The 60,948-nt window shown below is 35.2% G+C and overlaps 3 protein-coding genes across 9 annotated transcripts in view; 2 read left to right on the top strand and 1 right to left on the bottom strand.

Moving 5' to 3' along the window:
- The first annotated feature begins 2,920 nt into the window (after positions 1-2,920).
- On the top strand, positions 2,921-23,798 carry LOC125681702 (collagen alpha-3(VI) chain-like). Its single transcript, XM_048921892.2, has 18 exons — positions 2,921-3,289; positions 4,807-4,980; positions 5,099-5,527; positions 5,645-5,809; positions 7,511-7,912; positions 8,051-8,212; positions 8,308-8,751; positions 10,066-10,239; positions 13,473-13,892; positions 15,857-16,069; positions 17,539-17,610; positions 17,872-18,036; positions 19,136-19,208; positions 20,188-20,357; positions 20,494-20,676; positions 20,831-20,958; positions 21,808-22,150; positions 22,357-23,798. Exons 1-18 carry the CDS (start codon positions 3,025-3,027, stop codon positions 22,455-22,457), a joined length of 4,083 nt encoding a protein of 1,360 aa, XP_048777849.2. The 5' UTR covers positions 2,921-3,024; the 3' UTR covers positions 22,458-23,798.
- Positions 23,799-32,328: 8,530 nt separating this feature from the next.
- Positions 32,329-56,437, bottom strand: LOC125679885 (uncharacterized). Of its 5 annotated transcripts, none has more exons than XM_056153796.1 (7): positions 56,180-56,437; positions 47,850-47,930; positions 44,486-45,236; positions 38,931-41,054; positions 38,709-38,752; positions 36,343-36,511; positions 32,329-35,689 (listed from the first exon to the last, which is right to left on the bottom strand). In XM_056153796.1, exons 3-7 carry the CDS (start codon positions 45,207-45,209, stop codon positions 35,370-35,372), a joined length of 3,381 nt encoding a protein of 1,126 aa, XP_056009771.1. In that variant the 5' UTR covers positions 45,210-45,236; positions 47,850-47,930; positions 56,180-56,437; the 3' UTR covers positions 32,329-35,369. The 5 variants fall into 5 exon arrangements, with proteins under 5 accessions (XP_056009771.1, XP_056009775.1, XP_056009773.1 ...); XM_056153800.1 differs by having other exon boundaries at positions 56,233-56,414; XM_056153798.1 differs by lacking the exon at positions 56,180-56,437 and adding an exon at positions 55,029-55,168.
- Positions 56,438-59,509: 3,072 nt separating this feature from the next.
- The window catches only part of LOC125678106 (ankyrin repeat and IBR domain-containing protein 1-like), a 38,219-nt gene continuing 36,780 nt past the window's right edge, over positions 59,510-60,948 (top strand). Inside the window, exons 1-3 of one of the 3 annotated variants that reach the window (XM_056153794.1) lie at positions 59,510-59,619; positions 60,107-60,355; positions 60,571-60,763. In XM_056153794.1, coding sequence (XP_056009769.1) covers positions 60,168-60,355; positions 60,571-60,763 — 381 coding nt within the window. In that variant the 5' untranslated portion in view covers positions 59,510-59,619; positions 60,107-60,167. Of the gene's footprint in view, positions 59,620-59,682; positions 59,778-60,106; positions 60,356-60,549; positions 60,764-60,948 lie in introns of those variants that run through there. The other 2 variants (XM_056153792.1, XM_056153793.1) reach the window with 2 other exon arrangements.

The following is a 60,948-nucleotide window of genomic DNA, read 5'->3' as shown; positions in this document are numbered from 1 at the left end:
TTTCAAAACATTTGGTTTAGAGTAATAATACTTTTTCAAAAACAATTCCTCAAATCGTTATACAGTGGACATTTCAATATGAAATGAAATTCGTCCTCAATATCATGGAGATCACAACATGTAGACAATCTATTAGATTTGATAACGTTGTAGTGTCTACCTAATTCAATATTCAAAAGATGGTTAGGGAACCTAAATCTAGTTAATAACCTTCTGTATTTTTTATCTATGGGTTTTGTTAAATATGTTTGCAAACAGAAATTATCGATAAGGTATTGATATAAGTAGCCTTTTGAAGATTTAACAATATTTTCAAACAAAGAGGTATAGCGCACCTGGTATGCAATTTCGCCTACATAAATACCTTTTTCTTGATTATCATTTTTTACAAATATTCTGCTATACAATGTCAGTTTATACTTGTGTTTACCCAAATTACTTAATAAAGATATCGATATGTTGATAGTATCTTTATTTGACAAGCATAAACATCACCGTGATTATATAGAGTATATAGTAGATGTAACGTAATGGGCATAAAAAATTGCAAACTGTTGCAAAAGGCCACCTTAAACCAGAAATAAAACACTGAAGTTGTTTTACCTGCTTATGACTGTATATAAGTCCGTTTGAGGAAATTTGGTTTAAAGTGGCCCTCTTGTTGAAAATGGATAAAATATGAAAAAATCGTTCTCAAAATTTACCTTGAGATTTAGCAGCCTGTCAAAAGTTAAACCTTTAAACTTACAAGCCTGGGTGGCCTAGTGGTTTAGGTGGTCGGTAATCTTACACTTAAACCATACATTCCCCGAGTTCAACGCACTTCAAGTCCAATATTTTTCCAATCTATTTTTTTTTTTTTTTTGCTTTTCATTTTTTGGGGTCGTTTTCTTGAGGGGGGGGGTAAATGTGATACTTATATTATAACAAATATTAGTCATTTTCATCATAACTTCTAATATTTGCAAGTTACGACTTAAAGAAAGGGAATTTATTCCGAGATCATTGTAGTTCCGCTTGTTTACACTAACATGTTCCTGTGTGCACAGGAATTTCAAACCGTAATGTGGCTGACGAAAAGCTAAACAAATACTATAAGAAAAAGGACACAAATGCACAGCATGTAATAAGTAAAAATAAGTCAAGGGAGGAAAAGAACTGTTATACAGTTTGACTTAAAAAAAAAACAACTCATGTAGCAACTGTCATATGATATTTAGGCAAAGATAAACACTCGAATTATCAACCCAAGGCAAATGAACTGATGACATCTATTAAAGGCGCTGCAGTCATGTCAGAACAGGGAATTCAGTAATACCATATGTAAAAGGGTTTTTGTGTAATATGAATGCACAGGTCTATGAAAATATTGTACTGTTCATCATTCCAAATAGGGAAATGGTTTATTAAGTAAAGAACGACTCATATAAATGTCAGTAATTTTAAACTACGGCAGTTATTTATTTTAACACGCCAGTCTATTATTGGAAACCGGTGTTTTCCATTTAGATTTCTGAGTCGGCCGTATCGTCAGCAAATGCGCTATACCTCTTTTGTTTATATACATCTGGAAGTCTTATAACATGGTGAAAAAACATCTTTGTTAAAAACAACCTGTGAATGGAAAACAAATGTCGTATAGTACTCCACGTAGTCCTATAAGAATTTATACTATTTTTTTGTAAATTCCCACATAAAACGAATTCCTAAAGAAATCTAATTTCCTATCAGGGAAATAAATTCCTTTGGTATTTAAGTTATTTTCCTCCAACCATATGAGTTTTTGACTTGCCTGCAGGATTTTATCTCTAAAAAGAAATAAAATTTCTACGAAGAAAATTAAAATCCTATGGGAGTTTTTAAATACTCATAGAATTTTGTTACAATCTTATCGGAAATTTATTTTTCTCTATTGGCTATTTTTAAATTATGAAAAATCTCTATCTAGATTGTGAATTTCTCTATTAAGTGAGTTAATAAAAATTAGACGCACGCAAAAATACTAATTTAATAACCACGCGCTTCCAAAAAAAAAAAAAAAAAAAAAAAAGAGAGAGAGAGAAAGCGTGTCGGCATGAAGTGTCGCAGATTATACTCTCATGAGTTTTTTTCTTATATTGACATTTTACTTTCAGACATACAATATTTGTCAAGTACTTCTGTATTCATACGCGCATTGTTTACAACTACAGCGCGTTCATGAGGAAATGACTCTCATTACAATTTGTAGAGATATCAAAGGCAAAATGATTGGAAATGTAAATATTTGAGGACATAATTACCTTTTATTTTACATATTTTTAATGACAGCGATCTGGGGATCGTGGTCCTCTTGGAGTTCCTGTCCTTCTGACTGTACAACACATTCCATCACTCGTTCCAGAACCTGTTACAGATCAGCAGGCTGTTCCGGTTCTTCGTCCGAGAGCTACAATTGCCAGTATTATGGTTGTACTTGTAAGTGAAGTCAATCAGGGAATTATTTTGATGAAGAAAGAACGATGTATTCTCGCTGTTACACTGTATCTAGATTATTGAATTTTATCTTTCATTAAAAAAAAAAACCTTTTACCGCTAGTATGTGAAAAGAAAATTATAACATGTAGATCATATCACCGATACCTGTACAAACTCAAATACTAGATTGCTGCACTGATAAAATACTGAATTATTTCTTTAAAATGTTTTCGTAGTTCCTACCGAATCTTCGGCATCAAACATGGTTTTCTGTAAACGACATTTTATTCACACACACACATACACGCGCGCGCATGCAGGCACACATGCGCATGATTAAATTTTTTTTTATGTGTATACTACAGAATATTTGTTTAATTTTTAGCGTCCTCACAAGTTCGACAAGAAACATTAACAGATTTTACGTACTACTACCTCTCTTCAAAATGCATCACTGCAACAGAAAGAACGTCACTCGTTTTCAGAGTGACAGCAGTAAAGGATGCTAACGTATACCTTGCTGAGAATGACTCCGGAAGCAGCAAGGGAAACTACTACCGATTCTGTATGGGTTGTTGGTCAAATTCAAAATCTGTTATCATCGCTTCTGGTACTACCGTGGCTACGCACCATGGTGCTTTATTGAGCACTGTCTTTTATAATGCGTTTTGGATTTCTTGGTCCGGTGGCTTAATTCGAGCGGGGACAGGAGACACCGTCGGGAACAATGTCATTATGAGCTATTCAACTTCCAGTCCATACGCGGTCAAATACATTCTTCTTCAGACAAATCATGGAGGGAGCCCAGGAGATTGGAGATTTATTGCTTCAGGTAATGAATGTTTGAGATATGATGAATCATTATGAGTTTGTGATTTACATTGGCTGTGGAGGAAATACCACCCAAATCATAACAAAGAATTTACCGATAAAAATGCTTGATTATACTGTCTATTTACTTGCTTTACTTTGCTACATAAACATAATGTAATGTACGACATAGATTTCTATTCACTTGCATTACTTTACTACGTAATAAGATATTTCTATTGACTTATATAACTTTATTCGTAAATATATTACGACATGAATTACAATGTCATCTTCATGAAAAATCGATTCCTCAATTAAAAGTACCTAACCATGTATTTATACTGATCATCTAATATTAAACAATCGATAGGAAGTTAGTTTTTTAAAAAAAACTGATACAACCTCCAAATTTTGTAATAAAGCTTTTGTAATTAATATCATGTCAAGCACCAATATAGTAGAAAGTTCCAGGTGTAGTATGCCTTTTTTAAAAATGGCAATTTATTAGCTATATCGGACAACAAATCCTCCGAGATTCTTTACCCATCCATCCCCTCCGAATATGAATTTAGCTTTCAAAAATGTGTCCTAGTCATCAGGGGAGTCTGAAGGTAGTACTATATATTGCTTGCACCTTGTGAAGACAAATGCCGAGGACATTGCCCGCCCTGCTTCTCAAAAGTTACTTAACGTCAACTCAGTCAAACGTCAACACTTTAAAACGACGTCACTACTCAAATATCAAGTTATTGTTTTTGATTTCCTATAAAACATGAACAACAATAAATATACATGTACCTTTGCTATTTTTAAGGAATGGTGCCCTTGGTGTATATATTCATTCAAGATCAGAAACTAATTTTCGAAGAAAAATTCACATAATCGTGGTTTTTTGTTGTTGCTTAGAACGACTCAATTGAGGTGTTAGAAATGCCCACAGTATGCAAAGATTTATTAATTATTACTTGCTGTTGAAATATTTTGAGACCCAAGATAAAAAAAACAACGTATACAATCACTTAGCACAGACTGTGATTCATAGGTTTGTTTGTTTTATGTCCCTTCCAAAAATGTTCATTCCTTTTTAAACGTCTGCAGTAGTAAGAGAAGTGCTGCACATTCAGATGCATGGCGCTGAAGAGTTCTTAACGTATCCACGTCTGTCTGGAGACGGGGCCTCAGTCTTTAATGTCTCATCCGAAAGACCCATCGTGATATATGGAATTCCCAACTCCCAAAATGAAATTCCAGATGTCTGATAGTTGGTGTCAAACACGAATTCAACAGTTTTGCGTACCTTATGTATATCAATCAGATGTAACCTGTGGTTGATCTATGTGTTGGAAAGTGTTCACGGGGAAATGAGAAATCAATTTTTATTGATTCATTAGAATATTTCCTTAACGATAACATGTATAAAATTCTGAATAAAAGATTTTGAAAAGATATATAGATAAGTCTTGATTACTGCAATTATTACGTTTCATTTTTATTCATCATTTAACAAAGATGATGAATTTATGATTTTATTGTCAGATTTCGATTGTACACACGAGACGAATAGCAAGGTAACCGTGCAGAATAGCGTCACTTCCTGTAACGGAGTCAGTACATACGCATGTAACTCTGGATACAAACAGGTCGCTGGAAACACACAGCGAACATGTGGATCAGGAAAAGTTTGGTCCGGACATCCTTTAATATGCTCAGGTCAGAGAACGCATTGCTTTGCCATTTTCTTCCTATATTTTTACTTTTTATTTCATCTTATATTGTTTGTGTTTGAAATAAATGTAGCATAGAATAAGTATTTCTTTCTTATTTTTAGTATCAACCTGCAAGATTGATATTCTCTTCATCATTGAAGCCTCCTACTACACGTCATCAATATACTCAGAATTAGTTTCGGCAATCGGCGACATGGCGGGAATTTTGAAAATTTCAACGAATGACATACAAGTTGGCGTCATCAGCTATGACAACAGCGTGGATATTAATATAAAATTCAATGCATACTCTTCTGCGTCATCTCTAGACACTGCCATTTCATCCTTAACGATACCCAGTGCTTCTTCCTCGATGAATTTTCAAGAAGCCTTGCGAAACGGATTCAATGACTTTTTTGTTTTATCAAATGGGAATAGATTTGATGCTTATAGATACTTTGTAGTTTTTGCAAAGACTTATTCCTCCAACGATGGCGATGAACTTGGAGAAGTTATAAGACGAAATGCCAAAAATCAACTTTTTGCAATCGGTAATAAATCATTTTAAATGTCTTAATGCTTAAATGTACGGTGCTGAATGTAAAATCATCGTTCCTGGTGATACAGTGTATCTCTGTTGTCATAGTTGTCTTCATTTGTTAACTTAGGCGTCAACCCATCCTCCTCAATGATCACCGACTTGAAACTGACAGTGGGGGATGACAGCCGTTACTTCCAGGTGTCTTCGCCCTCCGGATTACCTCCCCTTTACAACACGTTATTAAGTTCGATTGCTGTATGTCCGACCACGCCTCACAGTCCTCGAAGTATCAGTAAGTCCGACTTTTCCGTTTATTTTATTGGCGTAGAGATATATTGATACCAATTTCATAAATATGAAATTATTTATATACCATGTCCCCTGTTCCGGGTTTACGTTAACTGGTCTTGGGAGCTGTCACAATAGGACACCAGTTAAGAGAAAAGCAGGCTGACGTAATCAGAGTTGTGATTTAAACCCGGGACAGGGGCATGTTGAAAATGGATTAAAAGGAATTAAGTTATGATTTCCTTGTGACAGTTTTGTGCATTACTGTTAATTGTTTGAAAACAAGTTGTCTATTGCGTAAATCCAGGCACATCTGAGTCGAAACGTCGGTCGAAGCATAAACCGTCACCGACTCCGGCATTTACACGTTTTCCAAAATCAAAACATGAATGCTTGCGAAGAGATGTCGATGAAAGCTATGCCTCTCGACTTCTCTAAAGAAAATAGCTGAAATGCTGTCTAACGTGTTTCATGCCAATTATTAGAGCGTTCTTTACACACTGATTTTGATTATGAGCTACTCCGTATATTGGGCTCACGGTGGGTGTGACCGGTCGACTCGGGATACTTACTCCTCCTAGGAACCTGATCCCATCTCTGGTATGTCCAGTGGCCAGTATTTGTCCTACTCTTAATTTTGTATTCTTTATAGAAGTTATGAGATTGATCACTATTCGTTATCGTCACCTTTTTATGTATAGGTAAACAGTAATTATGAAAATGATATAACCTATGGTTTGATGATAGAATCATGATTTCAACCAATGCCATTTTTTTTTTGTAACAAACCAAAATAAAAAAAAAAATCCTCGGATACGATACAAATGAAAAAGTATACCAATGCAAATGAAAACTCATCCAATTAAAAAATCTACAAAACAATTTCCTTTACAATACAAATGAAAAATTATACAATACAAATGGAAAATATACGACGCAAATGAAAAAATATAAAACACAAATGGAAAAGTTAGAATGAAAATGGAAAATATACAATACAATTGCAAAATTATACGATAAAAGTGAAACCTTAACCTTATACGATACAAATGGAAAAGATCAAATATTGCGACATTTGACATGCAATAAGTATGAACATGAATCTCTTTAATGGTGTTATGTTTTGTCCTTTAGTACATAGTAACTTTTTTTGCTTTCCGTTTGCAGATTCAAAGAATGTATTTCTTAAACCAGAGAGAGAGAGATAGAGATTGTTAGTTATTATCTATTATGAACTGGTCTTTAAAATACAATACACAACATTATGATAATATGTGATGTTATAATGATAATAATTCGAGTAATGATCATATCCTCTATGTATACTCAGACATACACAAGGGAAATTTTTCAGATTAAAGAAACAGCAAATGCACATCAATAATGCTTTCTGTCATTATCTATTGGTAAACAAAGAACATATTTATGATTGGAAATACATGTACATTTAAAAGTGGGCAGATTTAAAACTTGTCATGATCAACAACGTTAAATTTCTACATTTAATTGCGGAAGAGGACATTTAAAATGATCCGTTTTAATATGATGTGCTTTTTGAAGCCTATTTTCCTGCTTATTTGATGACAAGCAATCTGGCGTCAAATTGTGCAATATTCTAAACACTAAAATGTGTTACAGTTTATAGAAGAACCCTTCCTTTCGTTAAAACAATCTAAATACAAATTTTTGCACCTTTCTATTTCAGATTGCAAATTAGACATTGTTTTTATTATTGAGCGCTACGGTCTGCGGTATCTCAAAAGATTTTTTGCTGGTCTTATGGATGACATACAGGTCTCGTCCGACGGAATCCGAGTAGGTTTTGTCATTTACGATTCAGTAGGAACTAAAATTTTTGGACTTACGGATTACACAACCTCAGAGGGTGTTCGAGGAGCCATTGAAGCAATTCCTACAGCCGATAGCTCATACCACTATTTAGACAAAGGTTTGCAGGAGGCACAAGACAACGTTTTCACGGCAGCTGGAGGTGATCGACCTGACGCAAGCAATTACTACGTTTTTCAAATAGGGCCCTTCTACAGAAATACGGATGCAGTAGCAAGAGATATCAGAAGCAGTGGAAATAATTTCATATTTGGCGTTCGTGAGTCATATTTTTTTTTGGATAAAAATGTTAGAAATTCTTGGATTTGATACCATCCAGCATTATACATGTATAGAGTTGATGAACGATTTCAATTCATTGCAATTTTATTTTATATCCAAACATTTTCCATTGCAGATATTGGTACTTCGTACGCCTCAGAGTACAAGGCAACGGTAGATTCTTGTGGAGATTACTCCAAATACACGAACGTTAACTATTATAACTATATAGACAATATCAGGGAACAGCTTCTCGGAAATCTGACTTCGTGTCACAGCATTACAACAACAACTCCAGGTAATGTCAGCTACCATACCATTTTTTCACTTGATTTTCTGAGTACTAATGTCAATGATGTCATTTTTTATTCGGCTTGTGTTACATTTCTACAGGCTGTAAACTGGACATAGCTTTCATCATTGACGACACTACTGCAGTTAGTACCTCAGAGTTCACAGACATGAAAAGTTTTTTAAAGAGTCTTGTCACTCGTTTGGTGGTCAGCGACACGGCAGTAAGAATAGGAGTCGTGACTTTTGGTGACGCAGCAGAAACTGCTTTCCCACTAAACCAGTACTCCACTGCCGATGACGTCATTACTGGTATCGCCAATATTAACCGAGGAAGTGGATCGTATGGTAGAACTTACCGCTACGTGGATAGAGCACTGGAATACACACTAACTAAATTTTTTACCAAGGCAAACGGTGATCGTTACGACGCTGCTGACTATTACGTTGTCATTACACATAGCTATTCCTATGGACTGAAGGCGACGACTTATGGATCAGCATTACGTGCGATAGCTTCAACTGTTTCTGACATTTTTATTGTCGGTAAAATGCTTTTGAAATCAGTTAATCTATCTGAAATATTTTAGTTTCTTTTAAAAATAGTATACTTCAATAATTTTAGTCTAGAAAATATCAAATTCAGTATCAAACACTATCAAAACGTCTGATTTTTTAACACTTTACTCGACCATTCCTCGCGATGAATTAGGCTAGACATTTTGACAATGTGGACAGCCGTTCTTCAGTAAAAATGAAACACGGCAATCTTCATGTCTCGTGATCGGTCACCCAAAATTGACTTTGTTAAACACCACTCTGATTCTACGCACGAGTATTTTGAAGTTGATAATAAAAAGATGGTTAAGTTTCTCCTTTATATAACTACGTTGTCTTAGGTAATCAGGTCTTCCAACAGTTTGGCACGAATTATCCCCCTTTCTTAGCTGATCTGTTTCTATACTCTTACGAGGCAGATTTTATTCAAAATCGTCTATATGACAAGACAAAATCTCTTGCTGTGGCCTTCAATTCGACATTTAGTTATATCAACGACGTTTTATCTCCTAACAATGATCATTTTTATTCCTATGTCAATTCGATATATCACAGTGAAATCGAAATAAAGTTCCGCATTTGCTTCATACCTGGATATTTTCTGGAACATAGATGATACTGGTAACTAACAACTTAACGTTATGACAAACGGGGTTAATTCAGATTCTCCATCGTACATTCTTCATTTTTATGCAGCAATATTCCATTATCACATGCATCACCATTTTATGTCTCTCTACTGATTCGATATGCAACAGTATGTTCTATGTATGATCAGTTTTCAAATCGAGACCGGATACTGTCAAATGAAATAATGTTACTTTGGTTTCAACAGATTCAATCAAAGTCAGTATTTTACAAATTCTATGATCGTTATAACGATCTATTTTACCAATACAACCTATCATACAGTCAAATCTTGTCTGACGCGTTTATACCAATTGTTAGGACATTCTTTACATGCTAAATTTGACTGCAGATTACTCCATTTACCTGCTCAAGATATAGGGCCCACGGCGGATGATGCTTACGTCTCCTATGCACCTGATACCACCTCTGGTGTGCCCAGGTGTCCGTGTTTACCCTTCTATTAATTTTGTATTCTTTATAGGAATTATAATATTGATCACTGTTCGTTATCTTCAAGTTTTTATGTACATTTTCTGACATAGTGATGATTAATGCATGATATATTCATATTACCTGTCATAGTAGAACATTGTATACATTGTAATTATCCTTCCAAATATTGTGGGACGTCAACACCCATCACCAAGTTTCATCCAATTCCATGTTTTCCAGGTGTGTCTATTACGTCATCATCTTATGACGCTGACTATCAAGGAGCAGTCAGCGACAACAAAAAATACATGGAGGCAACAAACTTCATAAATCTCGAGTGTATCACCGATATGGTTGTGTCCAACATCACCCAGTGTCCACAATCGATAAGCACTCCTAGTCCTGTGTCACCGGGTGAGTATAATTGCCCACCTCGACTTCATTTAGCAGGAATGGAACCGTGCGTCATGGTAGTCAGTTATGGATGCATATCTTAATTTTTGTGTAAATTGTTTGAATGCCAAGAACGCAGGCGAGTCATTCATTAAAGTTTGAAATAACAAGAAACACAGTTGCAATCACCTCTATGAGCGGATGAATGACTCAATTACACTGAGGCCAAACAAAAGTTTTGAATAAAGGATTACCGGTACTGTGTGTATAGTATCTAAAATTTGACCAAAGAATGGTGTTTAGAAAGACTAAGTCGATCTCATGGTATTAAAACCGCAATAATTATATGTAGTGTTATAATACCTCTAGTTGGGCGATATCCGAACCACTTTCAAATTTATCTTAATATATTATTTAATGTCCTATATGTTATCATTAATCAAGAAGCTGTCAGTAAACATAATTGTGTTACAGATAAAAAAAAAATAGCATTGTTTATTTATTTGGATTCGATATTCTAATGTCAGTGTAAGCGGTTATTTTCATTGAATATTTGCTGCTTTGCAGTGCCTAGATATGAATCGTCTTATACTTAATCACCTACATGTTCTTGTTCTTCGTCTTCTTTCAACGATAGTCTAGCTGGACATGTCATTACTGGGGATTCTGATACGATTGAAAATGAGGACATGAAATCAATTATTTTCAAAGGTCTTAAATTCAGAGAATATCGGTCTTTCAATTGGCGACAGAATTTCATCTCTATTATGAATTATGTCGAAGATTATACCGGATGATGGACTAAATATGAAAAAGAACTCGATACCTTGTCAGAATAAGATGAATATTAAAATCGCGTATTAGACACATCAAAACAAGTACGTGCTATCTATCTATCCTTCATTCGTTAGTAAACCATATATATGTTTTGGTTCCAGCTGACAAATCATGTAACAACATTGTCTTTCATTGTAAGATTAATACAACTGTATTTTAAACGAACTTGGCATTAATTTCACATTTGATAATCGATGCCAAAAGATGAAATTCTTCAAAATCATGCTCCAGTTTTAGACACATTTAATAACCCATTCAGTGGGATGAATGAATATAATAAGTTAAATATACTGGATTCCTAAATTTCACAAAACCCTTACAAAGGTACATTGCAGATTACTCCGTTTATCTGATCAAGATAAAGTACTCACGGTGGGTGAGACCGGTCGACAGGGGATGCTTACTACTCCTAGACACCTGATCCCACCTCTGGTGTGTCCAGGGGTCCGTGTTTGTCTGATCCCACCTCTGGTGTGTCCAGGGGTCCGTGTTTGTCTGATCCCACCTCTGGTGTGTCCAGGGGTCCGTGTTTGTCTGATCCCACCTCTGGTGTGTCCAGGGGTCCGTGTTTGCCCAACTATCTATTTGTATTCCTGATTGATCACTGTTCCTTATCTTCACGTTTTCAACCATATGACTGAATAAATGGATTACACATGTACTGACATACAAAATATGCAAGAAGTAATATCAGAACATCATTAATTTAATTACAAATGAATTGTAAATGAAATGAAAATACTCACGCAGACAGTCCGCGGTGAATATACATTCTACAGTCAATCATAGATCAAACCCAAACTGGAATGGACCGGTTAGTGCTGGTCCATAATGATGAATTCAGTTTATCAATATAGCGTTATGATAGTACCATGTAGAAAGTGATAAAGGTATTAACTGAGTTATAGTTGTGAAAAATTGCCAATAGTAATAGTTATTACTATTATTATTAGTAGTAATCCTTTTTACATTATGACCTCTCTCAAACATAAATCAACGATTCAACATTTTTGTTTGAAACTCCACGCCTCTTTCCGAGGAGACATGATTTGGAAATAGGAAGTATAAGATGGAGTCTCTGTTTTGATAGCTTCCTACTATTGTGTAGATAAAAATTTGTTCCAATTACGATGTCCATATGGATCATGCTTTGATTATGTTGGGGTTCCAGAATTTTACAAATAAATACGAAAGAAAAAACATTTAACTACTTCTCAACGTAATATTTACAATATGCTAAAACAATGTGGGAGAATCTTGCGTGGTGTATACGTAATTATCGGACTGTTCCAGTCATAGTTTGGGAATTGTGGCACAAAATACAAAGGATAATCCAAGATTACAAAACATCTATTCCAGAACATCTGTTAGTATGTTCCTGTAACTTGCTATTCCTAAAATCTGTTAGTATGTTTCTGGAACATACTATTCCTAAAATCTGTTAATATGTTTCTGGAACGTACTATTCTTAAAATCTGTTAGTATGTTTCTGGAACATACTATTCCTAAAATCTGTTAATATGTTTCTGGAACGTACTATTCTTAAAATCTGTTAATATGTTTCTGGAACGTACTATTCTTAAAATCTGTTAATATGTTTCTGGAACGTACTATTCTTAAAATATGTTAGTATGTTTCTGGAACGTACTATTCTTAAAATCTGTTAATATGTTTCTGGAACGTACTATTCTTAAAATCTGTTGGTATGTTTCTGGAACGTACTATTCCTAAAATCTGTTAGTATGTTTCTGGAACGTACTATTCTTAAAATCTGTTAGTATGTTTCTGGAACGTACTATTCTTAAAATCTGTTAATATGTTTCTGGAAGTACTATTCTTAAAATCTGTTGGTATGTTTCTGGAACGCACTATTCATAAAATCTGTTAATATGTTTCTGGAACGTACTATTCCTAAAATCTGTTAATATGTTTCTGGAACGTACTATTCTTAAAATCTGTTGGTGTGTTTCTGGAACGTACTATTCCTAAAATCTGTTGGTATGTTTCTGGAACGTACTATTCTTAAAATCTGTTGGTGTGTTTCTGGAACGTACTATTCTTAAAATCTGTTCGTACATGTATGTTTCTAGAACTTGGTATCATTAAATCAAGTCTTTCTCTGTTAATATGTGTCTGGAACTTTCTATTCTTTTAAACAATCATGTCCTTCTAACCATAACTATGTTGCACATTTTATTTAGATTTTTATATAGAATAACTCTTAAAAATCAAAACAAGGCTACAATTAAGAATACATTTGTCAGAAGCACCCTCATGCAAGTCAAAAGAACTCTAGGTAATATTTGAGACAACAGTCAGGGCTCAAACCTTTGTGCATTGTGTATTAATTAATATCCGTAAAATACGAAACGTGGCGAAGGTAGACATATACCCATTGATCTCTTCTTTCATTTTAGCTTGCAAGTTAGATATAGTGTTTATCCTGGAAACTTCGACATACTCCAAAGATGAAAAGTATCTATACCTGAAGAGCTTCTTTTCCAAACTAGCACAACAAATCAGCGTATCATCTGACACAGTCCGTATCGGTGCCATCACATACAACAGGGGAGGATACATGGCCTTTGATCTTCAGACGTACACGACCAGTGATGACGTCAGTCATGCTATACTGAAGATTCCAGATTCCACGGAAAATAGATTTCTTATAGACGGTGCCCTGTCGTACGCCAGATCTACTTTCTTCACTGCCGCTAATGGAGATCGCGAGGACGCAGCTAATTACTATGTTTTCACCATAGGTGGAATTAGAAGCGGTGCGGCAAAACAAGGAGCACTGATTGCAGAAAACTGGCCGGACACGGTGTTTGCCATTGGTAAGGGTGTTAATATTTCCAGGTTAAAATATGTCTGTGTTACTCAAAACAGATTTTAAAAAAACCCTGTTTTGACTTCTGTATAACTCAATACCGGTACGTTATCATAATATATATTTTAAATACACTAATTGATAATGGTTTCAATATATATTCATCCAACATCACCAGATACATAAAATACGTCCATGTATTTAAAACTCAGATGTCTGTAAGCAAATACAGCTCTAGCACTGAGATCTCCCGCAGTACTGTCACGAGCTGTAGTTACAAAATATCTTATCCTGTAAAAGCAGTAGCTGCGTAGCTATCATCAGCTGCAAGGTTTGCTAGAAGTAGTATGTTGGAGATACAGGAGACCCACGCAGACGTATCAATAACCACAGATCCACCATAAAATTAATTTTAAATCGGGGAACCGGTTGGGGAACACTTGATGGCCGTAGATGTTATGGTATGATAATTTGAGCTATATATTGAACACGACTCTAGGTGGTCTGTTGCAGAGGAAAGTCAAGGAGACGTTTGGATTCAGTGGACTTCGTATCAGAGAGATAATAAAATGTAAACTTCCCAAGGAATAATTCACATCAGCCATCCAGATTTTCATATCGCCCAGAACTGAAGCCATTCTGAAAAAGATACATATGTATATATGTACATGTAGTTAGGGCAGACGTAATGACGACGATGATGTTGAAATTTCGATCACTCGCGATGCGGCCAAATCGCGATATAGTGGTCTCGATTCGATGTTCGATGTATTCCGGGTCTGTTTCAGTTCGATACGGTTCTAGAATCATTGCACACGTTATTTTTGATAACATAGTTTCTGATTGGTCAATGGAATCGAAAATTGTCTAATCAACGTACGAGTAAACTTTGCTGTGTCAAAGTGGACGCAGTCGGGTTGAAAATTTACCCCAAACATATAGATCTTAGGTATGGCGACATTTCAGCTTTAGGATGAGTGATAAGAGTGGTGCTTTATGTTAAACTCTTTTATATTATGTTGAATTTATTTGCAGAGAGCAATAAATACAATGAAACATAAAAATCTTAACATTATAAAGAATTTGTTACTTGCTATTGTATGATTTGTATCGAATCGAAAATCATCGAATCGAGAGTAAAGTATCAAAAATCGAATCGTATCGAGAAGGTACTGTATCGTTTCACCCGTACACTCTAGAAAGAAACACTGCAACTCGGGGACCACTAGGAAAACCATTTTCCCGCCAAAATGGTGACTTGTCTTGCCATGTAGAAATCTAGAAGATATCTCAGTCTTGTTCATTGTTGTTCGTTTAGTGGAGAGCTCACTTCGAGGATGATATATGGGGGATCCAGCCAAAGTTTTGATAATGAATAGGTAGAGAGTAGCGGTTTCTTGGATAAGACGTCGACAAAAAGTGAAAGTTGCGAGGGGTTTTCCCTGATGAAGTCATAGGTCAAGGACATTAAACAAAAGTCAATGAAAATATATTAATGAAATAAAATACAAACCACAAGTCTGCTAATATATGTACAATGTATATTAGAAAATCTGTTATACAAAAGGAATTGAAATTGAAAATGCACTTCCATACTTTGAATATAATTGCATCCCCCCCCCCTGAAAAACTGTCCACTGAGCATAATGATATAAATTCTACCAGTGTATACTGTTTGTTAGATGTTCAATTTATCTGTAAATGTAAAAAGAAAAATTACAACTCGTGTCAAGGATTTACAATCGTAGATTGCATATTTTGACATCATACGTCATGGATGCAATTTTCCTGAAGAAGAGCTAGTTATTTGTACATGTTAAAACTTTGCAGAAGTAAAAGGAAATGATTACCTTTTTGTCAGAATTATTGAAGAATATAAATCTTGATCTCAAGATTTGGTTGGAAAATGAACACACAGTCATTATTTTCTCAATTCAATCATATATTCTGAACAGCAATATACTTTTGCAGATATTAACAGTGGATACGCCGCGGAGTATGAAAACACAGCTGGTGACAGCAGCCGGTACTTTTATGCTTCTTCCTATGAGGACCTGTCAACCATTGAATCATCCGTCCTGTCGGCCATCAGTGGTTGTCCAGTTCCCACCACCACCACCACGACTACTACCCAGAAAGGCGTCACAACCACAGTGGACGCCTCTCTACAAAACGCCGATGTCTGTAAGAATCTCTATAAAAATATTTACGACCACGCCCAAAAATATTTAACATTTAATCAATTCATTCTGATAGTAACGTTTGTTCCCATTTGAGGAAATTGTATTAAAAATCTAGCATAGATAAATGGAGATTACAGATCACGAGATTAAACTATGGTATATCAGATATTCAACTATTTTTTTCTTCTTCTACATTGTATTTTTCTCGAATTTCTCCACCAATTCTAAAAATAGTTTGGTTTTTTTTAATTTTGATAATTTTACAGATATAAGATCTTATGTTATGTCATTTTATTTCATTTAATTGTTTTATTGTTGCATTCATCTTCGTACCCTTGTAAAGCGCCTTTATATAAGGCGCTATATGAATTTTATTATTATTATTCTCCTTTGAATTTGAAAAGAAAATGTTCAGAAAAAAATTTGATTTGTATAGTTCATTGGAATATTGAATGCACTGTTAGTATGGTAAGTATGGTAGTGCGAGAGCGCCAAGTCGCCATAGTGTAATATAACATGTAAGCTTGAGTACTCTATCATCCTATGAAGTGTTAACCCTTAAAAAGTTTAATTTTAAAAGTGTGTTTTGAAGAAAAAAAGATCACACACTTTCTCATAAAATCAGATAAATGTGTCTGTAGCAATAGTAAAAGGTTTTTTTTTAAAGTTTTTTTCTTAATATAGTATTATTTTTACGTATTATTGATTGCATTTTTACTACACCACAAACTATGAAAAGATGCTGAGAAATTATTGAAAAGGTATCCACCGTATAGTTTGCGTAAATTTAAGACTATATGGTAATGTTTAAATGATTTGGACATACATATATTTGTATTCAGGGTCCCTTATACTATGATTTTACCGAGTACGGGGAAAATCCATTGACAAAATTATTTTTTTCATACCATTGTGCTGCCTAACCTTGAGAGCAAAATATTGTAGGAACCTAGTTTAACGAGATTGCCAATTATTTCACATTTTACATAGTGATCATTATTTTGATGAAAACTTCTAATATTTCTATCCTACATTATACAAACATGCATTCTTCAATTGGGAGGACAGTTGGGGGAATTTATTTTACGTTCCCTGTGCACCCAATTTTCTGAAGAAATATCCTATACGCCCACTTTCTTTTATAAAATGGGTATCAGAATAGTAACTCCTTATATGAAACAACAATACTGCAAGCAATGAATAAATATTACCAATCACATTTCTTTCGCGAAACTATATTTTATCGTAATATTGCGATGGTTCCTTAACGCGAGAATATAGTTTGCCTGGGTATTTTGTCAATATGCATTGATTGATAATGAATAAATTTCATAAATCATGTTTCACTTGTAATGTAACATTGCGGAAATAAAATCGCATGATATGAATAAGAGAAACAATTCACTCAATACATGTATATGTAATTAAAATTTAAAAAAACTTTATCATGGTACTTTTGGTTATCTTCAGCTGCCCCATGTCCAAACAGTTTGTTGTATCTTTATCCTGAAGATTTAACAGCAAACAGTGACGGAGAAAACGGTAAATAAGACCAATTGGATTCTAAAGCTACATGTACATGTACATTTTGGATTTTGACTTGTAAACATTTATATATTCTATTCTCTCTCTTTTTCTCTCAATCAATCAATTAATAAATCAATCAATTAATTAATTGATCAATCAATCAATCAATTAATAATTCAATCAATTGATAAATCAATCAATTGATAAATCAATCAATTAATTAATTAATCAATCAATCAATTAATTAATCAACCAATCAATAACTAAAATTTACAGGAAAGATGTACATTATGACGGACTTCGTATTTGCTGCAAGCAGCTGCGCTAGAATCACTTCTTGGGAATTTTCCCACTCCAAATCAGGATGGATCGATTTCATTGTATGGAGACCATCGGGAAGCAAGTATAAGCTAGTGGCTTACAACAGCATTTATGTGGAAGGTAATTGTACCATAATTCTTATAACTGTGTGATTTTGTCTTATTGAAGTGTCACAGTTACTGTTAGATTATTATTATAAATGTACTGTCTATAATTTTGTTTATCATATTCCTAGATAAAGCAGTATTTTAGTAATAAGTGATGTGATATACATTTACACACACGGTGTTTTATATTGATTTCATTGATACATCATTATTCTGTTATATTCAGAAAATAATTTTGTTCTATTAACAAATTCTTGCAACTCTTTCTTACTTATAATAACGTATCCTTTGATGCAAGGAAGCCATATCATAATAAAACAAAAACTTATGGGCCGGGAAAAATTTGGGGAAATGTAAGAACTAAATATTTTCAGAATAGGTGTTCCAAAGAATTCCTTTGTTTAAATTCAAATTCTTTGCTTTTGACGATTACCTAACATGAGGCGTACATCATATACTATTATATTATGTAACATAATACACAATCTCAGATTAAACACAATTGTCCTGATTTCTCAATTCAGTGTACCTTACATTAAAACACTTATTCGAATATTGATATTGTTTAAAAGCGCAAGAAAGAGGTAGGGGCTCTAAAGGTCGAAATCGGCCCCATCTCAGAAATAAACCATGTTTTTCTGAATACATGCTATGGATGTCTATTTCTTTAAAATTCTGATCTTGGCAGTTTCCGTTATGTCACGTGGTAAAAATTCTTATATTTGAATAAAAAGACCTCTAAATGGGATAAATGTTTCACAATGTAGCGTGAGTTATTTCCCCCGAATGCAGGGGGCGCATAATTGCAACGGTCCTCAATTCATAGTGTCATTATAATGATTTACTATATCTGATTGTACATGTACAATTAAGTGCCAAACTTATATAATAGAATGAGTCAACTTGTGCCGGCCCATAATTACTATTATTTTGTGGTTTGTTTCCTTCTCTCACTAGAAAGCACGTTACGCAGTGCCCGTTGCGCGCGAACTATGGGTAGATAATGGGTCTGTTTGTGTTATTCAACTGTTGCCTTCAAAGGTATACTGTAGTTTGTGCTATAATTTGCACTCTATCATAAGAAGAACTACATTTTAAATTTTTTTTTCTAGGTGAGAACACGACAACATATACCGTTGTTGAATACGAACGAATTGCTGTTCTTGAAGATGACGTCATCGGATGGTATTGAATTTCATGCTCAACCTATAATATATGCTGATCAGAACTACTTCTTTGACAGCCACAGTATTGAATTCTTAAATTTTTGTATAAAGCTTCATCCGTAATATTTTCGAATAGATAAAGGTCTGAAATATTATAATTTGATAATTCTTCTTGATAGTTACTCAATCTGTGATTAAACTGTATCATATAACGAGAAAATTCAAACTCTTACACTTTTTTCATCCAATTTTATGGTCCGATTAAACATAAATTTGGATAAGCCTCATGCTAACTTTAATGTGGGAAATATGTCTAATAAAGTTTAGAACTTTCCCGGTAAAATTTGTTTTTTTATTGGGTAACGTAACAAATGCGGCTAGGGCGATGTGTATGAATGCAAAGTGCACGTACACGTGGGAACAAATGTGCATGATTGAATTCGTGAGAGAATGAAATTGTTCTACTCCGACTTTCGAGTTTGTTTTAAATATCTTAAAAATATTAAGAAAAATCACAAATGTGTTATCCCAGTAAACATAAACACATCCATTAAGAATTAGTCCACACATAAATACAGGAGAGAAATGTCAGAAAACGTGATTTCTTTACATGACACTTTTCCGCCGCTACAGTGTTTGTAAATTATTGAATCTATTGGAGTAGGGGGCTGGCCAAATAATTATAAGGCATGTAGATTAACTTCTTTTTTTTCATGTTTATAAAAGTAAGAAAATGTTTTACTGCGGCTATGAAATATACCAAATTTGCGGACCATATGCCGCTTTATATTTAAAAAATAAATAAAAAATTTGTATTGAATTATGTGGTTTGTAGCATAATTTTTCATCATCTACATTAACTTTAATTTCACTTTCTACTTTACTTTCACTTTCTGGTTCTTGAATGAAATACATGCTTTGAAGTATCTATTTTAATTGTGTTTACCATTAGATACTATAAAACACATCAAAGTAAACAACTTTATTGGAAATTATAGGCGCTGTGAAGGTGATAATGTAATCACAAATGGTGACTGCCTAGGGCCATGCGCAGAAGGTTATAAAGCGTCGGCCGGAAGTATAGATAAAGGAGACGAGTTTGATTGGACGAATTTGGGTACTGCCATAGCTGGAACTGCTTATGCCATAAAAGCGTGTATGGAAGACAGTAAGAAATTTATTTACATGTAATAAGCAAGAATTACAGATTAAGAGGCTCGTTAAACGAATAATATTATTTTGAATATTTTAAACTCATTACAAATGAATATATTTAATATTTATCCTCTATTCCTGATTTACAGACACAGTGATTTCGTTTCCAAACCCTACGTACACGGCGAAGATTCCTGACCACTTAGCTGTTGGTTCCTTTGTTGTTGTGTTAGAGGTAGAGGGCGTGGACTACACTGAAAACGTCACTTTTACTGCCATGGAACACCCCTCCTATACGTTCGCCTTGCCATATTTCACTGTCGACCAATCAGGTTTTGAATTACATTTTACGATAATTATTTGAAATACTCCATCAAACCACTTATTGTGTCTTATCTTCCATGCTGCCTGATGCGGTGTGAATTTAATGTGTGGTTGCAATAGTTTTATAGTAAAAATACTACAGATAGTTCCTTTTGTTGATAGGTCAAATAACGATAGCAAAAAAGTTAATGAAAGCTAATATTACCAAGGATTTTGCTATACTTGTGGAGGCGAAGGATTCCTGTGAGCACAGTGCGACAGCAACAGTTTTCATAGAAACACAAAATATGGTAAATTAATTTTCTTATCTATTATGATAGCAATATCATGTTACTCCAACAACCCTTTCCGCCATTTTTTACACTAAAAGTATTTTGATTTGTTGAGAAAATAGAGTTAAATCACATTAATGGTGATGCCACAGGGAGAGGTGATTTCTCTAACTTTAAGAGCTATCTCTTTTTACATTAATTCAGATATATCTTTTTACGCTAGTGAGATTTCTCCTTCTCTTTGAGAAATATTTCTATAGCTTTGAAAGATATCTCTCAAAGAGAAAGATATATCTCCCTAGCGTATAGATATATCGCTTTTTTAAAGAGATATCTTTTCAGTTAAAGAGATATCTTTTGTTTAAAGAGATATTTTTTTGGTTAAAGAGATATTTCGCATAATCTTAACCTACAGATATATCTTTACAACCAATAGAAATATCTCTCTAGTGTAAAGAGACATCTCTCTTATTTAAAGAGATATCTTATTTTACAAATAGATAGTAAAAGGGCTTGCCATACATATCTTCTATTTCAAAAAGGAATTTTAGGGGGGGGGGGACCATTCAACAGCATTGGCTTTTTCTTTTAATTTTACTTTTTCTATTTTCTACGTCAATTTCATTTCATCTTTTTATTTTTGGTAGCACCGATTTATGGTACGATTATGCGAAATCAGATCTGAAAAGCATACATGTACTTTTCGTGGCACACCCACCGTGACATCGGTCACGTGATTTATGCAGTCTCTTTTGCATGAAGGAACGGTCCTGCAGTTACGCCTTTACTCTCCAGGGGGAAGCAATTGTACACCCCCTTTTTACTGCATGTATTCCATTCACTTAATTCATAATTCTACTTTTCCAGCCTCCAGAAATACTCGGATTGCCGAATTCAATATCTATAGAGGAGGATACCAATGCAGATAAAGTTCTGTACTCTACTGATGTCGTAGATCCCACTGGGGATGACGTCTGTTGCACGTTAGAGGGTGTGTCACCACAAACACTAAACTTTAACATCACGGGGACTGGAAGTGGGTATCAGGCCATTTATTCCGTTATAACCAGTTCCAAACCTTCGTTTTCTTACAAAGACTTCAATTCTTACATAGTGAGAGTTTGTTGTGATGACATGGAGGATAAGTCTACCGGAGTATTAATTGTTAATATCAAAAAGCCCGTCAAAGATAGTACTTATAAACCCCCGGGTAAGCATGGCGTCTCGTACCTACTAAACATGATTGATTGATTATATAGCTATTGATTTTAACATATCTTGCGATATACATGTATCAAATTGAATTGTAAATAACATTATAGAACTAGATGTTTCATAGTAAAAAATCCTCTCGTTTTGAGAGAAGAATGAATTGAAGGTTTTGCATATACATGTATATATTTTTTTCCTTTCCAGATTGGTTTGTTCTATCTGTGGGCATATCCTGCATCCCCATTTTTCTGATGGCAATTTTGGCTTGTGTGGTTTTGGTACAGACGCTTTTCGCCTTGGAGTGATTACACCAATTGACCGTTTGACATGCGGCATTTGTCATTAATAAATGAAATAAACTTGGATGCGGTTGGAATATTTTTTTTATGAACTTTTGTTTATAAATATTCACTATGAAATCTGTGATTGAAGAACTCTGAAATGTGTCGATAGAAAGTTCAAACCAATTCATTCAGGAAAGGATAAGTATGAGAACCTTTCATATGATATGACGTAAGCGAGATCAACAATAATCTACACGCTTTTAGTCCTTAACTCCATTAGTGTGAAGACAAGTCATCTAATCTGGTTCCATTACTTAATGTTTAATCAATACCACAAATCTGGTTATCTGTATTGTGCATGTATATAAATTTTCAGCAATTTTGCGGGTCTATCAAATGCGCAAAATCTTTAGAAAAAATACACATCTTGTCTTTTTACCAGCAGGGCACTGTTCTGTTACACATGCGTAATTCTGAAGCAGTTGAACCTAAACTTGTAAACATTAATCTATGGTATATGTTCTGTCTTAACAAGTAGTTTCTTTGGAATTGACATTAAAATAGTGAAATCGAAAATATGTGAAAACATAGATCCAAGGGGCCGTGTTTACCCAACTCTGTATTCTCTATTGCTTGTAGGAGCAATGAGAATGATCACTGTCAAGAAGCTAAAAATAAGCAGGAGGGAGTGGATCTAAAACTGTACACAGTATAGTGTAATTAGATAATTATAAGCTATTTAATTAAGAACATACACTGTCCATGCCAAACAGATACACATAATATATTGCTGTATGATGGGGTATCAGGTACAAAAATCTGTAGAAATGTCCTTTTTTGGTAAATACATCGCTATCTTGACGTCGATAGAACTTGGGTAAAACTTCAAGAAATCCTAGGTTCGACATAGCGAGTTTTCCTTTTAAAGATAAACTTTTTAGCTCACCTGAGCCGAAGGCTCAAGTGAGCTTTTCTAATCAAAATTTGTCTGTCGTCATCGGCGTCGTCGTAAACTTTTCACATTTTCATCTTCTCAAGAACCACTGGGCCAATTATAACCAAACTTGGTCAAAAACATGAGCCAGAAGAGCTGAGATTTACATGAAAGCTTCCTGACATAGTGCAGGTTCAAGTTTATAAAAATCATGGCCTCCAGGGGTAAGTTGGTGCCAGAATACGGACTAAGGTTTTACATGCAAATATATATGGAAAGTCTTCAGATATGGGCCAAGGTAATTCAGGTGAGCAATGTTGCCCTTGGGCCTCTTGTTACATGTAGTCATGGGAGCGGGTGATAACATTGATCGTTGTATGAACTTCTGTTTGTCATCTCTTCTATATGTTGAGCAATAAAAACTGTAAACATTCTATTTTAAGTTTTTTCATATTCTCTAGAAATGAAAGCATATATTCTGCGAAGAACTATCATTTCCAGAAGGGGGGGGGGGGTTACCAAATTCTTTTCCCATTGATTTCAGTAAAAACCGTTTGGCCGTTTCACTGACTAACTATATTTGATTTTAGACAAATGTTAGTATACATTTGAAAAGTTCAGCCACGCGTTAATTTAAAAAAAAAAGCATAAAAATATAGAAGGTTTCTCTTCCTTTCATAGTATTATATGTATTTTATTTTTACACCACACAGCAGTCTACAGCGAATTACACTCTTCATTTGAAACACACCCCTACCACGGTAATTTCCGCAGTCATTTTTCGAATTTGTGAGACAACTTCTCATCCCGATAATTAATTCAAACTCATGTGATATTTTCTCCCATTCTTTTGATTTTTTTTTTCAGTCAGGCAACACCTAGATATATTGAAACCTCTACTAAATAGCCACGTGTAAGTGAACTTTTGCGTAACGTTTCCTCGGTTGAGAAAATTATAAACCACCATTGCCAATCATTTTACCCATTACCCATTTGTGCATTATAAAAGTCAAACCGATCACTGTAAAGTTAACCTGATATCTGAATTTTCTACGGCCCAATTGTAATATTAATGTTCAGGTCGCACGTGGAATATTCAGACGGTTAAATGTACATGTAGTTAATTCCAATCAAAATATAAAACTCCCAGTTCCGTCACTAGATAAGTCGTACATAGAAGTACATTACATTCCCCTCACTAGAATTGAGAAAAGATTTTTTTTTCATTTGACATACAGACATTTTGCAAACTTTTATGAAAATTTTTCAATAGTTCATGGCAAAAGTCTGGACTTCATTTCAAACACTCAAAATAAACAGAATGATAATAATAACTAATTTGTCCATCAAAGCTATGTTCTGGCAGCTGCACGGGGATCATTGTGCCCCAAACACAGTGCACACTGCTGCATAAATATGCAACCTATATTAAAAGTCAAAACGGAATTATTATTCACAATCACTTCACTTGTCAAGTTTCTCTGGGGATTTCACGATTCGTCCAGATCTGGTTTGGAGTGCATCCTTGTGATTGGCTGGTTTGGCTCCGATTTGAGGAGTTGCAGTATTTTCTATGGTAGGCTCATCGGAACAGCTTTCTTTCATCGGGACGTCCTATTCATTCTGTGAGGTTTCACAAGATTTGTGAAAATGTATACGGTTCCTTCGCTTAAGTCTCCCATTACTCTTCACCAAAAATGATCTTGGTTTGTCTCATGCTTTTTGTACAATGATTCCTGAAAATAAGGATTTCAAGCCATGTGTTTCATTCTGACTGTTGTTCCATTTTCTAGGGGTCACAACTCCTTGACACCTCTCCTCGGTCATAGTGAAACTTCTGTTTGGCTTTCTGTCCATTTAGGTGTTGTTTTACTTTTCTGATGTCGTGTGTTGGCGGTTTAATACTAGGTCTTGTGATGCTGGTAATATTTCAAGGTCTGCGTTCCATTACTTAAGGTTGAGCTGGTGCAGATGGATGTTTTCCAGTTGCGTTATCCTGTAGTCCAAGAGTGCAAACTGCTTGTCTTTACACTTCATCCATAAGCACTAGTTTTATAGGGTTTGTACTGTTCTCTCAGTTTCGACATTCGAGCTTTGGAAATGGGGACTATTTCTTTCGTGTTCAATTCCATGGTCTGAGCACAACGTATTGAAGGTACCGGAACTAAACTGTGGTCCATTGTCGGAACAAAGTATTCCTGGAAGTCCATGGCTTGTACACTTTGATCATCTCGGTCTATTCCATCTAACCTCGGATGTATGATGAAAGGTGAACATAGCGAACAGCGATCAATCTAATAAATCCTACAAGCTATACAAAATAGATAGTTGGGCAAACACAGACCCCTGGACACACCAGAGGTGGGATCAGGTGCCTAGGAGGAGTAAGCGTCCACTGTCGACCGGGCACACCCATCGTAAACCCTATATCTCAACTTATTCGACACGCAAGAGATTGTTCCACGTATGATCAGTTTTTAAATCGAGGCGGCCTACTGACATCAGGTTGATGGTGCAGGGATTTCAACAGTCTCGTTTGAAATTAGCATTTCGCAAATTATGTGGTCGTTAAAACGATCTAGTTTGCCAATATAACCCATCATTGGGTCAAATGGTGTCTGACGTGTTTCATACCGATTGTTAGACCGTTCTTGGCACATTGATTTTGAGTATGGATAACTCCGTTTACCTGATCAAGATATAGGGTTCACAGCGGTTGTGACCAATCGACAGGGGTTTCTTACTCCTCCTAGGCACCTGAACCCACCACTGGTATATCCAGGGGTCCATCTTTGTGCCCATCTCACTATTTTGTATTGCTTATAGGAGTTATGAGATTGATCACTGTTCGTATGATACATTAATTTCTCGGTGCGTAAGGTAAAAAAAAAAATGTCGAGAAAAACAGGTGCCCCTTTACATCGCCTTTATTGATTTAACGAAGGCGTTTGATCTCGTTAACAGGAAATATTTGTTTCGGCGGCTGCTATTTTAAAGAAGATCGGCTGCTCACCCCTGCTACTTAGAATCATTGCCTCTTTCCATAACAATATGATGGGTGCCATTAGCTGTGACGGTAAAGCCTCAGAACCCTTCCCAGTGTAAAGTGGAATGATGTGTCCTAGCACCAAGCCTGTTTGGCATTTTTATCTCGTTGCTGCTAAACTTTGCTTTTTGGAAGGCAACTGCATACAAGAAGTGATGGGAATCTGTTTAACTTGAAACGTTTGAAAGCAAAGACCAAGGGCCTTACAGTTTTCATAAGGGAGATCCTATTCGCAGATGATGCGGTCCTGAGTATGCATACCGATGAAGCCCTTAACAACAGCTGTTGGACAGGTTCTCTTACGCCTGCAAGGAGTTCGGGCTGAATAAACAAACGTCATGTCCCAGGACGCCCCTTACCACCAGGAATCAACATCGACCACTTCACCTACCCTGACTCTACCATCATTAGCAGCGATGCTGAAATCGACAAACGCATCACCAAAGCCGCCTCCGTGATGTCGCAACTGAGCAAGAGAGTGTGGGACAACAATCAGCTGACTCTGAACACCAAACGCAGAGTCTACCAGGCATGTGTGCTGAATAGTATGTTAAATGACCTATATCAGTACTCATTAAACACCGATGCAGTGCCCGAGGACTGGAAGATAGGTCACATTGTCCATATCTATAAACGCGATTAAATGCATATGCCAGCTAATTACAGGCCAATGTCGTTGACCTCTATTGCATGTGAATTGAGGGAGTATGTCATCCACAGAACTGTGACATACCACTTCGATAAGTACAGGATCTTGTGCGACGAGCACTAGAATCTAGGTCCTGTGAATCCCAGCTCTTAATCACCATCGATAAACCCATAAGATTTACATTGTACTGTTTGACTTTGTGGAGGCTTTTATTAAGTACGCCATACCAGATTGTTCTACAAATGGAATATCATGGAATCCAAGGCAGTACTCTGCAGTCTTTCAAGCTGGACACAGTCATTTGTACTCGAGGGCCATACATCAACATTACTTAACGTCACTCCCGGTGGACCAAAGGGAATAGCATTGGGACCACAACCATTCTGGACTTACATAAACGACAAAGTCAAGTGTTTGCCTCTTTGCAAATGACAGTGACAAATCTTGTAACAACATTTTCTTTGTTTGTAAAGCTCATTATTACAGCTGTGTTCTAAATGAACTTGGTTTTAATTCCATTTTGATCATCTATACTCCAAGTTCCCTATAAAAAGACAAAAAAAATTAAAATCACACATCAGTTTTAAACACATTTAATATCCCAGTCAATGGAATGAATGAATATGGTTTACCATATCTGGATGTATATTTTTAAAATTGCTCTTATAAAGTTTAGAAATTCATTTCAAAATTAAGAATTATCTCCCTCATGCATAGCTCTTATCCTTGGACGAATTTGGCTCCACTTTTTTGGAACGCTGTTTTTGGCTATATTTAGCTCTAAAACTTCATAGTTATTTCGGATTTCAAACATTTCGGTTGAGCATCACTGAAGAGACATTATTTGTCGAAATGCGAATCTGGTGCATCAAAATTGGTACCGTATAAGTTTTACATCTATACTGGATTCCAACTGTCCACGATGTTCAGAAGAGAGATACTCCTGTGGTTATTGCAGTCACTGTGATCACCCTTCTTTTTGGTTATGGTGATGATCTTGGCGATACGTATTTCCTGGGGTACCTAGTCTTCTCTGAAGCAGATACATAGCAGTTCAAGCAGTGGTTCCAACAGGGCAGGTTTTCCACATTTTATGATTTCAAATGGGATTGTCTTCTCCTGGTGCTTTGCCACAGGCCAGAGCGTCGATTGCTTCGCTGAGCTCTGCCAGAGTAGGTTCAGAGTCCAGGTCTTCTATGTTGGGCAGCTCTTTGATTTTGTCAAGCGCATCCTGTGTGACGCAGTTTTTTCTGGAGTAAAGTTCCAGATAGTGCTCTACCCATCTCTCCATTTCCTTGTTCCGGTCCGTGATGACATCCCCGATTTCAGTGCCACAGTTTTCTTTGTTGGTTTACCTGTTGCTTGTTTAATACCCTCTTATATGCTTCCGATGTTGCCGCTGTTCGACGCTTGCTGGATGTTATATGACAACTGTAGTCAGTAGTCGTTGGCACAGCGACGTGTTTTAGCTGGGCTTTGCTGTGTGCAGGCAGGCTCCTCTGACTTGGGTCACGCTTATAACTGATGAGTGTGCTGCGTTTAGCATCTATGACTGGTTCCATTTCAGTGATGCTGGCTTCAAACCAATCCATGTTCTTGCCCTCTTTTTTGCCGTAAGTCTGATTTCCGTCGAGATCCGGGTTAGAATAGGTCCTCAGTACCCCCTTGCTTGTCGTAAGAGGCGACTAAATGGGACGGTCCTTCATATGAAACCGCAAAAACCGAGGCCCCGTGTCACAGCAGGTGTGGCACGATAACGATCCCTCCCTGTTCAAAGGTCCTAAACGCCAAGTATAGGGCTAAATTTTGCAGCCCTTCACCGGCAATGGTGATGTCTTCATATGAGTGAAAAATCATCGAGTGGGACGTTAAACAATATACAACCAACCGTAGGTCAGAACGGCAGCGCTGTAGATGACGTTCTGTAGAGAGTTCTATCTGTTCTCTGCACTTTGTTTACCATCATTGTGGGCTAAGTTGAGAGTCTCTTTCAGTCGTTCATTGCATTCGCGGTTCTTTTCTGGGTAGGCTGTTTTGTTGGTGTTTATTCTTTGGTTTCAGATTCACCTTTGTTGCAATTAGGGAGTGGTCAGTGTCGCAGTCATCATTGTGGTAGGACCTGGTGGTGCACAGTTGTTGCCCGTGTTTTGACCGTGGATGTCTCCACGATACTTTGTAGAATGCCTTGTTCTGAAAGTAGGTGTTCGTCACAATAGATTTCGATAGAAGCAGAGTTCATGAAGCATATGACCATTTTCATTCGTCTTCCCTATGCCGTGGTGTCCCAAAACGTTTGGTCATGATTCTCGGTCTGCCTACTCGAGCGTTAACGTCACCGAGAAACTAGATACGCTCTGAGTCTTAGAGTTTGCTTATGACAGCGTCCAGTCACTCGTAGAACTGATCCTTTATTTCGGACGAAGCTTGTAGTGTTGGGGCGTATGTGCATACAAGGTTCACAGGGTCCTGCATCGACGAGAGGCGCGGTGTAAGAATTCTCTCTGTGCCATCTGTTGGGGGCTCAATCATGTGAAGCAGCGCGTGGCGTACTAAAGATCCAACATCATGTTCTCTTGCTTCCTCGGTGCCCTTTCCTTGCCAAAAAAGGTATAGGGTTTCTTCCTCATGGACCCACTCTCTGGGAGTCGCGTTTCCTGTATCAATGTTTAGTCTATGCAGCTCACGATCGATAACTGCTGTCTTCCAAACATCGTCAATGACCTGTAGGTCATCTATCAGTACTGTTCGCATGGTTCTGACAATCCCGCTTGCAATCCGCAGACCTGGGGTCTCAGTTTTCAATTTTTGCCTAGTGCGTAGTTGATGATCTGCTTGTTGAGCTAAGGACTCTAGCTCCAGGCACCCACTGAAGCAGGCAGACCGTGGCGGGTCAACACCTTACTGACCGGGGACTGTCCATCTTGAGGTGGGCGGTAGCTGATCAAATTTCACATATTTTCTTTCTGGCTAATGCTTTCAAACATCCACTTTTGATTCCAGATGCTCCGGTGTAAAGTACATATATACTTTTCAAAAATTATACTATTTTCAGAGATTTTGATATTACCTTTAAGGCCACAGTTATTTCTTGGTTTACGGATCCGCTGACCCTAATTTCTGGGGAATGGGAAAAAAACATTTAAACACCCAAATAGCACCGCATTTCGTGTTATGTTAGCAGCAAGAATACCGCCAATTGTATGAGAAATATTTATTTCTATCGATTCCTTTTTTTCCGTGACGAAATGTCATCTGGCATCTGTTTCGTCGACAAGAACGATATAGGTATCGTTACTGTCATCGTGCGCGGCCATATCTGTTTACATGGTTTTTAAAAATACGGAATAAAGATAATTCGCAAAACGAATAGTGATTACCAAATACAAATCAATAAGTTTGCGTTTCACGATTTTCTATTCATGAAATTGAAAATGCATTTTATTTTATTTTTGGCTTGACATTTTGGATAGAATCGGCAGAATTAAAAAATTAAAACACAGGAAACGGTAATTTTGTTTGTAATAATGATTACCTGGAATTTACCTGGCCTAGAGATCGGCTGTTGTGTATATTTTTATGATATACACAGGAAACTTCTCAGGTTATCAAAAATTATGCTTAGTGTCTTGATTTGTGCAACAACAACAAAATTAAAATTTCTACCTGCATGCATACCGCATTTCTATTTCCCGTAAACCTTCAAACTCATATTTATGTATTGCAGCTAACAGGTTTAGTCCATTTCTAAACCTGTGCTTTTTAAAACTTCTAATTAAACTGTTATATATCGTATATAAATAATTTCCTAAATATAATATCACCCGATGTTTCCGGGCACTTCCTCGTGTCCTGGGAGTTCGCGGTGTCGTGGGTGTAGTAGGTAAAATATCCATGTTTCGAGAGAATGAATAAATCCAAGTAGATTTGTGTACATCTACAACCAAATTAAGAATGATCAAGATACCCCTCAATATGGGCCGTCTGTAGGGTTTCTGTGGACGTAGTGTTTGTGTAACGATGGTATCCCAAACAGAAGCTGACACGAAGTCTACACCCCCTCCTCTCTCTCTCTCTCTCTCTCTCTTTAGGGTTTCTGTGGACGTAGTGTTTGTGTAACGATGGTATCCCAAACAGAAGCTGACACGAAGTCTACACCCCCTCCTCTCTCTCTCTCTAGGGTTTCTGTGGACGTAGTGTTTGTGTAACGATGGTATCCCAAACAGAAGTTGACCCGAAGTATACCCCCCCCCCTCTCTCTCTCTTTAGGGTTTCTGTGGACGTAATGTTTGTGTAATGATGGTATCCCAAACAGTAGCTGACACATAGCTAGTCTACCCCACCCCCCCTTTCTCTCAATCATTGACTAAATGAGTAATTATTGGCATAAGATGCAACACTATTGCCATGTCATATTATTTCCTCTATCTTTATTATTGCTACAGTTTTACACATTTCTCTCTCTCTTTATAAATATAAAAGCGTGATAAATTATAAATAGAACTAGATGCGATCTCGTTGCGAGCAACGAGTGGGTCTTCCGTCCAATTTTAGATGTGATGAGATAAGAATTTGACTGAGATTTTCGTTCATAAATAATGATACAAAAATATTGTATAGACGTACAATTTAGCTTCGGTAATGTTTAACAAATATTGATCATTTAATTAAGTGTTATAAATTAAAGACTCTGCCCCTCTCGGCAACTAATTAAAGGGGTCAGCCTTTTTTCGAGAAAAAAGTTAATGTTATTTACTGCGATACAAATTCGACTGATCAGGCAAGTCATGTCGCCCGGAGGCCTATTTTTTTTTTTTATATCATTCTAGATATATTTCACAAAACTGAACAAGATACAATCAATCCTCTCACGAGGATGATTGCATATCAAATGGACACTTTCTTCTGAGAATTTCGGCTTTATATCTAAAACGTCAATCCTCATTGAAGATCAGCCCAATCCTGATCTTAGTTCAAACAAACTTGAATCTATAATACAAATGTATACTATGTGTAAGGAAAAATAGGTTTTTCTGAGTCAATGGTTCTTGGGGGAAAATGCCCTTGGAAAGAAGCACAACTCTTTGAATAAACTTGAATCCCCCTTAACTTAGGATACTTTGTGCCAAGAGGCATCAAAATTTGCCTTAAGTTTTTCTGAGAAATAAGAAAAAAATGTGAAAACTGAAATGATGGACAAATTTGATCAGAAAAGCTTGCTTGGACCTATGGATCAGGTGAGTCAAGAATAAAAGCCAACAATATACTGACATATACTCATTTAATTTTAAAGCATGACATGGTAGGGCAAACAATGTTAAGGAATCACATTCCATAGTCAGGACTAAAATCAACAACAGGTTCACAGAAACAACAACAAACTCAGTACAAAAAAAAAACTACAACATAAATATTTCATTTCTGTACCTTTTATAAAATAACTTTCAATACATAATTTTAAAACGCTTTCAATAGTACTGAATTCCATCCCCAGTACTGTGTACTCATAACATTTTATTGGTCTACATATTGTTTATAGTATGTACTTTTTCCTCATAAAAATGCTTAAAACTGTTTTAAGCCAATGTACCCTACTTTGAAATTAATTGTTTTCATATGGGGGTATAGCTGATGTTAATTAACAAAAATGTTTTGCTGTGGAGTAGTTATTTGAATGCATTTTGTAAAACATACCGCATACACTAGCTAATTGGTGATGTGCAGTATGAATTCAGAAATCCATTCAACTGGATGTATTGCTGATGCCTTTTGGAATTTATATTGCTCAGTTAGCCCGTAAAAACAAAACATTCTCTATTTGAACACATGCTGGAATATGCATTGAGAATTCCACCATCTAAGCAAAATAATGAACGCATCCAAAGCATTTTAAATACATGATGTCTGTCACAGAAAGGAAATATCCATTAGCAATAATATTCTCAGTGGTTGCCATTAAATATATTAAAACCTGAATGTTCATTTCATTTAACTTTTCAAATCTTTCACTTCAAGTAATGAAATCAGATCTAGCAAAATAAATGCAGTCTTGTTCCAGTCTAAAACTTTGATAAAAGCTGAACTGGTGGTAGAAAATAAGGGTACAAGGCTTCTGAATGCATGATATTCACATCATATATAAATTTGCATCAAAGCCATAATTTAAGCCAATATTTAGTGTCTGACAGGTGTCTACATATCACTTTTCCTTCATATGTACTGTTAGAACAGCTTACATTCATCAGATTATTGCTAAAAACAGATCTATTCTATCCATAAAATTCTCATAAAAATTCAATTCTATCCAATTTTTCATTTTCATTAATTCAACACAAATTTCATACTCACTTATGCCCTCCTGAATTAAAATTCAATTGAAATTTGACTAATTTTTCATTTTTAATAATCTATGACTAATTTCCTATTGACCATGTCCTCCTGAATATAGCACTCACAAATTGCCACTAAATTGTGATTTCACAAACCATTTCGGTAATAAGAAGCAGGCAACAATGTTTGTCATATTTTCCTTGAACCTGAGACCAAAATGGAAAAATTCAGACTCAAAATCTTGCTGCCATGATTCCAAAGGGCACATAATGTCTTTTGGTTTCCTTCCTTAATGTGAATGAATTCTCAAAGATTCCAAAATTCTTCTTTCTTTTTCATTATAACTCGAAATAAATTTGTAAATGTACACTAGTGAAGCTTTAAATCTCCATGGATGGTTTACAATTTAGTGGTATTAGCCCCAAGCCCTCATTACAATACAAAGCTGGATACCAATTTTTGATATCGTAGCACAATTCTTGATTTTAAAAAAAAAAAAAAAGAGTCCTCGAGTTTCATGTTCAAAGAAAATTATTTCAGAATCAATCTCATAATCTAAGAAAAATCATTCAAGAGAGCCACTGCACTACATGTACCTAAAAACGTTTGACAATACGCTATTTCAGAGATCCCATTACCTTGCAAACATTAGGAAAATGTTTTTTCTGTCTTTACAATAAACTGATATGTTCAAAGAAAATACATGTTTCCATATCATAAGGCTCTTCAATCAAATCACAGTTATCGTTAATTTCCATATTGACACAATCAATACATTTTTATTTTTAACAAAGACAGAGCATGATGTTTGATATTGTTTGAGTGATTTTATCCCTAATTCTCATTAATACAATAAACCTGTGTTTTTCTATACATTTCAGGTGGTTACATAGCAACTACTGATCTTCCTTTAAGCAATATCTGAATGTTGTGCTAATTTTTGTAACCATGGTGTTTACCATACATATACATGTATACCTTTTGCGTCTCATCAAATAGAAAAGTTCAACAAAGGGAAGTAACTTTTGGGTTAATTGGAAATTTGGTATAGATTGGTTCCTATTTAAAAACTTATTTAACATTAATTCTCCAATATACCCATTGACATAAAAAAACAACTACTGTTGCATATGTAATGGTGTTTGTCTCCAAAAGAATGACTGCACTTTGTACTTGTTATAAATATGTAACCTTAGTCTTTAATAGATGTGATTACTTCATTGTTCAATTTTTGAAGAATAACCTTCCCAACCTCAACATATTTTTGCAGTGAAAAAACTTGACTGTCAGTCTCAGTTTGAATTTTTCAACAAAATTTTTGGACCTCTGGAATTATTCTCTAACAAACTATTCCAAGGCCATCATAATTTTTCACCATTTGCTTTAGATGTTTTGCATTCTATTAAAATTAAAGTGTCAGCATTGACCAATTGGAACATACTAAAAAGAATTGCATATGCATTCAATATCCAAATATACATTAAGCATTAAGTTGCATTATCTTTCCTTATAATCTAATTGGCAGTCCCTAGACAGACTTAACATGCTACTACCGAATACTTAAAAAGGCAGTTGAATTGTAATATGATTAACAATGTTGAGGTAGTTAACAAATGATCTGACATTGTGCATCTCTTAAGCTAAATAATTGATACACAAAATAGGAATACCAAAAATTGTTTTGCTGCACTACTAATCATTGCTCTAGATACAACATGATCATTAAAAGCAAGCAAAATTTGATACTGCAGAGTGAAAACTTCTATAAATATAAAGGGCAAATTTAAAAGTTTCAAGTTAAAAAGCTAATCAAAAGGATTTTTTAAAAAGTCACATGATTTTATAAATCATAGTACAAACACCATTATGACATCACAGACAGGAAAAACAGAAAAAGAAAAAGAATTTGGTAAATGAATCACATTCAATTTTGGTTGAACAAAAATCACAAATTGATTTGTAGACAAAGTCATTCTCTCAGTCCTCTAAGTACTCCACATAATACTGAGATTGACGCAGGTAGTCTTTTATACTTGTTGGAATGGGCAATTGCTCGATATGATCTCGTCGTACAATTTGAAGAATCTGGAATCGACACATGTGCTGCAGTGACTGCATCTGTCGGAACCGAGACACGGGGTGAAGGAGATGAACTGGCATAGGTGGCGCTCCAGGGCCAGAGGGCCGAATGAAGTACAGGAATTGTCCATTACGTGAATTTCTGACACACTGTTCAATGAATTCCTTTATAGTTGATTTCCCTAAGGAATCTGGCTGTGACCAAAAGCTAAATTTACCTGCAATGAAAATTTAATAAAAGTAAATATGTAGTTCTAAAATAATTCTTCATTTTACAGACAAAAACATTTATTAATGTACTCCATGAAGTAAGCTGGTGTGAAGCATCACAATTCATATCCTCATGTATTTTCAATCATTTCTGAATCATAACTACATTTTACTTTCATTGCTGTCAGAATTCCCAGCTGTTAAAATAGATGTACTTTATTTATGAGATTTATATGCATGTTGTTCACAACTGCAGTGCCTTCATGAGGAAATGTCTATCATTAAAATTTGAAAATATAAATATAAAACAATAGCATACATATGTGACAATCCAACTGTAGCTTGAACAATTCAGCATCCATGTAAGTACTTAAACTTCAAATAAGTATATTACATGTATGAAATACCAATTTTCATGGAGCAGTATTTTGGATAAGAATGTATACTAAATATACTACACATTAAATAATAAACAAAGCACGTAACTTTCTCCAACTTCAGACTTAGTCAAATTTCTACCAGCAGGACCACTTTCACTCCATACCTTTATGATGCTCTATTTCTACTTTCACTCCATACCTTTATGATGCTCTATTTCTACTTTCACTCCATACCTTTATGATGCTCTATTTCTACCTGCAGGACCACTTTCATTCCATACCTTTATGATGCTCTATTCGGGTGTGATGGACATGTCCATTCATGTTGAATGATAGGCTGAGAATGTACCGCTCATCTGAACTGTCTCTAACAAGGAAAGATCCATCTGGCTTATTCAGAAGTTTGATCTCGGCCTCATCCCAGCTCAGTGGACCCCAGTACCAACCACACTGAAAGAAGCAAAAATGCGGAGCAATTTTAAAAAATGTTACATGAAATACCCCCCTCCCATTATTGGATAATTTCTACCTTATTAACTGAAGGAGATTAGTAAATCACACTTACTGTAAATCCACAGTAAATGTTCTAAATATGTTCATTTATTCATATTAAAGAATTTAAGAAAATAACTTGTGACACCAACACTCATTTTATAAATTTTGCTAGAACTTGTGTTGAATTTACATACTTAGGAAGGGTATCAACTACAAGAAATGAAATGTGATTTAAACCCAAGAGACCCATGGGTCTCAATGGGTATCTGAGTATCACAAAACAAGAAACTAAGAAGAGCACCAACAGGCAGAACATCCACTTGTAATGATGTAAAGTCCCAGTCACTCGTGTATCAGAGAATTTTAAAATCATCATAAATGAAGTTATGACCCACAAAGATATCAAATATACCCATCCACTTAGTTCGCTTTGACCTTAAAAATCGTTTGATTAGGGTACAACAACTCATCATAGGAAACAAACATGCAAAGTTTGATAACCCCAAATTCTACAGCGTTTTGTGAATCCTCCCCACAATGATTTTATAGAATTCCCTAGTGACCTTGACCTTGAAAATCAATAAGATTTCACAACTTACAACTCCGTGTGTCTCATACTTTGTAAACAATTTCAAATTTAAGCTTCAGACTCTAAATATCTCTTCATTACTCCATTACAGGACACATTTTCTAACTATTTTACCAGTATAAACAACCTTTACGTCGAGTATTAAATTGGCTTAAGATGTCTCTCCATGACAAGGTTATTGTCCAATGAAAACTTTTTTTACTCCTCATCTCAATGACACTTGCTACAATTTTTCCAAAACAGTGGGGAAAATTTATATAGAGTTATATAGAGATGGGTAATATATTTCAACTGTCAAATATCATTTGTCATTTTAATTTACAAGTCCCTTACTTTTTAGGAATTTTATATATTTGTACTTACTACAACCAAAGACAAAAAATATATATCAACCCATGGGCCGTGATACATCCATTATTTTTGTTTGTATCAAGTGTCCTTAATTTTCGTTAAATGATAACAGGTCTGGGTCTAAGCATGCTACATATCCAGTAACTGTCTCAACCAACCCTTGACCCAGAGCTGTGACCTGAACAAATATTTCTGTACAATGTAGATTTACAAGTGACTTTGTCCACATGATCTTCACTCAGGGTTATATGTGGTCTTTGTGACAAGTATGAGCTTGTAATTTTTCTGTTGCAGCTTATAAACAAAACAAAACTGGTATGAAAGACTGGAAAATGGACAGATGGATAGACAGAAAGACATAGCTGTTCCTAATATACTGTAAACTAACTTTTATTTGCAGCTACTTTATTTCACAATTCACCTATGGTAATTAACTGGTTCATGGCAAGTAATTTTAGTGAGCGAGCCCTTTTCGAGCCTATGACAGACATTTAAGGACTGGTTCGCAAAGAGAAATATTTGCGACGATCATGTTCTTGCAAATTTTCCTCGCACACGAATGGTTTACAGTATCATCCAAACTAAAGATTGTAAGGTACATGTATGTAAAAATGCACTTCGTACGTCCTTTAGATGTGCAAGAGTAAAGAGGATATGTAAAGATACAATCAACTGTTTTTTCACATATGGGTCATCTGGTAAAACTGACAGGTTGTCTGCTACATGTTCAGGGGTGAAAATAAGATTTTAAAAGATGAGATACATTTTCTCTAAATGTAATATTCAGCCCCACCCTGGGACCTGAACCCCCGATCCTTGGGCCATATATTTCACAATTTTGAAAGAGCCATGCTCAATACATTTATGTATTTTGGTTTTACTGCTACTTTTTACAAGTAAAGAATATTCAAAGATTACATAATTTTTATTTTTTGGTTCCATCCCCTGGGACCCAAGACAATGATTTAAATAAATTTATAACAATTTTTGTCCAGTGCTTATACACACTAAATTTGGTGACAAATGGTCATGTAGTTTCTGAAACAACTTTATGAATGTTTTAAAGTTAATGACAAATGCAACAGGTCACCTTTCTCTAATGACGAACAGGGACAGATAGCAACAGGTCACCTTTCTCTATGTTGATTACTGACAATATCAATTTATACAATTCATTCTAATTTCATAAATTTTTTATGATAGAAAACTTACATCTTTAAGCTGCTTCATGCTTTCCAGGAAGTCTTTTCTGCACCCTGTAGGTAAATGTATACAGTATAAGTGATTACATGTACATGTACAAATAAATAACGCTAAATCGATGCTTTATATTGTCTATATCATAAAACATGATGAATACAAGTAAATGTTGATACAATATAGACAAGGTTACACAGTAAGAAATCAACACTGTTAAAAATATATTGTACTTACTGACTTCAGAATTCTGGTTAAATTTAGGAATTTCTGGCAGTGTAACTGGTTCAACAAAACTTGACTTTGCTTTGACATCCCTACAAGGTTTTTCACTTGATGTAGCAGATCTACTTAATTTAGTTTCAACAGGGTCTTTGTGTTCCTTTTCAGTTTCTAGAGACTTTGCCATACCCATAGGATAAGTCCTTCTAGCTGCAGGGTTTTTATGAACGGCTGTTTGCCTGAGACTGCTGTCTCTGACTTTGATCCTTGATGAACCACTGGCCTTGACCTGAGATGAATTTCTAGAACTCTGCTGTCTGGGACTGGATGATTTTCCTTCTTTCTGCTTCTTCTTATGTGTTTCTTTTTCCTTAGAGTGTTTATTGAATTTTTCTTTCATACCCAATTCTGAGAGACTCATATGAACAGGTTCCTCATCATAGTAAAATGAAGGAATGGTTTTGTGTGGTAGCTCTTTGGGTCTCCACTGCACTTCCACTACTTCATTTGGAATATTCTGTACATTTTCCTCCTGCAGATCACCTCCCATTGCACCCTTTACGGCACTTACTTCCTCTTTCTCTACTTTATTTTCTCCAGTACTAGTTATTCCTGATTCTTCGGTTGCCACTGTTTGTGAAGCACTATCCTGATCACAACCCAAATCTGACTCCATGATGATCAAACTCACTGCTGCACTGTCTTGTTGAACATCACCACACTCTGAATAGCCATCATCTGGCAAACTCTGTGGAGTGTCTCCAAGTCCAAGACTAGCTGAATCAGCATATGGTATTTCCTCCCACTTATCAGCACTGTCTACGTCAATCAGTTTTTTCATGCTGTCCTCCATGCTTCTCTCATATTCCAGCAGATTCTCAATAGAGGACACACCTGAGGGAATGGCCTGGCTATGTAGACTTTCCAACACAAGGTCAGCATCATCCTCGTATGATGCCTCTATGCGAGGTGGATACTCACTGTGGATCACAACTTTATCTTTTTGTTCAGTATGTAGATTTGCTTGAACATTTCTACATTCCAGGGAGTCTGTAGTTGCGGAATTTGACTGTGGCTGAAAATCGACCAGGTCTGATTTTCCCCCTTTCTCTTGTGTCGTGGTTTTCATTTTAACAGTGTCACATTGCTCAACAGATGATGAAAAAGAATTAAAATTGGAAATTGGCTGGTCTGAAGACAAGCTCATGTCAGTCACAGCACTATCTGTTTTTGCACTGTTTGCACCTACCACTGCATTCAAAAGTTCCATATTCTCACAAGTTTTGTTACTTTCACTACCACAATCAGTTTCTAAGTCATCTGCAGAGGTATCACAAGGACCTGCAGATGACACATTTTCTGATAATGAGTCATAATGATTCATAACTTGAGCAAAAAAATCTGTTCCAGATGAAGTATTACAAATTCCACTGTCTAATTGCAGATCTTTGATATCTTCATATGGCCTCTCTTTCCTGACATAAGTCTGATATGGCACAGAGCAGGCGGTGGTATCCTCCTCATTAGAGCACTGTAATGTTCTAAAGTCCCGATCCTTAATCTCCTCATAAATCCTCTCCCTTCTCTGAAAAGGGGCCACTGAGGAACCACAAGTTGAATACCCATTCTCTTCCTCATCCTCTGGACCAACTTTCACTTCTAGAGATTTTGGTATTGTGTCTGCCTCCTGAGTTGTATGATTGCTGTCCTGTTCACTCACATGGTCAGAGAATCCAGGATCCCTATTACAGGGCACTTGTTCTGATGCATCAATATCCTCCAGACTCTGAACACTATACTGTCTCTCTGGTAAAGGAGGTGGTTCTTTATCCACACTTTCTTCCCTATTCATAGCACTACATAACATGGATGGTCCTTCCGGGGTATTTTCCACACCTTGTTTTGTTTTGTTGTGTACAATGGAGGGGTTTGCATACACATCTTCTGTTTCTTTCCACACAACCCCTCCTTGTGAAAGACAATTCTCTGATTTGTTTTGAGAACTCAGTATCCCTGTTTGTAAAGAGTTTTCATGATGGAGTGGACAACTTCCACTCCGTACTGATAAAATGTTAGAAGTCAAGTTTGGCAGGAGGTGATTCCTAGAGTTCAGCTGTTGACTGTTAGGTCGGTTCAAATCTATAAAGTTAATAAACTTTTAGATTCCTGATTATTAATCTACACTATTAAATATCTTTCTGATTATTAATCAATACTTGAATCATCAATCCCACCGAAATGATTCTGTTTAAATTCTTTTTTAAAAAATAACAACAACAATGAACATACACATAAATAATGAGTCAGACAAAGTTTTCCACAAAAATATTGCTAATACTATAAACGTTATCTAATGTTGTTGTTGTTGGGGATTGTAAGTTTTCCACCATCAAAATATTGGTAATACTGTAGACGTATTTGTATTTAATGTTGTTGTTGGGGGGGGGGGGGATTGTTGTTTTTGCAATGAAAATAATTTTCATTGTTTTGTTTTCACAATAAATATACAAATACTAAAAATTATGTATATCAAGTACACACAGCGTCGCTTATTTGCTAACTCTTATACTGGCACAATAAATCTGCCATAGACATTACAATAGCTCCTGCATCCATAAGCAGTCAAGAAAAAATATTCCATTTCTATTTCTGAGATGAATTTTTCTACTTTATCTAAGACATAAACACTACAAATGGAAATGCGTAGCATTTCATGTGGTAGACACTTGACTTTCGTGTCTTAATCATCATCACAGAATTGTACGGTACATAAATTTAAATCTTTTTATGATATTTCAGAAATAGTTTGCCAGTACATATCATATTTTGTGGCTAAATTGATGAATATCTCTGAAATCACACCAAATAGGTGGTTTCTATTTTTAGCACACTATTCATGATAAATTTCATGAGTAAATGGGATAATTTCATCTTTTTAAGATTCTCTTGATCTATGTCAGTCATAAATTGCAAAGTAATCATGAGTACCCACGTGTTTGCAAACAATTCCAACATATACAAGAGATGGTGCTAAATTGAAATGGGTTATACACATGCATCATTTCATTGATAGTAGTATCACCAATTCAAAATACTGAGCAGACAATATCTTCCTATGTCAGGAGTGGATTGACCATGTGACCTAAAAATCAATAGGGGTCATCTACTCCTTATGCTGTACCAGTGTACCAAGTTTGGTGTCAATCAAGCAATAATTCTTAAAATATAGGAAACAATATATTACTATGTCCAGTTTAACCCTTTAGACCATGTGACCTTAAAATCAATAGGGGTCATCTCCTGAAGATGTACCAGTGTACCAAGTTTGATGTCTGTCAAGCAAAGGGTTCTCAAGATATTGAGCGGACAGTATATTCCTATGTCCAGTTTAACCCTTGGCCTTTGACCATGTGACCTCAAAATCAATAGGGGTTATCTTCTCCTTAAGATGTACCAGTGTCCCAAGTTTGATGTTTGTCAAGCAAAGGGTTCTATTGAGCGGACAGTATATTCCTATGTCCAGTTTGACCCTTGGCCTTTGACCATGTGACCTAAAAATTAATAGGTTATCTTCTCCTGAAGATGTACCAGTGTATCAAGTTTGATGTCTGTCAAGCAAAGGGTTCTTAAGATAATGAGTAGACAATATATTCCTATGTCCAGTTTGACCCTTGACCTTTGACCATGTGACCTCAAAATCAAGAGGGGTCATCTTCTCCTGAAGATGTACCAGTGTACTAAGTTTGATGTTTGTCAAGCAAAAGGTTCTCAAGACATTGAGCAGACATTATATTCCTATGTCCAGTTTGACCCTTGACCTTTGACCATGTGACCTCAAAACCAAGAGGGGTCATCCACTCCATAAGATGTACCAGTGTATTAAGTTTGATGTATGTCAAGCAAAGGGTTCTCAAGATATTGAGCAAACAGTGTCTTCCTATGTCCAGTTTGACATTTGACCATGTGACCTCAAATTCAAGAGGGGTCATCTTCTCTTGAAAATGTACCAGTGTACCAAGTTTGATATCTGCCAATCAATGGGTTCTCTAGACATTGAGTGGTCAGAATATTTCTATGTCCACTTTGATGTTTGACTTTTGACCATGTGACCTCAAAATCAATAGGGGTCATCTACTCCTTGGGATGTACCAGTGTACCAAGTTTATGTCTGTCAAGCAAAGGGTTCTCAAGATATTGAGCGGACAGTGTCTTCCTATGTCCAGTGGAGATTGACCCTTGACCTTTTGATCTGAACAACAATATGGGTCCTCTTCTACTCATAACCAACCCACATGCGAAATATCATTATGATTAAGATATGTGGTCTACCGACCGACGGACAGGTGCAAAGCAATATGCCCCTTTTCTTTGAATTAGATAATCTTGACACTTATTTATGACACAAAAAACAACTATTCTTCTGGGTGATATAAAAATAGACCCCTAAGGTCTTACATCATCACAAACTGACTGGTTTATTAATAGCAAATTAATTTTAATGATAAAGACAAAACAAGGTGGTCAATTTCTAGTTTTAAGGGGTGGTTGATATTATGAAAATTTCTGTAAAAATAATATTTATATGACTTCGCAAGGACTTTCAAAATCAGCCTATTTCAGGTTGGGGGGGGTGGGGGGGGGGGGGCAGAATTGAGGAGTTTCACTGAAAAAAGGCATGAAAGCCAAAGAAATACAGGTAGATCTACAAATGTCAGCTGTGAGGAATTCCCAATGTGTGATGCACAGGTTTCATCTTCGTAATATAACAGATGCTCTGTCTGCATATTAAATGATCCTCATCATCTGATTAATGTGTTGATACTGATGTTGAGCTCATGAAAATGAACCTTACTTTCTTAAGGAGGTGTGCTACACCAGAGAAATTTTATGTAGATGAAAAGTGGAGGATATGTACAAAAATATTTTGAAGTTGAAAATTTTCAAATTTACTTTATTTGTCAAAAAATACAGTTTTAGTAGAAGGTAATCTGAAAAAAATTTAAAACCCCTGCTGCACTCGAACCTGCGACCTACAGGTCAGCAGTCGGTATTCTAACCTACTGAGCTACTCGGCTAGGTATTTAAATGGAAAAGAAAAAGTCAAATATTGCTGATATTGATTTTTTCATCCATGTTTTTAAAGGAAGTCAGTCATTATGACGATGTAGAGTACTACCTTAAGAGTCACTCTCTATTTTAATGCACAGGTATTTTATTTGCATCTGCGTAGCTTAAATTTGTACAGAACTGGTTATTGTTGAAGTCTTGCAAGGTTATAACAGCTTTATATTTAGATCTACACAAAGTGTAACGGCAAAGGTACTGGTAAAATGTGCGATTCAAAATGAATGAGAAATGAAAAGACATACACATTTCTGATTCAAAAATAAAGTTTCTGGGCAAAATATAGAACATGGTCAATTATTTTTGTTATTTTTTCTAAGACATGAAAATAACAAAATTTTATCCCAATCGAAATTTAATACGTTTACAGTAGTTCAAACATGAAATCTTGAGCCATTTCAAATTTCATTGAGGGACTGAAAATTCATACATGTACACATACTAACCTATGTGGCTGGAATTCATGCCTAGCCTTTCCTTGGAGCTGATGTCAAACTCACTGTTCTCCCTCCCCCCTGCCTCCTCCTGACCCCCTGTGGACTGAGTGCGTCTGTGGTGCTGTACATGAACAGGGGCCTTAGTCTCTACTTCCTCCTTCAACTTCTTCAATTTCAAATTTTTCATTTTCTCTCGTACCTCATCCAGTGTTTCATACCCTGGATCTATGTCCTCCAAAGGTATCTGTTCTTCCTTATTCCCTTCATCTAAGTCCACCCCTGCACCATCAGATATAATGAAATCATTTGCCACTTCAATATCTGATGCTAATGGTTTCTTATCGTGAGGAGGAAGGATTTCTGCTACTTCTTTAGAATGCCTGGAGCGCCGGAGCTTTGGGAATGCCCCAGTTTTCTTCCTCATTTCAACAGGTCTCTGGTAGCTTCTGTCTGATTGGCTCCTTCTCACATCTACTCTGGCAAATGCACTCTGATTAGGTGGGTCCTTGTGCTCTGGTGAAAGTTTCCTCTTGAAATATAACCCCTCCACATTCTGAGAGTCTGGGAATTCTGTGTCAGTGTCACGATTACGGAATCTTAACTTCTGCACAAGTCTCCCAAACAAACCTCTGTTGAAGGATGGGGAAGACAACTTGTTTCTATGGTTACCGGGCTTTGGGGGCTGAGTTCTTGATGGAAGTGTCATAGATTTTTGACTTTGTCCAGTTGCCATTTTTACAACTGATATCTATGGCTTCATCTGAAATAAATCAAGTCTAAAAGTACTAGTACAAATAAAATTTCAAATCCTATAAATTCCATTTTCAGAAAAAAGAACCTCAGTATACCTTCATCCACTGCTGACCCCTCAGATCTATCAAGGACAATCACATGACAGAATTTGCCACTGAATCAATGCTTTGTGTTGCTCTACCTTGCAACCTCAACAAATTTGTTTTGTCATTTAAACAACAATGTATCTATGACATCATAATATACTATGCTATGTACATACGCGATGAAAACGAAGCATTTTAAGGATTTACATTCTAAAACCAACAACAAAGGAGCACAACATTTCAAGCAGACGTCATTTTTGTCACTGGCAGTTTCTTCAATGTAAGATTGTTGAGATTTTCAAAGCAAACATGTCTTTTTCTAGATTTTATTTCCAGTAAGCCTGATAGTTACCAATGTATACAATGTGGCTCTGGGTTTAGTAGATTTTTAAAAATGCTTTATTTGATTAGCCTTTTAGTTTATAATTAATGCACTTGTCAACTTTAAAAATCTTTAGGGATGATCCAGAAGTTTGGCAGAGGGTAACGATAGACCGAAATTCTGGTATGAGTGAAAAATCGAGGAAAAATATGAATATAAAATCGTTAATGGATATACATGTATTATATATATTTACACATATACCAAAGATATTACACTTTTATCATATTAAGTATAAATGGTATAAAAGTGATGAATTAAAACTCTGCTTACTGATGAGCTGATTACATTTGTTTGGAGAATATACAGTAAGGTCATTAAGTTTGAAGGGTATAATTTTCATCATTCGAGAAAAATTTAATATTTATGGGGTTTTTCCAAAGTTTGTGGATGAGTCCTAGTCTTTGTTTTTTATGATAGTTTTGGCTAAAGAGAATTTGAATTCAGTGGGTGTGTCAATACCAATCATTGTGGCACTGCTTAGTTCAAGGTCATTAAAGGACACATCACGTTTCCAAAGTAAACAAAATTCTATGCATTTTCTCTTTCTTATAGTTATTAATTCTTATAGTTAGTTCGCCGAAATATTGCCATAATTAGCCATAATACGTATTTAAATCTAAAGCCCCAATATGAAAAGTCTCGTTAACTAGTTAGGTAGTCATGTGGTACAATGATGTCACATGTGACCTTCGACGATCAACTGATTGTGAAATGGTTAGATATTTTTAAAATCTAAGCTTTTAGAGGCCTAATAATTTATTCACCAAGTACAACATTTATTTTGATGTTGACAAATTTCCAGAGTTTTATATGTATTAGTCAGCAGTGCATTCAAATAGCGATGTAAATATCGAAAAGTAGAGAGGAAAGCGAGTATGAAATCGGCAATATTGCAAGTAAATAATGTTTACAGGGATCGCTGTCTAAACATTATTTGGAAATGTTATTCCTTTTAACATCTGTAATTGGCGTTGGTTTTTTTTTTTTTTTTACATAAACAGTGCAATTATCATTTATTTTTAGATTAGGCAAATTATGATACCTTACATCGTTCACAACTAAACCTACTGTCACGGGTGCATTTATAGAAAAATTCATAAATATAGGCCTAATCAAATTAAAAGTACAGTTATATCTATTTATGACTAATAATTTACTAATTTATTTAATAAAGCAATATTAATATTATATTTTGTTTTAAATTGTGATACATATATATATATATATTTGTGAGTGTGCGTGTGTGTCCCTCTTGTCCCAAAGATGCTGCATACCAAATTTGAAAAAATAAAAAATATTTGAATTGTAGTTGTCAAGAAGTTAAAAATGTTCAATTGTTTAAACACGATCGAGGACTGACAGACGCTATTCAGTTGCAATAGATAATCTGAGTTTACTCAGATGACCTAAATATAGGTCAAGAAAGCCAAAACTCAAACTTGATCTGTAACCCATTGATACAAGTTCATGTATAGTATATTTTCAATTCAATAGCTGCAGAGATGACCAAATCAGTCCAGAAAACTGTCAATGCCGTGAACAGACGGTTACATTTCATGGATGGATGTAGTCAATAGGCGGAACCCTACCAAAACCCTATAAACAAGAATATCTGTAAAACTTATAGATACTCCCCGAAATATATCTAACCAATGAACTATTTCATATAAAGACTCGTACAATGATCAATAACTGTTGAAATATTTTTGAAATTTTTTTCATATATAAGGTACAGTGTACATGTCCTGAGTGACCTTGACCTTTATAAAATGACCTTGAGAGACCTCTGTTTGAAAGTCATTTGCCTATCACTAATTTGTGTGATATATGATCAATACCTGTTCAAAAACTGTTAATATAAAGAACTTTTTACTTATACACATGGTATACACATATGTTCTGAGTGACTTTGACCTTTCCAAAATGACCTTGGTCCAAACGTCCTTTTATCAAGGAACATTTGTGATCAATTATATCAATTTCTGAGTAAAGGTTTAGGAGATACGAGCTCGGATGAACAGACAGAAATGACGGCAATTATATGCTCCCCCAAACTTTTTCGAGGAGCATGAACATTGGGCAAAGGTAATACAGACACTAACAGGTTAGTAAAATCAGAAAATATGACACAAAAACCCAAGATACACACCAAAAATTGTTGGAGACATGGCGTCATGGCTGTCTGTACTAAGTTTGGCTCAGCTCTTGTGATATTCGGGTCAAACTTCTCCTGAAGTAGAAAAATAGAAATACTTAACATCCAAATTTAAGATCTGTGACCACTGCAATAATTTTCATTTTGTCTCAAAATTTTTCTAAGAATAAATAAATTTAAAATACCTTGTCTACATTTAATGCAATATACTAAAAACTGTGTGTAGTACTTAGAAAAGACACTACGTCAATATGATACATTTCCTTATTTAATAGAAAAACCATGACTCAATCTTGTAACTTTGTATGGGAAAGTACATTCAGAAAATAACATGGAACAGATAACAGTGTCTTCAATAAGGATATAATCATGAGAGCATATGACTAAAATAGCTAAATAAAATATTTATACTTGAGTCTCTAAGATATTTCCTGGTTTATGTAAACAATCATGAGCAGACCTCTTCAATATTACACACACAAACTATTGAAACCTAAACCATTTCATCAAATAGCCAAGCTAGGCTTTAACATTTTATTGTAACTGAATTTAAAAAGGGATTGGGCACAGGTTCTTAAAACTTTGAATGTTCTCTCCCACATACATGTATATAGAACAATCTATTTTGGTATGCATGGTAAATCAGTCCTTGTAAATTAATGTAAATATAAATTTAGTCTAGCACATGTTGATTGCTTATAAAAAAAAAAAACAACAACCAAGGGATATGTGATATAGAACTGTTCTAAGAACACAATTATTTTAACTCTAGTAGACCAGTTGTTTGACTATAACATTAATATAGAATGGACAGATGGTTCATCAATTCCTCAACAGCTTTTGTATTCAAAACACTACCTTTTGAATGTACTTGCAGTATCATGCTATAATTTTTTTTTTAAATTTACTGGAAGAAAATAAATACGAAATTTACAATATGACATATAATTTTGAATTTACTAGCACTATGACAGTGATATTAATACCAGTAATTGGCTGAGCCAAGTCGTATTCTCTTGAGAGATGTGGACAGATTATGTGAAATAGAGGTAGGGGTTGCAACCTTTGAAATTATATGTAATCCTCCCTCAAGATCCACCATTAGGGCCACTGCACATGCCCAGTAAACAACCATGAATTCACAAACCCATTACCATGATTTTTCAGATGGGATTGATTTCCTTGAAAGAGAAGGGTCTATGGGGAGGGGGCCCAGCACTTAGGAAACACCACTTCAATCAAAATGGGAGATAACTGCTGTGTACTTCTCACCACTAGATGGCCAGATTCTTGTTTGTTGTCAAGGACAATGTATTTGTTGGCACTTAAATAAGTTACTTTTCTTCAAATAAGTCGTTTTGAAAGTTTTCATCAAGATTTGCAGTGATATAATTTAATCACCATAGTATGTAATTGATAGATTTATTCATTTGAAGTTTTTATTTCTCTATACAGTGCTATTTTCATATTTTATCCTGAACATTGTCTTTACCATAAGGAAAGTGAATTACGCCTGTACAGGAAATTACAGAGAGTCCTGATCACACTTTTAACATTGCCTTACTCTATTTATGCTCGTAATTATCATATTAGATTCTGGAAGAATAGTTGAATGCCAATGGGGAACATAAAAGGGGGAAGGGTGAAAGGAAGCAGGCAACGAAAGGAAACAATTTCAAAAAAGACCCCAAAAAATCTCTCAGTAAACAGCATCTTAGCTTTTATTATTCTCACAAAGAATATGAGATTTGCTTGGTCAGTATTAAAAATTTTACAAATACATAATGTATGTTATGCTATAATAAAACAATAGAAAGGGGCGGTGACTGGTCTCTCCTTAATTTTGTACAGGGTGACAGAATAAGAGGGCTCCTTGTTGTCAATCTGAAATAACAGGTAGACTGTAGTAGTTATATGTGTACTAGTCAACTTCAGTATTTCACTGACACATTGACAACTTGTATCATATCAATCATCATACTCAAATTCAATGTACCACAGACAAGTTTTATTAGAATAATGTTACACTGTGTTCAACTTTACAACATCCATTGTTTCAAGTAATAACAAGTAATAATTGTAACAGGAAGTTGTTATGAAAGCCTCCAAAGCACCAATTGAATCCCTATCCCAAAAGAAAATTGCTTGTCCATTTTATGCAAAATAAACTACACATTAATTGTTCTTAGACACTCCTCTTGTAAAACTCTGAAAATGAAAATATCAATTCCAAATAATTGCAAATCTATCGTATGACTGCTGCTGCAGAAAATATTGAAACTTTAAAAAACAAGATGTGTTTGTGAAACACATCTTGTTTTTTAATGGTCAATTCCAAAGAGGGCCAAGCTAGGTCACAAGGACAAATATCTTGGTACCAGTAAAAAGATCTTGTCACAAGAAATGTTCATGTGCAATATGTTGTTGTTGTTGTCGGTTCCTTTTTATTTCCGTGCAGAATTACGGGTAATGTCCACACTAGTGTAAATGCACAATCTGCACAGGTATTATGTGCACATATCTAGTATTTGCCCATGTGTTGTTTCTTGTGTGTGTGTGGGGTTTTGTTTGTTTTTTTTTTGGGGGGGGGGGGGGGGGGGGGGGGCTATAGTTATAGGAGGACTTTTCTTTGTCATAAATTCTAAATTAAAATAATCTTGTTCACTTTCATATTTCATTAAGTTTAACGTAGTTCCACACTCCTGTGATGTCATAAGATTGTGCAAAGTCAATAATTCAATGACTGGAACATAAATTTTGTTGGAGTCTTTTTCAATAGTTATTGTAAAAAATCTTGTTAGCCATAAAATATTTCAAAAGTCTTAGTTATATTTGAATAGTCAATTATGCGTTTCAAAATATTGAATCCAAGGACAATAACTCTGTTTTCATTAAATTATTTATCAAGTCCATTATGCAATAGATTTCCTATATTTTTCACAAACATTTTACCAAGGTGATTAGGAATTATTATCCGTGTCTTTTCATGGAATTACATATAATTTTAATCCATGAGTGGTTTTGAATAGCTCAGTTGTATGGTGCCAGACATAGGGTTTTTGTGGGGGTATACATACTCTGGAAGCTATAGATTTGAAATTATTAAGGAAAGGTATGGATTTTTTTTCATAAATAACTATAACAGATGTACATCTACTAATATAACCAGAAAAAATGATATGTAAACCATGTTATAAGGAAATTGTGTCCATATTTGTTTGTTTTTTAACATTTAGAGAGTAAGGCTAATTCAAAAAATTTGCACTTATTATACTAAAACTTGATGAACATAGTGAAAATGACATGTGTTTTAGTTCTTGACATGTTTCCTGATAAATAAATGCAATTTAAAATTTTTGTTGTTGTTTTTATTTTAAAATAACAACAGATAACTGTTTCCAATGAATTTCATAAAAATCTACATAGGGTACATTGCTTCAGTAGTGTCTGTAATGAAAATAAATCCAGAAATCCTTAACTAATTTGCCTTTTCTCATTACTCTGAATGTTAATCTATTGATTCCAAACAAAAAAATGCTACCTAAACCACAAAAATCCAGGACTAAGGACCCACCTTAAAATGGATATTTTAATTATCGTTATGTATATGCAATACTTTTTATGGGCATGCAATATTGCACTCTGTATAAGTTTTTTTCTTCAAACATACATATTGTTGAGTTTTGTAATCTCAAAGGCAAGTAAGGAATTTTCTTGTCATATTCTATCATGATTCCTTTCAGCCCATTACTATTATTAAAACTTAATTGAAGGTGCAGAAATAAATGGATCTGTACTTTAGTCAGACTGATCCATCATTGGATTCATTCTGGATTCACTGGGGTCAATCAGTATATGCAAAGGTTTTTTGGACCACACAGGACATTCGGTCCTGTGTAATCAATGAACACACAGGACCAAACCAAATTTTGTCAGACCGAAAAACCTAATGTAAAAAAGTGAAACACGTGAAAATGCAGAACCAAGGAAATCAAGGCTATTGATATTTCATTCTTCTCTAGCAAAGTATTCAACAGACTTCCAATTTTCCTCCTCTGACACATATCCATCATAATACTTTAGATGGTCCATGCGGTTTTAATCACATTCATTTACGTATTTGGATTGGTGCGATATTTTTAACTTATGACAAACATTTAAATGACTCCGTGTCAAAATAGTAAAGATTAAAACTGGGCACTGAGACATCGGACATTGCAGTCCGGTGTAAAGAAATGATGTATCGGACCTGAAGCACTGCACATTGGTCAGGTCCGATGTCTTTCGCATAGACTGGTCAATGCATGCAGGCTTAACACAGAAAATGAATCCAATTGACCTTTCTCATTTTTGAGCAAGGGAAGGTAGCTCTTTCAAAGAAATAACATCACAAATTTTTATAAACTCTCTGACATTTGTATCAATTGAATTACTATAGACAGGTTTAATTCCACAGTCATAATTTCGCAGATTACCATTTCTGGCTTGGTTTTTTGGGAATGAAATTCCACTAGGTTACAAATGGCTTAATTGAAAATGGGCTACATAGTTTTTAAGTCTGCTGGTAAGAAATTCCACAAATTTCATGTGACCATGGACTTAGCAGAAATTAGTAGTGTAAAAAAAAATGTACGCATCTAGAGTATCACCGTATATCAAAGTTCCTGAAATGTGCTAGTCCACTGTGCATCCCTGGTAAATTTTGAACATGACCCAAAAAAATTCAATTGTTCGTCAGATTTTAAATCCCAATGTTATTAAATGTGACTTCAAAATTAATAAACATTTTCACAATCACAAAATATTTCATCTGTTACAATTGATGAATAGTGAAACAAACATAAAAATTTAGCGATTTTCTAATAAATAGTGTGTTCCAAATACCAAATCTATACATGTCCAGTTAGTACAATTATAAAAGTAAAAATGGTCGACATGATGAAAGAGAAAATCAGGAGCACATCTGAATCAGCTACACAGTAGAACTTTGCAGTAGTGTGGAGTTTGAAACTGCAGAACAGGATGTGGCATTGCCGCATATGATTCAGGCCTGGAGGTTATAAAACTTTTTCTGAGCACTTTTTCATACTCAAACTTCGTACTCTAAATCTTACTCAAACTCAAAAGTAGGGGCTATAAAACTTTCATAAAATCATTCTCATACTCAGATGGAGTACATGCTCAAGATTATTTGAGTATGTTTCAGAGCTTGCTCTGTTGTACTCAAGACAAACATGACTGAGTTTGAGTATGAGTACGGTAAAAGTTTTATAACCTTCAGCCCAGGGCTGAGCAGGAAGTTATTCTGACTATGAATCTAATTCAGACAGAAATAGCATTCTAATTCAAAAAGTTGTTATAGAAATTAAAATAAGAACTTGCATGTAATATTGATTAAAGTTTGAAAGGTGGAAAATTAACATGAAACTGGGTCTGAATTGAACAGTGTTATGACAGTGACAAGTCTTTCAATGAAAACTCCAATGTTTTCTCTTTGATTTCCAAGAATGATAAAAAAAGAAAAAAAGTATCAAAATGTTGCTAATTTCAATTCTTCTAATGATTAAATCATCACTTACATTGAATTCAATATCAATGCTAATTTCCTTTGATAAAAGCTCACTCGGACTGTGCCTGGGTCTTGACTTCACTGGAACATTTCCTTTCTTTACCACCAAAAACAGGAAATTGAAGTTTTCTTTTATAGTAGATAAAATTAACTAGCTTTGCTTTCTAAATTTTTAAGAATTGAAAGTGTTTTCCCAATTTCAACCAAATATCATCATTTTTTCCAATATGAATGACCCTAGCCGTTGAAATCAAAGATAAATAAAATATCCCTGGTTAGTAAATCTAAAATAGCTATGTACAGATAAAGAAGCTTAAATTATTAAAAGTCAAACATATGCAAAGAGTACAACATAACCTCTGAGGAGCTTGTAATGTATTTCAACTAAACATAAGCACAATCTGATTAAAATAAGATCTTTGATCCGCTCCGTTATAGTTATGTCGCTACACTTTGATCCGCTCCATTATAGTTATGTCACTACACAAAGTGTAGTGACATAACAATAACGGAGCGGATCAAAGATCTTTAAAATTTTAATCAGATTGACATAAGCAAAGCAACAATTATAAATATAACAAATATATCATTGGCATTCAAACAAAAGAAGACTATACAATATTGAATCAGAAAACATGCACACATATATAAGCATACAATGTAGCAGAGTCAGGGAGTAATAGACAACACAAAAATAATTATTAAGAAAAAATAAGCACTAAAAAGAACGACAAGTTTTGTGAGTAAATGAAAATATTAAGAACAAGGAGCAAAACAGTAGCCATAGAAATCCCCTTTCTCTTAAGAAAAATAAGTTGAAGTAAAGGGGACATAAATACAAGTTATAAGCATTAAAGAAACACTAGATAAAAATAAAAGCAACTTCAATAGGCCTAAAGTGTAGTTATTTGTTTTTTTAAATTAAAGGTGATTACGTGCTTTAGCACACACTGAACATCTGCACAGTGATCCATCCCTCATCTGGAGCAGCTTCCTAAATGACTCAGGAATCCACCTTCTATATGTCATTGGGGAGACTGTCTCATAGTAAAGTTTTATACTCAAGTCTAGTAGTGGGGTGATGGTTCGATTGTCTCTCCTAGTCCTAGAATTTTACTTTATACATGCTATATTCTATGTATACGTAAAAGTCTAGTGGGAGTGATGGTTTGATTGTTTCTCCTAGAATAGTAGGTGACAGTAGATTGTGAAGATATTAAGGAAATTTCTTGTTCAAAATGTCAAAGGCTTCATTAAGCTGTAGCTTGCATTTTATTTACATGATATTCTATATACGTAGAAAGCCTTTGTGTTGGATTTGCTTACAGGTTGTATGCCCATCAATTCATGTTAATTTGTTGTTATATTATTTGTTAAACTTACGAGTTGCGTAAACAATTCACTTCTCCTTTTCATTATGAACTCATATTATACTCTCCTGCTAAAAGATCCTTGAAAATCAATCAATAGTTTCATGTTAAAATAGTAATATTCTCACTTCTTCAACACCTCCTGAACTAACACTTCCTGGTGTACAGTTGACACTAATTACTGTGTGCGTGAAGAAATATCTGTGACTTAAATCATACATAAATATTACTAACCATATCAAAACACACAAAAAGCATCAACAGTTGATAATCAGCATCCTAATGTTATGTGACAACTCCATCATCCCAGCAACAGGAAGTTTATTCACATCAAGTAGTGCTTTAAACCCGAATGCAAATTAGAAAATTCTACTCTAACGGATAAAAACGAACACATGTAATGACAAGTTTTGTTCCTTTGTGGCAATGGAAACATAGCGGTGGCATTTTTGCTGATGATTAGTAAAGAACTCGAAACGAAATTTAAGAATGCAGTGTAATTCTGTTTTAATAGATAAATCAATTTTCAAAGGTTTGATATGTATTTATTATAAGGAGGTACTCCACATCGTCATAACACAGGAATCGGCAATTTTATCAAAAACGTAGAAATATATGCGAGCTCATTGGTAGTATTTATGTCCATTTCTCATATATTTCTACTTTTTTTTTTCTTTTTTATAAAATTGCCCACTCCTGTGGTCACAATGGCCGACCTCCTTTTAAAACATAGATAAAAAATATATATATCAGCAATATTTCTCTATTAATTTCCAATTTCATTGTCTAGCTGAGTAACTCTGTAGGTTACATGTAGTATGTCAACTGCAGAACTGAAAATCGCAGGTTCGAGACCAGCAGGGGTTTTAATTTTTTTTTCCTGATTGCTTTCTACTCCAACTGCATTTTTTGACTACATAAAGTAAATTTGAAAATAATGAATTCAAAACATTGTTGTACATGTATCCTCCACTTTTCATCTACATAAAATTTCTCTGGTGTAGCATACCTCCTTAAACAAAAAAATGTATTATCCAGTCTGAAATGGTGGTGCAAAAATCAACTGACGTCAACCCCCATCACCAACCTCCAAAAATGAGTTCAAATGGAAATAGATAGACCTATCAAAATTCTAGTATAAATACAAGTCTCGATTTCCGCGTCAATTGATATAGCTAATGACTACAAGTTTACTGGACTATTGAGGTCCCAGTTCAAGTACAGTATTATGCATATTATCATTTTTTCATAAATCAGACTTATTTACAAATAATTTCAAATGATGCGAGAAAGAGGGGGTGGGTGGGGATTCAGCCCAGCCGAAATTGAGAGAGAGAGAGAGAGAGAGAGAGAGAGAGAGAGAGAGAGAGAGAGAGAGAGATTACCTTTAGAAGTTATATTCAGATCTAAGACACATTTCCTCACTCTTCTGACTTACAGGCATGTACAATGTTAGAAGATTCATATCTGGTTTGTGGAGCCAAGGACCAGGACATATAGTCTAGATGCTATCGAGCAGACTTTTAATGTCCGGAAAAAACCACTTACTGCTGAAGTACTGTGGCAGATTGAAGTAAACATTTGATTAATTTCACATTTTCCCAAATCAGAAACTAAATAGGAAATGACACCCACAAATCGCAGTCCTTATTATGTTTTAAACCGTGTGGATGATTAAAATGACACTTCTTAGATCCGCGCCGTCTATTCATACATGTTGTATACAGCGCGGATCTAAGAAATGTCATTTTAATTGGATCTTGCAGTGATTATACTGGTTAAAATTTGAATATCAATTGTTGAATTACAAGCGAGATACAGCACTCGCAATTCTTCGTTATGTAGACAAGGCTCGTGCCATGCTTTTGTTTACAGAAAATAGCCGGTATTTTTTAAAAGAAAATGAGATGTGCCAAACACTAGAAACAAACTTTTTACTAGTATAGTTAAGCTATGTAAACAAAAACATGGCACGAGCCTTGTTTACACAACAAAGAATTGTAAGCTCTGTATCTCCCATATACCTCGACAACTGACATTGTAAATTTGGCTGACAATTAGAAACATCTTAGTTAAGCATTCTAAACATTAAAAAATGGAAAAATAAAATTTGAAAATTTTCAGAATGAAAAAAAAAAATATTAAAAAGTTTTCAAACTTTTAATTCAAATCCTAGAACGTATCTATCTGACAAATGATAATACTGGTCAAATTGTATGGATGCTTTATTTCATGTCCAAGCTGAATATACATGCATGCCAATGAGACAATTTGTAATAAAATACTGAACCTTTGAAAATTTTGAATATTGAAACAAGTAATAAAAAATCACAAAATAGGTATCAAGCTGTGAGCAAATTTCAATCATGGAAATTAGAATTGGTACATGTACATCGGGTACCTGTAAAGTGCGAAACGAAATCGAAACGAAACGAAATCCACCGAAACGAAACGAAACCTACCGAAACGAAACGAAAAAAATTGCATAATCGAACTCTTTTAATCATAATAATTAAAAATGGTATTTTAGGCCCCAGTTAAAGTTTACACATATAAATAAAATTTGATGTAGGCTTGACTGATACAAAGTTTTAAAAGTTGGAAGGGGGGGGGGGGGGGGTAAGCACAAAGTACATAAATACCATGTGCAATTAGCTTCGGATCCATAAATTTCAGAACGGAAGGTTACAGTCTCACAGGTCAGAGATCTGGGGAAACACACTAATTTACTAGGGATGGGGTCGTCAGCGTTGGATCCGCTTTTGGGCATAAATACATCTTTCAGTATTTTTTGCTCTAAAGACAAATATATGTAAACATGTGGATATTGTGTATTTGTATGTAGTATATCAAACGGTGGATTCTGAATATGTCCTCCCGTTCTCTTTGTGATTTCTGCTTAAAATTCCCTTGTTCATAAGCCTTTTCAGTTTACAAAATGCCGACCTCCTCCTAATCAGGGCCGTAAATTAACCTTCAATTTGGAGGAGGCAGGAAATTAGGCGGGGGTCAGACGCTGAGCACATTTTGTGCACACTGAACACGTTTCGTGCAAAATCCTTGATTCTAGGGCCTTCTAAGATGTTACTTGACTAACTCATTCTAAAAGAAAGATTTGGAATGCTTTTTAAGGGAGGTATCATGTTCTTAGTTATTGGAAACAACATAAATTCTAATGAACTTTAAATTTTAATTTTTTTTGGCTCAAAAGTTGGAGGAGGCAGCTGCCTCCCCCGCCTCCATGTAATTTACGGCCCTGCTAATATTATTACATTAAAAAAAATTCCGTTTTCCGTCCCCTTTTCAATTCCCCGTCTTAGCAAAACCCCAAATGTATAGAGTTCTTCCATTATTGAAAGTACTCGCACCTCAGCAGTTAGAGATAAAATAAGAGGTTATAAGAGCTCTTCCTGCTTTCAATTTTCTCAGACACCAGCTTCTTCAAACAATGTATCTATGCCCAAAGGCGGATCCAACGTCGGCGACCCCACCCCTCGTATAGTGTGTTTCCCCAGATCTCTGAGACTGTAACCCTCGGTTCTGAAATTTATGGATTCGAAACTAATTGTACATAGCATTTAATACTTTGTGCTTACCCCCCCCCCCCCCCTCTTTTCCAGCTTTTAAAACTTTGTAACAGTCAAGCCGAAAACCTACATCAAAGAGGAGGCGAATTTTATTTATATGTGGTAACTTTCACAGGGGCCTAAGATACCATTTTTAATTATTATAATTAAAAATGTTCGGTTATACAATCTGTTCCGTTTCGTTTCGGTACGTTTCGTTTCGTTTCGATTTCGTTTCTCACTTTACAGGTACCCCATGTACATCGTGTTCGTCATAACTTGAAGGATACAGACCATGTATAATTTATTTTATTGTCGATCTAAACATATCTTTGCTATTTTGATAGAGAATACTGAGATGTGCAAAATACTTGTATGTACTTGAGACAACAATTCACTAAAACAGTAATAAAAACTGTGCAAATTGTAGCACTAAATTAAACAAAAATAATTTGAAAGTAATGAGATTTGATGCTGATGGTGCTGATGATAGTAAAGGTGATAGTAAAAGTGAAAAGGAAATTTACATGTCAGCTAGGGGGTGAAGGTTCCAGCTAGACAATCAAGGACTAAATTATTTGTGATCTGTATGTTCAATGATAATGAAGTAAAATTGTTGCTAATCATATTTATTAGATATAGGACACACACTTTTTTTTAAATTACACATCTGATGTAGGACAGCAACTTTGTTTGCATATTTTTAGAAGATAGGACATAGTTTTTTTTAAAAGTAATATGGAATGCACCGATACCAACCCCCAAATAGATATTGACTGGTCCCTAAACGTAGCCTGGAGGGGGAGGGGGTGGGGAATCAAACTTTGCATGTAAAAATAATGGTAAGGGTTTATTGTTAAAAAGGGGACACCTATCTTGTTGCTAATTGCTTGTGTTTTAAAGCTCTCAGCTGATTAAATGTTGTCATTTTTCATTATTGTGTGGGAAACCATCATTCAAGAGAAGGGGGAGGGGGCTTAAATGAACGTGTCAGAAATAATATTTCAAAATATTTCAAATTACAAATGTCAAATATTAAAAATATCATGTTTTGGGAATACTTTCAGCATATGACGAATAACAGTTTAGTAAGGTGACCGGATTACTTTTCAAAAAGAGAAATGCAGCAGAAATGTTCCGTTTTCTTCCGACTAACTTTTTTTCAACTTTGTGTCACAGCACAGGAAATACATCAAAATGAGAGAAAAACATAAATTGATGCATTATTTGTTTTGATGGCTTCGACAACACTTACTTGGGTGGGTAACTTAAAAAACATGTTCTTTAAAGAAAGGAGCAGTAAATTGTCGCTAATTTTTTTTATTCGTTATGAAAAGAACGTCGCTAATCAATGTGTAGGCCTACTTGATTTTTCTTTGTCTCAGCTGTTCAGAGATCGACAGGATAGTTGTGTTTGGTATACTGTATATATAGTAATACAGTCATTTGACTTTTATAAGAAAAATAATTAATGATGCGTCATTTTAGTACCCATGCATAACACTGACATTAATAATTTCTAATTTTTGATTGGGCTCGTATCATTTTGGGAATTTTAGGGAATTCAATGGAGGCATGGCAAGTGTTAGCTGCCATGCTCTGATGTTAATTAGATAGTCGGACACATTTTCTGGTTTTTGCTTAGATTGTTTAAAAATAATTAATCCATTTAATTCCATTATTGATTATGGAATTTGCAGAAACTTTGATATCTGTATGATATTAAAATTGTAATTTCATATCCAGAATGTGAGATGAGCCTGGAGCAAGATGTAATTGATGGGTGAAGTGAGAGATAGCCCTCGGCATGGGGAGTTCATCGTCCAAGTTCCGCAAGCACCTGAGTAATGGAGATGAAGTGGCAGCTCTACACCTGTACAACAGCAACAGTGACCTCAGGAAGGGACTTGACCCAAACTGTTCCTATGGCGACCACCACAACCATGAAACACCATTGCATTATGCATCAAAACATTCTATGAAAAGCCTGTTAAGGTAGTATTATTTAAAAGTGAAATGATTTATTTAGCCACCAATCAACTCATCAAGGGCCCTCAGGGGGCATGTTATGTATGAGTTTTTATATCTCATTAGAATTCCTTTTCGGTGGTTAATATGAAACAAACTGAGAACAGTGATTTTCTTCGGCTGATGATCAAATCCTGTTAAGTTTTAATTCATTTTGTCAGGATTTTTCTGCATGACCACAGTGGCAATCCAAATAAAACAAATGGAAAAAAGGAAACCAGTCTTACCTGTGTCTGTATGGAAAAGGCAGAGAATGCCCAGTTTTACCCTGTCCAGAAGAAAAGGCTGGACTGTCTTCTGATTCTGCTGAAGTGGAGGGGGCCTGAAACTGAAGATGGGGAAAGGGAAAGGGTAGACCTAGGCTCTCAAGATGAGGTTTGTTCAACTGCCATGCTACTAAAATCGGCATGTAATCTTTCAGAAACTTCAAATTTTATTTAAAAGATTGCCCATTAGGCATTTGATTATATAAATTTACATGTGAAAAAGCATTCAGAAATTGTCAACCCATGCAGAGAATAAGCTAATTTCACTCCACCGCTATGAATCCTGAGTCCTCC

Source organism: Ostrea edulis, chromosome 2 (genome assembly GCF_947568905.1).
Source record: "Ostrea edulis chromosome 2, xbOstEdul1.1, whole genome shotgun sequence".
Taxonomy (NCBI): domain Eukaryota; kingdom Metazoa; phylum Mollusca; class Bivalvia; order Ostreida; family Ostreidae; genus Ostrea; species Ostrea edulis.
Note: the sequence above shows the minus strand (reverse complement) of the source record. Positions and strands in the feature narration are given on the sequence as shown.

Excerpts from the sequence above, each read along its gene's own strand:
- LOC125679885 (XM_056153796.1), bottom strand. The coding sequence starts at position 45,209 with ATGGCAACTGGACAAAGTCAAAAATCTATGACACTTCCATCAAGAACT. Across the intron at positions 41,055-44,485 it reads CATGAATTCCAGCCACATAG|ATTTGAACCGACCTAACAGT; the intron begins GTTAGTATGTGT and ends TTAACTTTATAG. Across the intron at positions 38,753-38,930 it reads TAACCAGAATTCTGAAGTCA|GGTGCAGAAAAGACTTCCTG; the intron begins GTAAGTACAATA and ends ATTTACCTACAG.
- LOC125681702 (XM_048921892.2), top strand. The coding sequence starts at position 3,025 with ATGGGTTGTTGGTCAAATTCAAAATCTGTTATCATCGCTTCTGGTACT. Across the intron at positions 4,981-5,098 it reads ACATCCTTTAATATGCTCAG|TATCAACCTGCAAGATTGAT; the intron begins GTCAGAGAACGC and ends TCTTATTTTTAG. Across the intron at positions 17,611-17,871 it reads AAACAGTGACGGAGAAAACG|GAAAGATGTACATTATGACG; the intron begins GTAAATAAGACC and ends TAAAATTTACAG.